The 72,089-nt window shown below is 37.2% G+C and overlaps 1 protein-coding gene across 1 annotated transcript; it reads left to right on the top strand.

Moving 5' to 3' along the window:
• The first annotated feature begins 14,318 nt into the window (after nt 1-14,318).
• Nucleotides 14,319-58,770, top strand: LOC100494747 (mucin-2). Its single transcript, XM_031901311.1, has 34 exons — nt 14,319-14,397; nt 16,186-16,447; nt 18,573-18,687; nt 19,553-19,643; nt 19,754-19,869; nt 20,935-21,148; nt 21,244-21,369; nt 22,800-22,917; nt 24,073-24,228; nt 24,538-24,631; nt 24,716-24,785; nt 26,734-26,871; nt 28,036-28,200; nt 28,308-28,402; nt 29,566-29,692; nt 31,381-31,636; nt 33,372-33,418; nt 34,060-34,154; nt 35,969-36,120; nt 36,342-36,480; nt 40,314-40,424; nt 40,853-41,029; nt 42,054-42,293; nt 43,245-43,401; nt 43,716-43,847; nt 44,935-45,076; nt 47,191-47,269; nt 51,930-52,016; nt 52,246-52,411; nt 55,212-55,268; nt 55,988-56,116; nt 57,461-57,517; nt 58,189-58,376; nt 58,651-58,770. Exons 1-34 carry the CDS (start codon nt 14,319-14,321, stop codon nt 58,768-58,770), a joined length of 4,497 nt encoding a protein of 1,498 aa, XP_031757171.1.
• The last annotated feature ends 13,319 nt before the right edge of the window (nt 58,771-72,089 follow it).

The following is a 72,089-nucleotide window of genomic DNA, read 5'->3' as shown; positions in this document are numbered from 1 at the left end:
ATGTAAATATTCTAAATTCTACATTATATAAATAAATTCAATTGAGCTACTCCTTAAAATGTATTAGCCTCTGACTATAGTATATAATAGCTTTTTTTTATTAGAATCCCCAAGTCAGACTAGCAATACAGTGCGTTATATTATTATTAACATTATATAGTATACACAACACTAGACTGACCAACAATGTCATGCAACCAGAATTCTTTGTGTTTAAAGCATAGGAAAACCGGAATCATTTTTTTCAAATGTTTTTATTGCATGGACTGACAAAACACTGTATCTACTAGGAGTGGGAGGGTGGGTTAAAGGAAAACTTTACCCCCAAACAATGAAGGTCTCTATAAAAATACTGTATATTGCATAAACAAGCTCATATGGAAAACCCTGCTTCATCTAAATAAACTATTTTCATAAAAATATACTTTTTTTAGTAGTACAGGTATGAAATCCATTATCCAGAAACCCGTTATCCAGAAAGTTCCAAATTATGGAAAGGCCATCTCCCGTAGACTCCATTATAAGCAAATAATTCTAATTTTTGAAAATGGTTTCCTTTTTCTTTGTAATTATAAAACAGAACATTGTACTTGATCCCAACTAAGATATAATTAATCCTTATTGGAGGCAAAACAATCCTATTGGGTTTATTCAATGTATAAATGATTTTTAGAAGACTTTAAGTTATGGAGATCCAAACTGCGGAAAGATCCCTTAGCCAGAAAACCAAAACCCCAGGTCCCATACCTGTATGTGCTATTGGGTACTCCTAAATAGAAAATTGCCATTTTAAGAATTAAGGGCCGCCACCTGGGATCATAGGATTCACAGTGCTAACAAACAAGCCAAGGCACACATACATGCTAGGCCCCATCAGCCAATTAATGGACAGAGTTCTGATTTTTACTCCCACACTACTTCCTGTTACAGTTAGAGCTGCATTATTTCCTGTCAGCTGATCTCTGAGGGATCCACCCATCACTAAATGGTGGATCAAGGGAAAGGATGTAAAAGGGCAATATTTACTGATATATGCATTCCAGTTTGATTCTTTAATAGGTCACTTAATATAATATAAATGTTGGTTAATGGATTTACAGTGAATTTCCTCTTTTTGCCATTGGCGGATAGTAGATAGAATATGTAACAGTACAATGTGGGGCTTCTAAAATTGATTTCCCATCTCTTTATAGCTTGACATAATGAAATTACTTTGGCAGGATATAGGTATTAATGCTGGAAGTCTTCTCAGTAGAGATGGTTCAGCATAGAAAAGTAGCCCTTGTCTTTGATCATTGAGTGTCTTTCATTCAAACAAAATTGAAATCTAAAAAACTAAGTGCAGAAGTGATCATGGATGTGTATTTGAGCTTCTAATTGTTGTCAGACAGGTCAGCAATACAGTTACATAGCTTCATAAATTATTCCCAGATAAGCTAGCCATACAGTACATACCAGCCAGTACATCACCTGCAAGAATGTTTTCTTCTTTTTTTATCATTTTTAAAGAAACGCATTACAAAATGTGTGCAGTACAGTGGGAGGGTGCATAGATTTACTAAACTACGGTCTTTGTATCAACATAGTGGGTTGACAGGTTACAAATTAGTGACCCTGCTATAAAGAGACAAGTCTGTAAAATTGCACTGCCACCTTGCATGTATCTTCATTCTTCTGAACCAGATTTATCAAGGTAACAAGAAGAACAAGTGTGAATCCTGATTTAAAGAATTTGCAAGTTCCTCGTGAATTATAAATCATGAAGGTATCAGCCAGGGGCGGGCCGAGCCGAGCCGGCGCACTAGGCAACCCGGTCGGCCACCTCTCCCTTACACCTGCGCTAATGCACCCCCAAGCCCCCGCACCCCCTTCCCTCCTCGTTTTTGCAGCGCATGCGCAGTTCGCGGGGGGGTTGCGAAGCGATAGTTCATTGCCCCCGCCGAGTAATCACAAGCAATGGGGGCAATGAAAACGGAGTGCACAGACTAGGGGTAGGCAAGAGAGGCTCCTGCCTGGTGCCCCCCAATCGTTGCGCCCTAGGCAGCTGCCTCTTCTGCCTACCCCTAGTTCCGGCCCTGGGATCAGCCCTCGCCTCTAGAGCCTTTGCTGTTAAATGCTTGGTGCGCAAGTGCAAAGGGCATCCTAAATTAAAATGGTTTATATGGATAGGGTAAGGCATGGGGACTAAGTTTTTTGCAAGGTACAAAGACAAGAGGAAGTTCAAAGTGTTACTTTTTCTTTGTCTGATCTGTTTAAATTTTACGTCTATAAATCATGATTGGTAGCAGTAGTTGATGCTTTGCATACTTATTCTACAACAAAATTTAAAACTGGGCATCATTAGAATGATATAACATAACAGAAGCCTAATTTAAAGGAAAATGACCCCCTTCCCTTGCCAGTTTTATGTTTCGATAGTTTTATTGATTCATCATTATTAGCAAGGAGAGAAACACAATTTAGAAGTCCACCATGAATAATGCAGCTGTTTTTTATATATTCAATCATCATAAATCACATTATACAAAGTGCAATAAGATATATGTTGATGATAGTGGGATGACAAAATCACTAGATATATCCTTGCTGTTATTAAAGGAGAAGGAAAGGTAAAAACTAAGTAAGCTTTATCAGAAAGATCTATGTAAATACAGCCATAAGCACTCACAGAAACGCTGCACTGAGTCCTCTGTCAAAAGATTTGTTGTCTCTTTGTTTTCCTCTGTCAGAGACAAGCAGCTCTCTCCCCTCTCCTGCTCCCCCTCCCTCAAGAATGCTAAGAACTCACTCCCCCCTTTAGGAACGTGGATCTGAGCCAATCAGCAGGAAGCTTCCTCATAGTCTTAAAAACTGTCCATGTACACTGTTCTTGGTCTTGGTGCAGGAGCGAGGCATTATGGGAACTTTCTTTACAGAGCTCAGCGTTTTTTTTCCTATGAGGCTTCTGATCATCTGAACGGGAGAAATATGGGGGGACTTAAGGGCACTATTGAGAGAACTGAAGGTATGCCTGCAGCTTGAGATTAACTCTTTATTAGCCTTTCCTTCTCCTTTAACTGATTGTACTACCTCCCACCTAAAGTGCATAGAAAGTTTTTGTGCCCTCACTACCAGAACAGTAACGGAAGAGTTGTTCATTTATGTCGAGGGTTTGTTTCTCTTCGGGTGCTTAAAATTTGGATTTTGTCTGTGTTCACCAACCAGAAGTATATTTAGTTTTCGAGAAACCAGGTCTGATATGGCCAAAGATGTAGATTGCCAAAAGTACTGCCCAATTCCGCACTTTCAAGGCCATTACGGATTACACCATGGGGCCGATCCACTAGGCCTTAACGCTTAACGCATAGTTTTATGCGTTAAAAAGTGTTCGATTATTAAGTACCAATTCATCAAAGTCATTTCGCATGCGTTACTACTCATATCGCACGTGCAAATATCCTGATTATCGCAAAGCGTTATTTCCATTGCATTGAGGTAATTATCAAATAGAAATAATACTAACGCATAATTCACAGACATATTTGAAGCGTTAAAAGCATAAAATGCGGCGATAATTACTGTGAAACTTAACACCTCCCAAGAGTAGCCGTTACTGAACAACATTGCAGCTGGTGATTGTCTGTATGACAAGATGGAGTTTGCAGAAGTATGTGTTCGCCCTAGAGTGATGCATCCTCCAGTTTTCAGGGAAATGGTCATTTTCAGAACAGTAGTTTTCAGAAAGTAATGGTTACGTGCGTAATATCGTGCGCTAATATTGCGTGCTACGAAATAACTCATAAATATATTGCATGGTTTAAAATGTCGCTTAAAAATATGTATCGCAACATAAATAATGACAATAACATCGCTTCTTAATTCAGACAAGTGTCCTTTTAGTGAATCGATCGTTAACTCACAAAATATAAGAAGTGATAATATTTTTAATGCATGCTATAAATAACACTTGTTTTTCCGGCCTTTAGTGAATCGGAAAACTAAAGTTTAACAGAAGAAATATGCTGGAAATGTTGTATGTTATTTTTTGGGTTTCTGTACCAGTCCAAGACACCCACAGCCCTTTAGCAGGAAGATCTGTGCCCTCAAAGATGCCCCAGTAGCCCCCCATCTTCTTTTCTGCTGATTCCCTGCACATGCTCTGTGCAGCTGTCACTTACTGAGCTTAGGGGCCGACTCAATAAATATACCGTATATAGAGAATATAAATGTAACAGTATAAGGCTGATTAGTAATTCATTTGGATTTACATAACATGGCAGCTCTGAAACTAGTGCAATTAGCATCCGAATTTAATAATCAGACCTGTAGAATTAGTTTACATGACAGGCTTGGTAATTTGCAATGCTTCAACAGCTGCTCAGAACAGAATCCAAGATGAGGAGCTCATGTGACAACTGTACAGACCTATATCGTTACTACTGTAGAAATCCTAAAACTTTTGGCTAGTGCAGTCAGTTTAGTATATAAAATATGGCTTTTCTAGTCATATTCATTTTTAGGGTTTAGTTCTCCTTTAAGGGCAAGCACCAATGTAGTTTAGATAGAGGCAGGGGGAAAATGTGGGTGGACAATGATTTAAAGGGCTATGGGCTTTATTCTCCTTTAGGAGTTAATACATTGGGTTATTTTGCTGAATCTACTGGAGCTTGTCAATGTTTCCACTTTCCATCCAATATTATCTGAAGTTTACAAACCTCTTCTTTTAATGCGTAAGTTGTTTGATTTTCTAGTGTTATTAACTAGAAAAAACGTTGTGTTTAGCATTGGAATGATGATGTGGACAGTGTTTGGCCTTGGGATGATGATGTGGACAAAGAGGTGACCAGGTTCTTAGTAATTAGATGCAGTATGTACATTATGTGCAGTAAGAGCATTGGTGCATATCCATATTTACTCATTTTAATTTACTTTAAGGTGATATATCCATATTTATTAAGTTAAATTTTTTTTAAAGTGTAATTTCACTTTTTTGTTTAGATCTAATCTAGCATATTTTGAGTTGCTCTGAAAATATGAAAATATGCTAGTAGTCATTTTTTGTATGATACTTTTTAATTAATAAGCTTTCATATTCTGCCAAACACATATCTACTTTGAGGGTCCACTTTTGTTTTGTTATTTTTATTGCTGTGAAAAGTTAATATTCAAAGTTTCAGGAACAGAAGTCTGCATGCCACTCTTGGAATGTGTTATTGCCAGTGATGATGGCCATGAGCGCAATGACAATGTCAGTGGTGGGAGTATATTGGCATCACTGTCCATGCCAAAAGCCCTAGAAGTGCAAGCCTATGTAAGGAACATGTGAAAACTCACATGGACACACGTAAAAAAATGTTGCTGCACGTCAAATTGGGCGCAGTCGTGTAAAAATTGGGCACAGTCGTGTCAAATTGGGCACGGTCACATAAAAATTGCGTGCAGACTCGTCAAAAAGCGCAGCCGGGAAAACCGCGCGACAAATGCGCTTCGTAAATTTTTTGCTGTTTCACAAATTTTGTTGCCGTTTCGCGAATTTTATGGTGAAGCGAAACGGGACAAATTCACTCATCCCTATAAGGAACCCCTGTAAGATAAAGAACTCTAAAATAATTTAGTATGAAGCAGGTATACTTACTACAAACCGTGTTAAAAGCAGTGGGAGGGTCTGTGGAAATACTAAATGTGGAAGCATACAACGTTGTGTTTGATGCACTTTTTTTTACTGTGCTGGTATAATTACATATGAACAGACCCATGTTTAAAAGGTAAAAAGATTGTGAAGTTGCAAAGCAAAAGAAATGGTGCTTTGTTCCCATTTCTGTACTTTCCATTTTGCCCCACTTTTGTAACTTAATGCAAAAATTATTTGTGTTCTTGTTTGTAACCAATTTTCTGTGCACAGAATTTGTGTGCATGTTTACAAGAGCACAGCTTAAAGGAAACATAGTCCTGCTTCTAACTGTACCCTACTCCAAGCTATGAAACATAAATCATGCTTTGTGAAGAGTTTAAGATCTTCCTCCTCTTATTATATAATTACATTCCTTTGTTATGAATAGTTTTTCTTTTTTTCTAAGGGATATTGTAAATGGGCTTTCTAAACAGTGTCGGCTACCTTTCCTTTTTTGGGGCGTTAGATTGGTCATTCATTAATACAGACATTAACAAGACATGCTTGGTGGTGGACTATTGCTGCAGTACTAATGCAGTGACTACTTCAGACTGAACAAGGTCATGCAAGAACTGCTGCCTCTGGAGCAGGTACTGTGTTATTCCTGACTAGAAAATCCTGCACAAGTATGCAGTTGTCATGTAAAAAAGCCACTTTTGCCAGCTACCTGCCAACTACCCACCAGATATGGCCACATTGATGGTTTAGGAGTAGGGATGAGCGAATCTGTCCCGTTTCGCTTCGCCATAAAATTCTCGAAACGCTAGAAAATTCGTGAAATGGCCACATTGATGGTTTAGGAGTAGTGATGAGCGAATCTGTCCCATTTCGCTTCCCCATAAAATTCTCGAAACGCTAAAAAATTTGCAAAACGCATTTGTCGCCCACATTTTTTTTGTCACCCGCGTTATTTTTGTCGCCCGCTTCTTTTTTTTATGCAACCGCGCCTATTTTGACGCAACCGTGTCCACTGCACTATTAATGATAAATTTGTAAATGACCCTTAGTATGCTTTATCTTTTAACATAAAGGAAACAAAAAGGCTATCTGGCAAAATTATGTTTTAGTACAGTACATGAGGTGATTTTCATAAATTTCAGCAAATATATATGGTTTTCATGTGTCTGTATACTCAGGTTTCCCACAGTTGACACAGTTAATATCCTCAAATGCTACACTTGAATATTCCTCAGTCTTTCTCCTAGAACAATCTGTAACCAAAGAAAGTGTGGAATTCTCCTGGCAGTGAAAGGTTTAAAAGATAAGTATCACTAAAAAAGGAACATTATTGTATTAAAATTCTATTTTTGTCCCGTGAATGTAAAAATGCTTCATTTTATTCAGAATGGGTACTACTTAAAAATAAAATTTGAGCTTATGTGTAAACAAAGTCCCTTCTTGTCTATTGTGTTTAATGAAGCTTTAAGTATACATATTCATAAAATGCATGCAAAATTCCTAATAGAATACTTTGTTGCAAAGAAAGCAAAAACCGCTACAGGAAGCAGGAATTACATTTCGAAAACCTCCGATCTCCATAAAAGACTTTACAAAAGGTCTGACATATCATCACATGTTCTCCCTCCATCACAGAATAATAAGGATATTGCTGTTGTCATTCAAGAGCATTCAATTGCCCAGATACAAGTGCTACAGCAGCATGGACCCTCATCATGGCAATTAATGCTCAAGTACCTCACTGCTTTGCACTATGCTACACAAAATATGCAAGCTGAAGAACAGGTATGGGGCAGGATTCAGGTCAAGTACTTGCATCTTCTAGTCTTCCCTTCATTAATAAAGTACTGAGAAACACAAGCAGCTCTGTATACATGAAGAAAGTGAAGATCCTTGTGCCCTTATGCACTCTCCATGGGGCAGAATACAAAGTCTAAAAAAGATGGAGAGATGGTGTTTGCACTTTGCATTCTTCCCTGCCAAACATAAATTACCCCTAAGGTATTGTCCGTACTGGAAAACAAATCATGTTGCCCTTAAGATTAAATGATGAGAATTTTTTGAGCTACAAAGGAGTGCATTAGCTACATTAACGGTCAAGATAGTAGGCTCGATCATCTGCAAGCAACTGCCACCAATTTTCCCTCGCTAATTAACAATTTAACTTGACTCTTGGTTGTTGCCCAAAAGCTGCCACAGTATGGGCCTGACTGCAGAAACCATGATGAAAGAAGAAAAGAAGGGGACAGACAGAAGAAGTTACTTACTGTATGCACATCTGTGTCTAAAACTACTATATGTCCACTGTAATGGGGGGCAATGCTACAGTATATGATTTGCACCTGTAAATAAAATGCATTATATAACAATAATCGGTAATTAAAATACATGCAATAGAACTCTGGTATACAAATATTTCCTGGTTCCTTTTTCTCTCTTTTCTAACCCAAAGCTTTTTTTTTTTTCTTTTTTTCCCCTTCTTTTCCCCCCCTCTTTTCTTTCCTTCCTCTCTCTTTCTCTTCCTTCCTTCTTACTCTCTACCTACTATTTAGGTACAAGTTATGGTTCTCTAAATTTGTATGGCCTGAAACATACATTTGTACTGTTAAAACATGTGCAATGGCTACTGATACTTTTTATTTTTTCTAAAGAAAGGGAAACAAACAAATTGTCAAATTTAAAAAAAAAAAATACATGCAATAAATCACGTTTATGGTGAAATATTCTGAAGAGCCTTAGTGCTTAATATCCAAACAGAAATATTCTCCTTTATGGAAACAACTTATTTTCTTACGTCTTATTCTTTGTTATAAAGTCAACGGCTTATATTTACCCATCATTCAATTTCATTCATCATTCTAAAATCACATCAAGCATGGGATTTCCACAATTACTGTATCACTGGGGTTGCGTAAGAAAAGTAATGATCTATGTGTTATTTGCTTGATGACGGATTACTCTGGTATTTCTGAATAAGACACAATAACAAAATCATTCAGCTTGTCAAAATAAGCAAACATGTTTATTTTATTTTTAATCATACAGTCACATCCAGCATACAGTTTTAGTGATTCAGTCAAACCCAGTCTAAATATGCCCATAGCCTGGGTGAGGTGGCAAAATTAAAGGGTCACCTTTTATATTTTTAATGCATATTATTATTATTTGTTTTAAATTTTGTGCAACAATAAGTCAAAATACCTTATCTCTCTTCGCATTTGGTAACTGCTTATTCACTCTTGAGCTTGAAAACAAGCCAACCAATTAAAGTCCCGTCTCTTTGTTTTCTTTAAACCCTGCTATGGATCTTTGGTCCTCTGCTCATGGCAAGCAAACTGTATGTTGACTTTGTATCTTATTATGAGAAAAATGCTATATTTTGTTTGTGCTTTCCTCTCCCCATGCTATTCTGAAAGCAGTTGAATAATGTGTTGGACTGGTCCTTACGGAATATCGGGAAAAAATGTGGTGGACTCCAGCAATAGGGGGCTGCTCTCATCCCCCCGAATCACTGCAGCAAGGAGGAAGTAAAAGGTATCTGGTGTATGGGGGGGGGGGTGGCGTCTGGTTTGATGTGCTACATAGTTACATAGGGTTTAAAAAAGACCAGAGTCCATCAAGTTCAACCCTTCCAAGTAAACCCAGCACAGACAAACTTATACTGACCTATCTATACACTCACATACAGACCCACACTGACCTATCTATACACTCACATACAGACCCATACTGACCTATCTATCCACTCACATACAGACCCATACTGACCTATCTATACACTCACATACAGACCCATACTGACCTATCTATACACTCACATACAGACCCACACTGACCTATCTATCCACTCACATACAGACCCATACTGACCTATCTATACACTCACATACAGACCCATACTGACCTATCTATACACTCACATACAGACCCATACTGACCTATCTATACACTCACATACAGACCCATACTGACCTATCTATACACTCACATACAGACCCATACTGACCTATCTATCCACTCACATACAGACCCATACTGACCTATCTATACACTCACATACAGACCCATACTGACCTATCTATACACTCGCATACAGACCCATACTGACCTATCTATACACTCGCATACAGACCCATACTGACCTATCTATCCACTCACATACAGACCCATACTGACCTATCTATCCACTCACATACAGACCCATACTGACCTATCTATCCACTCACATACAGACCCATACTGACCTATCTATACACTCACATACAGACCCATACTGACCTATCTATACACTCACATACAGACCCATACTGACCTATCTATACACTCACATACAGACCCATACTGACCTATCTATCCACTCACATACAGACCCATACTGACCTATCTATACACTCACATACAGACCCATACTGACCTATCTATCCACTCAGATACAGACCCATACTGACCTATCTATACACTCACATACAAACCCATACTGACCTATCTATACACTCACATACAGACCCGTACTGACCTATCTATACACTCACATACGAACCCATACTGTCCTATCTATACACTCACATACAGACCCATACTGACCTATCTATACACTCACATACAGACCCATACTGACCTATCTATACACTCAAATTCATAAACTATATATACAAACAACAATACTTATTATAGATTTTATTATCACAATAGCCTTGGATACTATGCTTGTTCAAGAAATCACCCAGGCCTCTCTTAAAGGCATTAACAGAATCTGGCATTACAACATCACTAGGAAGGGCATTCCACAAGCTCACTGACCTCACCGTGAAAAAACCCTTACACTGCTTCAAATGGAAGCTCTTTTCCTCTAATCTAAAGGGGTGGCCTCTGGTGCGCTGATTGTTTTTATGGGAAAAAAGAACATACCCTATCTGCCTATAATCCCCTCTAATGTACTTGACTATAGTCCCCTGGTATCGTCAGCAAAAATAGAAACAGTACTTTCAATGCCAACCTCCGGGTCATTAATTGACAAATTAAAAAGCAAAGGACCATGGACTGACCCCTGTGGTACTCCACTAATAACACTGGTCCAATTAGAAAATGTTCCATTTACCACCACTCTTTGTAATCTATTCTTCAGCCAGTTCTCTATCCAATTACAAATATTATGTTCTAGGCCAATATTCCTCAATTTGATTATTAACCTTCTGTGAGGTACTTTATCAAACGCTTTGGCAAAGTGTAAGTAGATGACATCAACTGCCATTCCAGCATCGAGGTTCCTGCTCACCTCCTCATAAAAGGCAACTAAATTAGTCTGGCAAGATCTGTTACGCATAAAACCAGGATCTAATGACTGGGATGGGGGACCACTGAAACCCCAGTCTGACACTGGCTGAAGATCACTTAAATAAAGCTGACAGCAGTAGTACAGTAGGACTATGGATTTCTATACTATCAAGCAATGTCTTTGGGTTAGAATGTCACATATTTCTCTTCCCTCTCCAACCTGTATCCTGAATTCTGCCACACAATACACAAATAGACCAGGGAGAGGAAAATTATATCAAGATAAGTGAAGAAAAGAACTTGCCATAAGCCATTGACTAGTTCTGCTGTTTCCTATCAAGACCCCAGATAGAACTGAAAAGGTCAGTTTTCCAGATGTTCACCAACACCAAGCTGAAAATATAATTGTACATAAGACTGGCACAGCAATAAAACATTTTTCCCAGCCCAAACCTATGCAGAACCTTGTTCATGAACACAAGGAACAAACAAAAGTTTTTTTTTCAGATTAAGGCAGACCAGGGATGCATGTACGCAATGATCTTTGATGTAGTGGACAGTGTCTGTAATAAGTGCAAGACACTGTGATTCTGCAGCCAGGAATGCCGCAAGTCTGGTCCAAGTGGATGATCTTCCTGATGATAGCCTATGGGTTAGTACCTGGAAAGGATCTAGTAGTCCACATCTCTGCCTCTTCTGTTTATACAAGAGCGTGATCATTCCTCCTCTCAGTGATTGAGGCATTCTACCATCCACTGCCATCTCCTCATACAGCTCAAACTGGTGCAGGCCAATGACATCCCAAAGCACTACATAGAGCTCTTCCGCTTGACTGTCACTGCTGGAGGTTCTGTCAGAATCAATGGATCATCAAAATCAATGGATTAACAGTGTTAGTGATACCTAACAGGAACCTATTAGCCGATGTCTCATCTGTGTCATTTTGAGCATGGGGGGAACTGTAGAAGTCTGTGACCACTCCCTCTTTTCCCAATTTTTGGGTGTTGGTCTTGTTATGTAGCTCTGTAAGGGGTATGTGGCCGGAGTAAAGTTACCTGAAAAAAGAGTTGCCTTAGGATTACTTCCTCCCTTCCCAGCAGGTCACTGTTTAGCTGCCAGGAGCCTGGGCCTGAAGAAAATCCACAGCCCAGAGACTCCAGAAAGTAAATGGCCTGGTTGTAAGAAAAGAAGCAAGAGAACATCTAGTCTGCTTGATGGTATGAGAGGTAAACACAAAGTCAGTCCTAGGACCCAATGAGCCATTGGGACGGCACCAGCTTTAATTTACGGCACCGTTCCCAACAGACCTTACAGATGCTTTGGACACTATCTCTTGACCAGCTTGGAGCTATTGTCCAGTTTTGAACAATTGCTTGAGCTTCACCCATCTTTCTCTATGGAAAGTTGAAGTTCTGTCCCAACAAAACTGCCTGGGTGGTTGCTAGATGGGCCTGCAGGGTCTGGAATAGTTCCAGATGCTCATGCTCCTCAGGGGTTGGCATACACATTCAGGTCTGGACTAACAGGAAGGCCCAGGGGAGGAGAGGGAGCTGAGAGTGAATAAAGGCTGCTGTCCCAGGGAAGGGGACACAAAGTAATTTCCCTTTGAGCTTTGTTGCTCTCCACCTTCTTCAACTTTACCACTGTCTGCCCCATCAAATGTTTAAGAGTGGGTTACTTGATGTTCTTGGAGGGCAGCGGCATTAGTGTCCTGCCATTGTTGCTGTGTTTCAGGTGTTCTGCAAAAATAAACAGGGAGAACAGAAATATGAAAGAGGGGGAATATGTAAAGAGAGTGAAGAAAAATAAAGTAGAGGTGATGGGTAGGATTAAGCAAATTACCCCAAGGATAATCTGCAATCAATAAATCAGAAATTTATCCTGATAAGGCCCTTCCTTATATATATATATATATACCTGTATCCATATAATAGAAAAATCACAAATCTTTATCAATTCATAATCAAACTGAGGAAAGATTCATTCACAGCCTATCTGCTGTAGTGAAAGCATAAACTCTAAACCGTTTCACTTAATTTGCTATACAAATCAACTTGTCTTTTTTTCATTGTTTTCCTTTAAATATTATGTGTTTGGCTACATATCTTAAGTCATAACTTCCCCACCCATGGCTAATAGACTGCATATAAATCCCCAGGCAACAGACTTCACATCAGTACTATACAAAAGAACTGATTTGGAATTTCAGAAATGTAGGTTTTAGTAATGGTTGTTAATGTTCTATTTGAATCAAAATGGCAGATTAAATGATGTAATCTGGGCAGATTCATTGTTTGATTGATTTATGATGATTTCTTTTCATCCTTAATAGGCTGTATAAAATGCTATACAGAAAAATTATAGAGAAAAGAGACTCCCAGAGGAGTTAAAGTGTTGCACACAGGAATATAATATATGGCAAAATTACCTCATATGCAATAGCTTTCAATACAAATGATGGAATTCTTAATTCAATCAGTGAGATACATCGTAATTTGCTTCTTCAAAAAATTCAGGAACAAAAGACATTACTGGCATAAGTGACTATCATACAAAATGTAATCTTATATATGAAAAGGTATACTCTTTTATAATTAGTCTGTTGATAAACTTGAACCCATCTTGTGTTATAATCCACCAAGTGTGATATCTTGAGTCTAATTAAAACTTTTATTAGCTCCAAAAAAGAAAAGCTTGGTTAAAAACAATTAAAATTCAGATGTCTGGGGTTACAAGCATACTTTTAGGGCAACAGATGTAAATCTCTCTATTGCCAATATGCATCAAAATCTAGAGTTAATTTCACTAAATGATCATTATCCCTCTTAGTTGGATCACACATCAGACCTACTAACCCTCTTTTCCATGGTACTGGAACATCATATAGGGAACCATGAAAAGAAATTCTATGGGTTACAATCACATAAGGCCTTACAAGGGTTAACAAAAGTGGTTTAAAAAAAATATAGAGGGTTATATGGCATAAAAAATTGATTGGTGGCAATTGCTATATTAATACAGCATAAAAACTTATTGCAAATTAAGTTAACCCACCAACAAAATTCAGATCTGAATGCAGTGCTGATGACTAAATTACCATCAATATTCCCTCTCAGAGGCACCTAATTATTTATTGTGGCCTAATCACTGGCTATCACCAAAGCTAAATAGAAATGTAATGGGGGGGTATATTTGTACATTAAGAAGAATAAACCAAAGCCTGTTATGATTTGTTCCACCCAAAGACACGCATACTACTTTTTGTTCAGTTCATAAATAAATGGAAACATTTCATTTTTTTACCTTTAGCGTCCCTTATGTAAATAATGGAGATTTCCATGATCCTACTAAAAAGAGGTCAGAAGGTCCTGGTGAGATGTATAAAAGGCAAGAAATGAGAGAAGCAGGTTGTCATTGCTTGGCCAAGGAGCAAACCATGGGATTCCAGACTCCTAGGATCTGGGTATGGTTGGCCTTGACGCTTTCCTTCTCAAGTGCCTATGACATTATTCCAGGTAAGATTCAATCTGTTTGCCACTTGCAATTAAGAGGTGAATCTTTATCAATATTAATACTTTTTCTTAATAAAAAAAATATGCAGGATCAATGATTAAGTCTTCTGATGTACTGCTAGTGAGCAACTTACACACACAAACAGACACACAAGTAATAGTGGAATTAAATACATTTAAATGCATTTACTTTATTTGCTTCATATGATTATAATTACAAAGATAGGCAGCTCTGTGTCAACTGCCTATCAACAGAGAAGTCGGGGAGCCCCACAGCCTTTGATGTATGACCTTCAGGTAATAACCAAACGATAATCTAAATTCCTTACACTCGTTCAGGATTTCGAAGCAGAAATATATATATATATACGTCTGTATATATATACTCCATTAGAACACCACTTTATTATTATTACTATTATTATTGTCACTTAATAGGACCAGGTGTTTAGGTGGCAACATGATTAGTTCTGTTTTTGTTATGTTTCGTTTGAGGTGTTGTTAATTCATCCAGTGAAGTTGGAGATTGCTAGGAGGCAGTTAGATATTTGAGTCTCAGTTTTAGCTATAAATAAAGGAGTTGATAAATATATTTGGATATCATCAGTGTAGAGATTATATTTTAGGCAAATGAGTTCAAAGTTCAAAGAAGACGATTAGGCAGAGAGACTGAGAGGGCCAAGTTTGATGGATTATTGTTATGGTTAAGGTTGGAAGATCGGAAGGGTATCCTCCTCCAAAAAGTTAAATGAAAAGGCTGGAGAAATAAAAATGTGTTTTGAACAGTGAGCGGAGAATTCCAACTCCCCCACTGCATCAAGTGGGCTTGGGTTGCGAATGAAATAGGCCCCCACGACAAAGAGCAACCTCAAAGGTAGTATCATTCTGAAGAGCATTGCTGGAGCATATTGCTATGATTATCAGAATACATCAGTATATCTTTTATGATTTTAAACAGTTCATTAATTCCAGTAACAGACAGATACCAAGGTCTTCTGTATAAGCTCTCCTTGCAACTCCTTGTTGAACTCTTCTAAATAACTTTATAACTAATTTCTTTGGAACAAATGACCCTAGCAAATGCTCACCTCCAGCAAATTATCTCCCTTAAAAAAATCTATATAAATAGGGAGAGTAAGAGCTGGGAACTACTGCACACATGTCTGGGGAATCCCAGTTGATTTAAACTGATCACCCAGCTGTGGCATTGGATAAGAGCACAGCAAGAGTGAAGATGAACACTGAGATAAAGTGACTTACAAAGTTTATTTACAGATGAGTTTATGGGGGGGGGGTCATACAATCTACAACTTACAAGACTACAGGGATAACTGGTAATTAATGTAATGCAACACATTTAGAATACACACTACAGAGCTATAGCACAGATATTAAAGAAGATGGAAATAAATGCAGAGAGCAAATTTCTGTAATAAACAGAATAAGTGAGATGTTATGTTATGACGTAATATTGGCATGAAAGTGACATGTGCACCCAGTCATTTTGCTGCAAATGAACTGTGCTGATTGCCATATGAACCATGAAGCTTCTGTCTGGGTTCAGAGGTAGTGATAGCTCAAGGATTTGCACAACAGCCTGCATTAATTGATGCAACTGTGCTCACTTTGGAACATGAGATAGGAGGATGATAGCACATATATGCATCTAGCTTGTTGGTAATTAATATATATATATTTTGTAATAAACTTATTTTTTTTGTCATACTAATTTAAACTAATGGATTCAAAAACATACAGCCTTATCATCTTGTGTGATCTCCAATACTATAGGTAGACCTGTCGACCACACTAAGTCTATATGCAGTTCATGGGGCAACTTCCATTACAAGACATTCGATGGAGTGATCTATCAGTTTCCGGGAACCTGCAACTATAATTTGGCTTCACACTGTGGGGACTCCTACCATGAATTTTCTGTCCACATCCAGCGTGCCATAGAGGATGGTGACCCAGTCATTCACCAAATCTTTATTCAAGTCAAGGATGTTTCCATTGAACTGAAGAGAGATGCTGCGAAGGTGAACGGGCAAATGTAAGTCAATTGCATATGTTTACACTTGGCCTACTCTTCTCCAAGAGTATCTTTGAATTCAGTGGTGTGCTCTACTGCACACCTTGCCACTCTAGTGTAGAATTTATGCTTTTTATTTTTGTTACTGTTACTTCTCAATATTAAAAGACAACAAATACTATAGTATATTAAAATACTTAATGACCTTTTACGTACAATTTTGCTTTTAAATGGGACCTGTTGTGTCCAAATACATCTGCTAGAGTTCCCTGGGAATAACAGAAAATTCATTATCTATGGAATTACTTCTTTCTCAGATTTGCTATTGTAAGTCCTGTAAAGGTTTCATAACCTGGGCCATATATTGGTATCTCTTGTTAGAATGTACTTTCTTTTGCCAGAAATAATGTAATCACATGGCTGATGTAGGGAATTTTGGGAGTCTCAGTCTAGTAACATCTATTAATTGTGTTGCCTGGCTATGATCTTCCATTGGAATGCCCAGTAATTAGTATTATATATATTTACTAGTGGCCAAAGGTCACCCATGCATATTAAATATTATCCTTTTATATCAAGTAACCACATAACATATATCTGGAAGAACTATCATGAACCCATACATATTTCAGATTCCAGGTCTGCTATCTACAACCCGATAATACATCTTTTTGTAGAATAATTATGTGACCAACATTCGATTAATTTGTATATGCAAAACAATGTTCCTGAAAAAGAGATACTCTAGTTGTTACATTTTTTTTCTGCATTCTTGTGGAAAATTGTAAAGGTTAGAGTAATGCTAAACCACTGAATTTTCGAAAAATTGTAGAACTACAATTAAATGACTCTGCGGTTGGACTGCTTAGCCACAGACCACAGGATGCCCATATTCTAATAGTCCACTTCTCTCTAATGCTGCCCATGAAAATAATTGCCAAAACTGAGTTGGTGTTTTTTTTCTTCATTTTTGCAGTAGCTTTTTTGTTTGTTTTTTTCTATTTTGTACTGTCCATGGCCACGCCCCTTTGCACTTTTACATACCTTCTGCCTTACCAAGTGATTGTTTGGCAGTTTGGAATTTCACAGTATCTGGGTTCTGGAATGTTACTTTACTTTTGTGCTGTACTAAGCTTAATTTTGGACACTATTTCTTTATGGGGCAATGACACTTAGTTACTCGCACTAGTCACTTTGTAGTTTGTTTTCCCTGAGGAAGATTGCCATAAAATAATCAAAAATGTTGGATTTTCTTTATTAAATCTTTTTGCATGTAATCCTGATGAGTGCGGCATTCCTATAGAGAAGTTGGCAATGAGACTGCTCGTTATCTGCACTATGTCAGTCATTATAGCTTTTTTTTCTTGGTTATGCTAAATTATATTACACTGTAATTAAACAACCGGATAAAGGACATGCATATTCAATTCTGGAAAAATGTGTTTATTGCTGCTAAATCCATTTGGAGTGGGTTACCTGGGATTCCATGAAGTGTAGTTCAGGAGTATCTGAATGTCCAGTGAATATTATTTCATGGTATTCCGGATGTTTAATTTTTAACAAAACACTTAGGGGCTGATTTACTAAGACACGAATTCCAACCGAATTGGAAAAATTCCGATTGGAAAACGAAAATTTTGCGACTTTTTCATATTTTTTGCGATTTTTTCGGCGACTTTACGACTTTTCGGAAATTATCGCGACTTTTTCGTTACCAATACGATTTGCGCGAAAAAACGTGACTTTTTCGTAGCCATTCCGAAAGTTGCGCAAAATCTGGCGATTTTTTCGTAGCGTTAAAACTTGTGCGAAAAGTCGCGCCTTTTCCGTAGCGTTAAAACTTAAAAGGCGCAATGTTTCGCGCAAGTTTTAACGCTACGAAAAAATCGCGACTTTTCGCGCAAGTTTTAACGCTACGAAAAAATCGCCAGATTTTGGCAACTTTCGGAATGTCTACGAAAAACTCGCGTTTTTTCGTGCAAATCGTATTGGTAACGAAAAAGTCGCGACAATTTTCCGAAAAAATCGCAAAATACCGATCATTACGAAAAAAACGCAATCGGACGCATTCGGCCCGTTCGTGGGTTAGTAAATGTGCCCCTTAGTTGTTGTCTGAAATTTTAGATTGATTTGTATTATTCTTCAGCTTTGAGACCCCTTACTTCAATTATGGAGTTTTCATAACCAAGAAGGATGGGTACACAAAGGTGCATACAAAGATTGGTCTGACCCTCACCTGGAACCAAGAAGATTCAGTTATGGTGAGTATCTTGTATCACAATACTATCCTGCTATACTACCTATTTTCTATCTGTAAGCTATTATTTAAAATAAATTGGAGCACTATATGTATAGGTTGCACAAAATTGTTTATGGTAAGAGTTTTTACACTTGGCCTTTTTATATATGTGACATACATTTGACATGCAGGTTTGAGTGCACCAAAAAGCATCTGCTTATTGGTTCCATTATATTCTGCCTTGTTGTAATTGCAGGCAGATATATCAAAATGTAAGATGAAAGCTCACAGAAAAAATCACCCCCTTTACACTCATTCCTATGGTATTTTTAGAAGCATTTTATCAAATGGTGAACTCTAATTTTTGCCCATTAATAAATACACCTCTAAAAATCCCATAGGAATGAATAGAAGGCGGGTGATTTGTATTTGTCGTAAACTTACATTTTGATCAACCTGCCCCTTAGTTGTGTTTGAAAAAACTCATACAAATGCAATATATGCATATTTTTTGCTCAGTATGCATCTGTAAATTCATAAAAAATGTGTGTAAATGCCCTAAAGGTGAATTCAGGAAGATTAGGAAGCATATTTATCATAAATCATGGCAAAAAAAAAAGCACAATTCAGGCTTATTAGACAACTTTTTTTTACCTTTTTTTGCATGGTTTGCGGCATATTTATAAAAAAAAATCTTATTATTAAATTTTATTATTTTGCCAAATATTTGATTTAAGGAAAGGTTACAGTTCCCAATACAGTACATTTTCCCCTTAATGTTCATTTTGTAAAATAAAAACTTTCGAGAAACAATGATATTGTAAACCTTTGCTTTTTTTAATTTAATAATAATAAGTTGACCCAAAGTATGTTTTATCATTTCACAGTTGGAGGTGGATTCCAAGTATCAAAGCAAGATGTGTGGTCTCTGTGGGGATTACAATGGCATTGCAGCTCATAATGAATTCTTTTTGAATGGTAGGTTTGCTTCCTGGATTAGTTAATGCAGAAATATTTTAATATATACTGTTAGAATCTTTTTGGGTAGCTTTGCTTTTTTATTTATGTGTGGATCTTTTCACTTTTAGATATGCCACTCAACCCTATCCAGTTTGGAAATATGCAACACATCAATGATCCAACTATTACCTGCACAAATGTAGATGAGAGCCAACAGATGAATGTTTCCAGTTGTGGGCAATACGTAAGTATACAGTACATGTATTAAAGTAGTATTTACAATACATTATAAAATGATTTGTGTAATAATCATGGTATAATAAAATGTCACTTACAGTTCACTGTTAAAATTGAAATTAAATCAAAGTAACCAATCAGCAATTAGCTTTGGTAGTGCAGTTATAATAACAGTATCAAATTGTTAGTCATGCTAGTTTAACTAACTAATATTCATGTTAATCCAGTGTAAGCCAATTCATGGTATCAAAAAAGATATACACAAAAATTTCTATGCTCTAACACAGGGATCCCCAACCTTGTATACCCATGAGTCACATTCAAGTGGAAAAAGTGTTGGGGAGCAACACAAGCATGGAAAATGGTTCCTGGGGGTAGCAATAAGAGCTATAATTGGCTACATTATAGCCTCTATGTTGACTGGCAGCCTACAGAAGGCTCTATTTGGCATTATACTTGGTTTTTATGCAACCAAAACTTGCCTCCAGGCCAGAAATTCAAGAATAAGTACCTGCTTTGAGGCCACTGAGAGCAACGTCCAAGGGGTTGGTGAGCAACATGTCGTTCCTGAGCCACTGGCTGGGAATCACTGCTCTAAAAAGACAAGTTACATATTTTTATGTCTTATGTGTATTATCTAGGCAGCAGAATATAATATTCTCTGTTTTGTTCACCGCTCCCTTTTGATAAATATAGGTAAATATAGGTAAAAAATATTGGAAGTTTGGAAGGTTTACTCTTTTTGCTCCAATTTCATTTCAGAAACACTTACGAATACCAGGTTAGTTTTTCAGTTCCCACTTGCATCAAGGTTTAATATAACAAAAGCAGTTTTGTTCATTTATGCTACGACCCTCTTCTGTAAACAATGGTTTGACAAGTGAAACACACAGAAATACATTTCTCTTGAAATATCAGTGAAGCACAGTTATGTCAATAAATTTAATAACACAAGTCAGTAGCACTTTTTTCTCCCTTAGTTCAGAAATGACTGTATCTGAAAATCAGTGTTCTAGAATGTATAACATAGACTACATTAGAAAATAATTTTGATTTTATGTTTCTTTTTCAGTACTCTGTGTGCAAGAGTTACCTCAGCCAAAGTGCCTTTTCATCATGCCAAGATCTTCTTGATGTATCTGATTACGTTATGACCTGCATGCTTGATGTGTGCTCCTGTAGCAGTGCCGATGTCTCCTGTCTATGCAGTACATTAACTGAGTATTCAAGGCAATGCACTCACGCAGGAGGGATCCCACAGAACTGGAGAACTAATGACCTCTGTCGTAAGTATCTTTTCATCTTCCTAATATTTGTGCCTTGCAACTTTTATATACAGTATGATGACATCAAACTAACATTGTTTCTACTAAATTTAAAGCTAAACAGTGCCCTGGGAACATGGTATACCAGGAGAGTGGTTCCCCATGCATAAGTTCGTGTTCTCATCATGAAGTAACAGGCCTTTGTGAGGAACATAATATTGATGGCTGCTTCTGTCCTGATGGTAAGTCTTGTGGAAATGTTATACTACATAGTATCTCTATTAGTAAAAAGAAAAGATTACATAAGCTATTGCTTAGCTTTGCTCTCACTGACTGGCCCACTAAGGGGTGGCTTTTATAATCACACCGATAGATTATAGTTAAGCATATTTGAATTTGTTTGTATATGAATAACAAAGAATCTTAAAGAGTTTCAACATGAAACCTATTTGTCTTTGCTGATGGGAGGGCAACAGTTATTTCAAAATTACAATATGTGATTTGAGTATGGTAATTGATTGTAATACACTGGTATATTGGGACCCAATTCAGAATCTAACCTCTAGTGTCAGTGTTGCAAACAATGAGGAGCTCCACCGTTCCTAGAGTGTATTGATGTCCATTTCTTTTCAATGATGGTTCTCACCTGGCCAGACAGACACTATAATAAAGTTTATTGGTATACAAGCAAAAATCTGAGCAGACAACAGATGTAGACTGTCTCCAGGCCAACCCCAATCAAAGAACAGGTCTGGTGACTAGTATGAATGAGATTTCATTGAACACAAAATGAACATACAGTAAATAGGAGGAACATTGTAAGTAGCAGTGACAAAAATGGTTTAACTTTTGCAGAAACGGGGCAGCAAAGAAGTTACGGTATAAAAGGCACAAGTGATTATGTCTACTGTTCTGCAATGTTCACACAAGTTGGCATGCATTAGGACCCAGTGGTCTGACATGCCTGAGTCAGAGTAAGGTCAAAAACTTAAAAAAGTATAGAGCATCACAAATCCATAGTGTATTTATTTAAAATTATTTTGATAACATAAAGATAAAATTGCATTCACAATATGTCAGACAATAAAGCCTCTCAGAATTCTTGAGAGGATTTTATTGTATGGCATATTGAGTGCAATTTTATCCTGGATTTATTAAAATAATTTTACTGTATCACACTATTGGTTTGTGCCACTCTATACTTTATATGTTTTAGATCTCTGAGGATGTATCCCTTACCCTAGGAAAAAAGAGGCAGCAGCACCTCTGTGGCACAATAAGAGTTTTTGAAGGGGAGAGAAACCAATTGGTCTCTAATTTTTTTTTTTTTTTAACACAGTCTATCTATCTCCCCTCTCATTTCCCTTCTGTTTGCATCCCCTTTTATTAATACTGAATAAGTAATGTCAATCACCTTACACTGGAAATGTTATTAGGTCAGTAATAGTATACAATTTTCTTCTAATTCCCTATAGTCTTTTGGACCATAGTCTAATATTCCCTAATAATGATTTGCTTTGGAAATCTGTATACATGTTTAAAAGGTCCATCAAACTGTAGTTTTTAACCTTTCTTTAAAGTCATCAAAGAAATAACCAACAAAAGCAAATAATTGGTTTGCAAATATTCAATTCCAAAGAAAATGGCAACTGACTCACTTGTCTTTCTTTAGGCACAGTGTGGGATGACCACAATAACGCCGGCTGCATTTCAATTAGTGAATGTTCCTGCAAGTATCAAGAAAAATTCTATGCTCCAGGATCAAAGATTTTAAATGATTGTGAAGAATGGTAAGGTTACTGCATAGCTCACATCAAGAAACTTTACTAATACTGCAATATTTATAAATGTAAACATTTCATTTTTCTATATTTTTATGTAAATGTTATTTACCTAACAAGTACAGTGTATGACCTGAAACCATTTTGCTAAAGACATTTAATAAAGTTTTACATTTTATTTATAATGCATTTTAAAGGCAGACACTTACCCATAGCACTTACAAATCTATCTATCATCTATCTGTCATCTATCTATACTCTCACTGTAGTAATTAAACATCTTTTGTAGTAGTAATATGTCACCACATTCCAATATTCTTTTTTTTCATAATTTTACTCAGAAAAGTGTTTTATTCCCCAAAAGACCTATGGACTGAGTGAAATTACCCTGGAGGTACCAGGCATCTATGTAAAGGTGCTGGGGCAAAGTATTAGGTTACTAAGAGGAAAAACTTGCCCTCCCAAATATCCAAATGGCCAGTCTTTGTTTGTTAGACTTGCTAGACATGCTACAACTTAACTTATACCCCAGTTTGTGCCTCCTTCAAATGTTTTAGTATGCTAAAAAGTCTGTTTAGTGCATGGGAAAGCACCAATTCTTCCCTTTATACAGTTTTGAGGAGAAAAAAACTGTGATGTTCTGGCAAGTCAGAAATTCACATTTGTGGTGAGAGGCTGTCCTGAGAAATTAACTACGATATCGGGTGCCTGGTTGGCCATACAAGTAAGACAGATGTAAGATGTATTGTAACCACTTACCTTATACCCCTGGCCAGTGCTCCTATTAGGAGAAAACTTCACTGGCCTGGGGTATACGCGAGTGAGTGATCCTCTTCCTAATGTTTTCTTTCTTAAAAATCCCGGGGGGTGATGCATGTGCAGTTAAGCGAAAAAGACAACTTTTTTGTTAAAGTTGGCTTCTTACTCTACTGCACATGCTCAAAGACTGAAGCAGGAAGAAGGATCACTTGCTCACATACACCTTGACCAGTGCAGTTTTCTCCAAACAGAAGCACAGGTTGTGGGTTTTAGGTAAGCTATTAAAATTAATTGGGGGTGCCTAACATTTTGGCAATCCCCAGTGATAGTAACTTTCCTCCTCCCTTAAGAAAACTATTGCAAACATGCTTAATATGATTCAAAATTGTTTCTCTCTTTTTTTAGCTCTTGTAATGCAGGAAAATGGACCTGCACGCATGGGGTATGCCCCAAAGTTTGTTCCATTGAAGGAGGAGCTCATTTCAAAACATTTGATGGGAAGCCATACAAGTTCCATGGCAACTGTTACTATTTGCTATCTAAGGCAAGGCACCATACAATATTATATTTCAGTTGAAAGGATGGATTAGTATAAAATCTGTTTTGAAGTACTTATGAAATAATACTAGTTGGGATTAATGGATATAAAAAGGCACACTTTTATTTGACCATTACTTTATAGAATTTTGAAGGATTGTGTTGTGGCCACAGTTTCTTCCATATATAACTGTAATCACTGTTGAACATAATGCCACTGTGGAACATCATTCATATGTTTTTTGTGTTTTAAATTACAAATAACACTTATTTTATGACTTATGCTTTTAATCATTGTTTTGACTTCTAGATTGCATTAAAGAATGGTGAGACTCACACTATTGTAGCCGAGATGACTCCATGCAATGCTTACTCCCGGGAGACTTGTCTAAAAACCATCCAGTTCTACACAGATGACAATGAAAATGTAGGTTTATCAAATATTATACAATTATTTATTTTTAGTTATACATAAGATACTTGTTATAATACAATTTCTTAAATTATATAGGTGCTGTCCATCAGAGCTGACGGATCTGTTTTATTAAATGATCTCAAAATAAGCCTCCCTCATGTTACAGGTAAGATCCATTATATTGTAGGAATGAGATATTGAAGAAGATTAGTGATGTATTAAATTTTTTTGTAATTTGTAAAAATGTTTGCCATGAGAAAAAAATGCCCTTGACTTCAAAGCATTTTGCGTGAAAAAAAGCAGCAAAAAAAATGCCCATTTACTTCGTTGCACACTGCGAAGACAAAAGGCACAAAAAAAGCACATTGACTTTGCAATGCGTTTCCCAAATTTTTACTATTTTGCAAATTTATCTTCGGTTTTGTGATTTTTCTGGCAAAGGCACTGAAGAAGATTTTAAAGAAGTTTTAGTGGGTCATTTATTAACATTCATTTTTTTCACAATCGTGTTTTGTTTTTGTGGTTTTTGGGGTTTCTTTGACACTTGCATTTGTGCAACAATACAAAAAAGTTGCCGTTTTCATTCTTTTTTCCTGCATCTTTTTTCATCCATGCTTTTTCAATTTGGATTTTTTAATAAATGACTAAATGACTAGACATTCATGGTTTTTGGGAAAATAAGTTTTGTCATGGTTTCAAAAAACTCTAAAACCACAAAAATCAGAATGTTAACAAATCTGATACTTAATGAGATGGCCAGATATACAGTATATGCAAACAGTATGCTCCCATTATAGTTATATACTGTAGTTACATAGTTACATTGGGTTGAAAAAAGACCAGAGTCCATCAAGCTCAACCCTTCCAAGTAAGCCCAGCACACACAACCTATATTGACCTATCTATACACTCACATACAGACCCATACTGACCTATCTATCCACTCACATACAGACCCATACTGACCTATCTATACACTCACATACAGACCCATACTGACCTATCTATCCACTCACATACAGACCCACACTGACCTATCTATACACTCACATACAGACCCATACTGACCTATCTATCCACTCACATACAGACCCATACTGACCTATCTATACACTCACATACAGACCCATACTGACCTATCTATACACTCACATACAGACCCATACTGACCTATCTATACACTCACATACAAACCCATACTGACCTATCTATCCACTCACATACAGACCCATACTGACCTATCTATCCACTCACATACAGACCCATACTGATCTATCTATACACTCACATACAGACCCATACTGACCTATCTATACACTCACATACAGACCCATACTGACCTATCTATACACTCACATACAGACCCATACTGACCTATCTATCCACTCACATACAGACCCATACTGACCTATCTATCCACTCATATACAGACCCATACTGACCTATCTACACACTCACATACAGACCCATACTGACCTATCTATACACTCACATACAGACCCATACTGACCTATCTACCACTCACATACAGACCCATACTGACTTATCTATACACTCACATACAGACCCATACTGACCTATCTATATACTCACATACAGACCCATACTGACTTATCTATACACTCACATACAGACCCATACTGACCTATCTATCCATTCACATACAGACCCATACTGACTTATCTATCCACTCACATACAGACCCATACTGACCTATCTATACACTTACATACATAAACCATATGGCAGTGACCTGTCATTGAAACCAGACTTTGTTTGTTGGGTATTTGTTAGTTTTTGTTTGTGGTGCTATTTTTATCCTAAAAGAATCAACCGCTTCCAATTTTTATGAGAGCCACCTAATTGTGTGAATTACTGTGACAGCAGTGCAAATTAGCACTGAACCACCCTAATAAATACCCCAACAATTGGCTGCGCCGAAGAGATGTGTATAATTTGTTTGTTGTGATTTACAGAGGAGTTGGATACTTTGGCTTGCAAGAAATGTTTTTTTTTTTTGCCTTCAATGTTTACAGTGTCTCTCTATAGCATTGCCAATTTAGAAAGAGAATAAACAAACTGGTATAAACAGACTTTAAATTATCTTTTTTTAGGAAGTTTCTCAGTTATACAGCCCACTGAATCAAACATCTTTATCAAGACAAAATTCGATCTTCAAATGCAAATCTATCTCCTACCACTGATGCAGCTGTATATTAGCATGGATAATACTGATCAGAATACCTTTGAAGGTAAGGTTATATTTAAATAAATGATATCTAACCTCGAGCCAAGGTGTATATTTCAACCAATTTTTATTAGTTACTATGTTTAAAACCACCACAGAATTAACTAATAGACTATTCCAGAACAAACTTACTTTTTAAAGTTTTTTGCCTTGAGAAAGGGTCATGTAGTTTTCCCAAAAGGCAAGCATTGTAATGTTGACAAAAAAAACCTTTTTTGTCTCAATGAAAAATCATTAATGAACAGTAAATTAACTTTTAATAAACAATGTGTATCTTTAATCTAATGGTATTTTATTATTATAATTATCTGACAGTGATTACCTGTTGACCAGGTATATACAAAAAGATTTTAGGATGTTATAAATAAACCATTTTCTATGCATCCATTTTAACGGTGTTGTTCACCTTTGAGTTAACTTTTAGGGGCTGATTTACTAAGACACGATTTCGAATCCGAATTGGAAAAATTCCGATTGGAAACGAACATTTTGCGACTTTTTCGTATTTTTTGCGATTTTTTCGGCGTCTTTACGATTTTGCGTAAAAACGCAAGTTTTTCGTAGCCATTACGAAAGTTGCGCAAAGTCGCAATTTTTTCGTAGCGTTAACACTTGCGCGCAAAGTCGCGCCTTTTTCGTAGCGTTAAAACTTAAAAGGCGCAACGTTTCGCAACTTTCGTAATGGCTACGAAAAACTCGCGTCTTTACGCAAAAATCGTAAAGACGCCGAAAAACTCGCGTTTTTACGCAAAAATCGTAAAGACGCCGAAAAAATCGTGAAAAATACGAAAAAGTCGTAAAGACGGCGGAAAAAATCGCAAAATTACCGATCATTACGAAAAAAACGCAATCGTTCGTGGGTTAGTAAATGTTCCCCTTAGTATGATGTAGAGAGAAAAATTCAATTTTCAATTGGTTCTTATTGTTTATTCGTAGTTTTTTAGTTATTTCATTTTCAGTTCAGGAGCAATCAAGGAGAGGTTTGGATGAGAGGGCCCGAATAGAAAAGAAAGTTACAAAAAGTAACAATAACAGTAAAACTGTAGCCTCAGAGAGCAACTGAAGTATCGTATTTGAGTAGAAAAAAATGTGCCCATTAAGTTCAACATTTCAGCGTTTCAAGTATCAGTAATCCACAGCAAATAAAAAAATATTTTCTTATTCGTAGGTCTTTGTGGTAACTTTAATTACAAAGAAGGAGATGACTTCATAACATCTGCAGGTATAGAAGAATCAACAGCATCAGCCTTTGCCAACACCTGGAAAGTACAATCTACCTGCCAAGACTCAGTAGAGGTGTTAATAGATCCTTGCAGCTTCAGCATGGAGACTAGTAAGCATCGTACTAGATTATACAAGTTACAAGCACTGTATATGGCTCATACCATTTTTATATAGATCATAACTTCACCGTCCCAATTTTTCATTTCTCTCCTGCAGAAATCTATGCTGAGAACTGGTGTTCTAAGTTAAGAGATTCAGAGTCTCCATTTTGGAAATGCCATTTTGCAGTGGATCCAACTGAATATTATAAGGTAATTCCATGTTACACATGTAGTCTTATTTAATATTTTTTCATTTTTAAATTTGCACATAGCCTCCTTTCCCATTATCCTACATATCCCCCCACCCCCCCACATTGAACACATTGGCACACAACTGCTTATCCCCTCACACCCTCTTGCACACAGCTTCTATCCCAATTGCACACAACCTCTTTTTCACACATCCTCCTTCCCATCACCAATAGCTTCTACTGACATCACCCCCTCTTGCACACTCTTGCCTCCCATTATCCATTCTTGTACACAGCCTCTTTCCTGATCAATACATTTAGCACTCATGCTATTTCCTGATCACTTGCGCATATTCTTTTTTCCTCTTACACAGAGGAATTCTTGCACACGGCATCTCTTCTCATCATCCCGTTTTGCACTCATTCTTTGTTGTTGCACACAGATTTTTGCCTATTCCGCTTTCTTGCAAACCTTTATTCTCCACCTGTTTTTCCACTGTGCACCAAGTCTCCTTACCAGCTGCCTTACTTATTGCATACCAGCAAGCTATGAAGTGATTTAAAAGAACATGATATGTGAGTAGTTAGGTAGCCAGTAAGAAAACTTTAGGGAGACCTTGAGCAACGGAGAATAAATTAGGAAGTTACGACACAAACAAAATATGTGAAAGGAAGAAGTACTGATATAAACATCAAGGCATTTGATATGGTATTTACATGCCCAAAAGGCATTTTTTATGCAGTTCACTTTATAGCAAGAATGAATGAGACCAATTTTGACATTTAGGTTTACATCCCCATATTTACACAGAGCTAAAATAAGTGCCCCCAGTAAGTGAAGCTTATTTATTTCCCTGAGAACAACTAGAGATTGAGGGAAGGTGTCTGTGATACCTGCAAAAACACAGAGCTTTACATTAGATTTTATACATGATGTCCTGCACAGTATTAAAAGAAGAATTTCACGATAGACCTAATTTAAACCATTTTCTTTCTTGGTTAAATAATTTATCAGATTTGAATGGAAATGTACATTGATCTCAATTCAATAGTAATTAACAAATATAGAGAGCTGTCTTAAATCTTGCTGTGGTCTTGAATCCTGATTGAATCCTGATTGTCAATTTTATCACTATAAAAATATTCCTCTCTGAGATCATCAAGATATGTTTCCTCCCATAGAGATGTGAGTATGATACCTGCAGCTGTAGTCACAGTGAAGCCTGTATGTGCGCAACACTGTCCTCATATGCCAGGGCCTGTGCTGCAAAAGGAATCATCTTGTGGGACTGGAGGAAAGGAATCTGTGGTAAGACAAGTTTAATTCTATTACATTACATTAACAGATGAAGCAATAAAGCAGGGTACTATAAGAACAGCACATTCAGTTTCACTGCAATGACAAGATTTCAGGCACACACCAGTACAGAGACACAAATGTTAAAACAGCAAAGGCTGTTCCATTTGTGTTCTTAGCAAATGCATATCAGTTGTTATACATAGGGGCACATTTACTAATCCACGAATCCGAATCACGAATGGGAAAAAATCGGATCGGAAACGAAAATTTCTGAAGATCGCAAATTTCACGAAAATGCTTACGAAAAAATCGTATTAGTCACGAAAATATCGTATTGGCGATCCGAAAGTCACGAGATTTTCGTACTGAACAATTGTACGAAATTGTAAAACCTTTCCGATTTTTTCGTGCAAGCGTCCAAAAAAGTCGTGCGGCATACGAAAAAGTCATGTGGCGTACAAAAAAGTCGTCCGGACGCCCCTAAGGGGCACATTTACTAATCCACGAATCCGAATCACGAATGGGAAAAAATCGTATTGGAAACGAAAATTTCGGAAGATCGCAAATATCACGAAAATGCTTACGAAAAAATCGTATTAGTGACGATAATATCGTATTGGCGATCCGAAAGTCACAAAATTTTCGTAACGAACAATTGTAAACAGCGGTAAAACCTTTCCGATTTTTTTGTGCAAACGTCCGAAATAGTCGTGCGCTGTACGGAAAAGTCGCGCGGACACCCGAAAAAATCAGCGAAAATACACTTAGAGCGTTCGCATGAACGCTCGAGCGTTCGCGCTTTTGTAAATGTGCCCCTTGGTAGTTCTCCCTCCAACTCTAATGGCTATGACATACGAAAAATGCCAAAGAAGACATTTTTCTCAATTGCGCCAGTGTAAAGTGTTTAACATGGGGTGATTCAAGTGTAAGTAAAGGGAAAGGTAGCTTTGTGAGATTTGTCACCTGCAGGTAGTGCAGATTTCCTGTAAGCGCCAAATCCCTCCGATGTCCCATGTGACTTTTTATAGCATAAACTGTTTGATTAATGCATCTAGCGAAATTCCCAAAATAAAATACATGTATCTAATAATTACTGATAATGTATCAGTACCCACAACTAGTTTTTCTTGCGATATGAGAACCAATTGGCTTTTCTAGTCTGTAATTACACAAGGGGAATCTTTTTGTTGGTGAACATGTATCCTTCTAAACTATTAGAAATTTACAATATGTAAAATACTGTTTATGGTGCCATTCAGCTGTCCCAACCATAATGATATCATGCCCTGCACCATGGTCACCTGCCACAGCCACTGGAAGGGCAAATAAATGCAAAATAAATGTAAAAAAGTGCAGTACATTGCTAGAATAGCTGGGAAAAAAATGTAAAATTTTATATTAGGTTCATAAAACTGCTTTTTATTGTGATGGATGTTAGTAGCTAAAGCAATATTGGGTCATACAACAGACACGCTTAATCTGAGTTCCATTTTTTTTAAAGTTTAAAAAGTACCTCCACACAATACATTGCATTGCATTGTTGTATTTCTGTAGGGCATATAGAATGGCTGTAATAATAGTACATATGTAATGGTCTAGCTAGTACATAAAACCACACAGGTTTCCTTTTAAAATAAATATGTTTGTGATCTTCTATTTATAAGCATTTTTCTAAACATGCTCAATATCCTTTTTAGATAAAGAGATTCCCAGCTGCCCAGCCTCACAGATATACTTGTATAACATCACTACTTGCCAGCCTTCTTGCCGCTCCCTGGCATTAGAAGAAAAAGAATGTGACAGTAAATTCACCCCAGTTGATGGCTGTGGGTGCCCAGATGGAATGTATCTCAATGAAAAAGATGGTTGTGTTCCCATATCACAGTGTTCTTGCTACCACCAAGGAATGTATCTTAGACCAAATGAGGTTTTCTACAGAATGGGTGAACGATGGTAAGAACAGAAATAAGGGATCACTTAATCTAGCTGGGCTCATTTGGCAGCACTTTGTTCACAACAGGCATCGGCTCTCTTGTCTTCTGCCCTTCTAAGGTTGCCAAATAGGCAGTATTTTCCCATTCTGGCCAGTAAAAATTATGCTTGATAACAATGTTATTAATTAGGAAGAAATATAAAAAAGGCCAATATATTTTTCCAGAAAAGTTATATATAATATTTTGGGCACCTTGAGCTCAGCAGAGAATATGCATATAACATTGGAGGAATATTGGAGTGACAAGGAACAGGCAAGGCTAAATCAGGTTGTACCAGTTACAACCCTTAAGAGGTGGAGAAAGAAAGAGAACAGCAATAGATATGGCAGCCGTAGTCTGTTAATGAACTACAACTCCCCAGTAGCCTTTGTTGCTCTATCCTTTCTACTGAAAGGTTACAGAATAAGTTACAGATTACAAAAACATTACTGTTGCAGTCACCCTGCTATCGTTCCAGGGATACCTAGGGCACAAAAGATGCAGCTACCACAAATCTGACCATACATTTCAAGGTCCACTGAATTGGCAAGGTTACCAAACAAGTGGATCATAAGTCCATTTTGCTATGAATGCACTGGGTCAAACCAGGCTGATCTGATCATTTGCTAGAGAGCCAACAGTTGGATCATACATCAGACCCAGGGGGACTGCATCAATGCAGTTTAGCTTGCTAATAGATATATTGTATGCTTGGCTGTATTTAGGCCCTGTGCTGGCCTAGGCACTGGACCACAGCCCTCCTTTTGACAAAAGGCACATGCAAAGCCTGCCCTGTGCCTGCACTTATCACAGAAAAGAAAAGTAGCCTCATTCTTATTATTTAGACACCTGAGGTCTGCCCCTATTAAGTTGCCTTCTTGGCACAGGCCCTTGGACGCCTATATGGTAAATATAGCCCTGATTGCAGTGTTTGCTCTCATATTTCATCCCTGTGAATTTTTTTCTATATCAGCTCTGTTTTCTGTTTCTCAGTGTAAATTTCACTTTTTTCTTTGTTCCAGTTACCTCCCTATTTAGCATACTGATCTCCAATTACTATTCCTTTCCCTTCCCCATAACTGCCTCTTATTAGCATTGCAGTTGTATTCCACAGCCACCTTAAATGTTACTACTGCAGAGGATACTTGGAAATGTAATACATTAACAGATACAAGGTCACATGCCATCCAAGTGATTTATTGGTACTATTATTTATTAATATAGCGCCAACATATTGCACAAGCATTTTACAGGCAAAGGGGCACACCCCCTTAAACATTGTGTGTGACTAAATAAATGCAGGAGAGCTCTAGCCTATGATTAAGTGCCTAAGTGCACAAAACGTGTAAGGCTGCTATGTGTTTCATATTTTCTTAGAACACAATTTTCCATTTCTCGTACCAGTCAGGGTACGCTGTTGCGCATTTCTGCATGATTTTTACAGAATGTATACATCATGCACATCAGTTTCTAAAGCACTGAGATGGCTGCCTACACACCAATATTACAACTAAAAACATATATTTGTTGGTTTAAAATTTTAGAGTGAATTATTTGCAATGTAAACAGTTTAATTCAGAAATAAAAAGTACATATGTCCATATGAATGTGAAATAAATCAGGACCCATTTGTACATAAAGAAGTACAGCCGTTGGATACGGTCAGCAAATCCCAAGTCCTAAGTGTCTAAATATTGGTTTCTTTTTTTCACTAGTTCCTGCCATGAAGGAAAACTTAACTGTGATTCTTTTATCAATGACAGTAAGTAAAAATGGTTCAATTCTTCCTGTCTCAATGGTGTCTAGGTCTTTCCATTTCCTAGGCTCATTTTAAAGAGATATATGTATATAATATTTTATAGTTGTTTATCATATGGCATGGGGCGGGCCAAGCCAACTGGGCACCCTAGGCAACCTGGTCGGCCACCTCTCCTCTGCACCACCTCCCACATGTGTGGCGTGCAGTCGTGCGGGGGTGGGGGGGTTTCACGATGCAATGTGAAGGATAAGCGGCGGGGGCAATGACTAAAGAGAGTGGACTAGGGGTAGGCAGGAGAGGCTGCTGCCTGGTGCCCCCAATCATTGCGCCCTAGGCAGCTGCCTCTCTTCTGCCTACCCCTAGTTCCGGCCCTGCATAGGGCAGTCAAGAACCTCAAATTAATGCATTGTAAGCATATTTACTTTATGGCTGTTATGCCATATAGACTATTGACATTTCAACTTCTACTTTAGTGGCATTTGCATTTTGTTTTTTTGGGGATTAAATAGCAAACATTAGCTTACTTTGGAACTCAGTATACTGTTCAAAGAACTCATTATAATATTGCTTAGTTAACTGATATTTTCATTGTTTATAAAGTTTCTCATATTATGTAGGACACTAACACAAAGTCTATTTGGCAGCTTGTTCCGATGGAAAAGTCTTCCTTGACTGTAAAAAGGAAAGGAGATCTCACATGTCACGGCATAGGAGCTGTCGGACCTTGAATATTGGACCCGTATGTTGATATTATTTGTTTTATTCTAATTTTATTATGATGTTTTTGGAAAGTGCCAAAATGTGAAAGCTGTGTGTATTCAGGCTGAAATAACTAGGACAGGTGCTGGGAGTGTTACCACCGAGGGGGAGGGGAGCTCTCTTTGCAAAGGAAGCAGGAAGTAGGAGTAATTGTGAAGGAGTTGCTGAGTGAGGAAGAATTGAAAAAAAAAAAAAAACAAGTCTGTTTAAAGAGAGCAAGACCTTTGTAGTGAGTCTGCCAGTGAACTAGACTGTTCTGGTTATTGAACTGTGAATAAAACAGATGATTTTCTGTTTAAAGGTACCCTGTCGCTGTCTTTTACTTGAGAAGTAAGTGCCAGGGCTACCACTTGAGTGAATTTCCACAATACTTAAATACAGACTAAAGGGCATATTTATTATGCTGTGTAAAAAACGGCGAGAAAATTCACCACACATCGCCAGGCTTCGCCGTGTAAAAATGGCATAAAAACGGCATAAAATCGGCGTAATTGTTTTACGTGTTTTTCCTTCCACCAGAACTTATGGAAAATAACGACGTAATATCCGGCGTAGTATCCAGCGTTCAGATGGCGATCTTTTCCATTTATTTTACACAGCTTTTTACTCCATTTTTTCGGTGAATTAGTTTTACACAGCATAATAAATACGCCCCTAAGACATTATAGTTTATGTTTCCACTGCAGATGCTCCTCAAAATAATTGCTTCTTTAATACAAAGATTTTTTTATTTTTTTTTACATGTCATTAAAAAGAAATGATAAACATTATGCAGGTGTGAAAGCTATTATATATAGGGAGCAATCCAAAAACAGATAAGACTGCAAAAGTTAGCTATATTTAGGGTTTTGACCCAGACAGCCTGATTTTTGGAAGGGTTGCTTGCCTAGTTTTTTAAATTAGGAAATCTGGACAGGACTATCCTTAATTCACACAATGATCGACCGATCATTGCACCATAGCCCCACTCCCTGACATGGTACCGCCCCCGATGACAACTGCCCGGCACCATGATGTCACAGCCCCTTCTGGGAGTTTCAGAAGCTGAAAGTGCAACCCTAGCTATATTTTTTCAGGCATCAACACATTACAGGCCACATTTACAACTACAAGTGTGCTTGTGTTCCTGCAAATTTCCCAGCAGTCAGTTGTCCTTAAAACCCATTTTATTAAAGGAACAGTAACACCAAAAATGAAAGTTTTTTAAATCAATTAAAATATAATGTACTGTTGCCCTGCACTGGTAAAAGTTGTGTTTTTGCTACAGTAACGCTAATATAGTTTATATAAATAAGCTGGTGTGTGGCCATGGGGGCAGCCATTCAAGCTGGAAAAATGGAGAAAAGGCACAGGTTACATAGCAGATAACAGTTAACCTCTCTAGAATACAATAGTGTTTTATCTGTTATCTGCTATGTGCCTGTGCCTTTTCTCCTTTGAATGGCTGCCCCCATTGCTAAGAGCAACTTTATTTATATAAGTTTCTGGGGAAAACACCTAAGTTGTACTAGTGCAGGGCAGCAGTATATTATATTCCAATTACTTTCATATACTTTCATTTTTTGGCGTTACTGTTCCTTTAATGGTGCACTCCTTGCACGTTGCATGTTTTGCATGATCAGCACCACTTAGTCCTTCCTGCCTTCCATTTTTAATTAAGCTCTGCTGTGGTAATTTACATGGGAATTATATTGTGTGTGAATATTGTGTGCTCCATCTCTCAGTGGTTTTAGCCTACATAAACCAAGCAGCTGCCAAATATTTATATTATTTTTCCTTCCTTCTCTTGGATAGATGGGGACAGGCTGCATCTCCGGATGTGTGTGCCCAGATGGGCTGCTTGATGATGGGAATGGAGGCTGTGTCCAAGAGAGCTCCTGCCCTTGCTCATATAATAATGAAGTTTATCCTCATGGATTTAGGCTCACTGAGGAATGCAAATCCTGGTGAGATTATTTTTCAATTAATGTTTACAGCTATAGACAGATGAAATTGGCTATAATGATTCAGATGGCACTCAGAACCATACCCATTTTACCATTAAAATGATTGGTGTTCTGTGTGTACTATATGTATGTTAAATACACCATTAAAATGTTTTTAATATGTGTAATTACAAATTATAATGACTAGAGAATTAGTTTGTAATATAATGTTCTTTCTGCAGCACATGCGAGAGTGGGCTTTGGTCATGCATACAAACACCTTGTTATGGAACATGTACCATCTATGGGAGCGGCCATTATATTACATTTGACAAGAAATTCTATGACTTTGATGGAAGTTGTGAATTTGTAGTTGCTCAGGTAAGCAATTTTATGTTTCAGGAACTACCTAGGATTTGAGCATATCTTAAAAAAATATAAAATATATAGCTGATTATTGAAAACAAATATTTTTTTTTCCATATTAAAAGGGTACTGTGCTAAAGGCTTGTCTGAAAACCTCAAATTGAATGTAAAGTACAAAAATGCTGATGCATGGAAAGTTTCAAACTTGAATCTTTCTCTGCATTGATGCTCTTATGAGCATCAATGTAGTGTTTAAAATATACAACCACTAGAGGTGCAATAGCTACATAGTCAGCAAATTCAGAGCCCACTGTGGGCTTGAAAAAACTTCTTTCAGCATAGTGCACTTTACATCTGTGGAAATATGATGTGTAATGCACAGTGGAAAGCCAGGAAGTCACAGCTGCATTCTACATTTCAACTGAATAAAGCATGGATAGAGCACTGAATAAAGCAATTATAGAGGAGCATTGTCTCTTAATTCCAGTAGTACATTTGACTCCATAATAAATTCCGTTTATGGCAGAATCGAATTGTTTTCTAGTTTAAATGTAAGGGGAAAAAGCAAAGGACAACCAAAGTTGAAATAGAAATGCAGCTCAAAGTATTTGCCAATATGTCAAGATCTAGTTACAGGTAGCCTGCCTCCCACTGAGTTCCCCTCTGGCATTATTTGAAAATTATTGGCAAATTTAAAATATAAACATTCTCCTGTCCATAGAAAATCTGGATTTGAGGGCTCGCGCATGCATACAACCAATTCTCCAAGCCCAGGGCATACACAATTAATTGAAGATCTTTTCCTGTTTAGTGATGATGTTCAGGTCACATGGCACTTCTGAATGTCATTGCTTAACTCTCCTGCTCCCCCTGCACTGTCCTCAGCACCAATAGAAGTGATTGTGCTTGGTTGCCCTGATCCACAGTTCCCTGCTTGCCTAAGTAAAAGAGCATTACAGGAGCGATCATATAACAAAGTGGTCCATCTGTCTGAGGGCTGTACTTTGAAAAAGAATATTATCTATTGTAACCCTTTCTTGGCTGTAACCAAGCCAACAGCACAGCTAGATAGGTCTAGAGCATGGGGTACACGTGACTCAATCCTTCAGGATGGGCCTTCGCTATGTGGAAGTGACCAAACGGAGCTATGGTGTAGTGCAACTACAACCCACTGTAGCTGTGTACAGTGCAGAATAATAAATGGGTGCCAGAAGGTTCTTGCATGTGAACAGTTGAATTGGTTTATTGTCAGAGACAATCAGTATCAATCATGCAGGGTTATTGCAATATACTCACATACATCAGTTTAGCATAGGAAGCAAACTGCTCTTGCTTCCTTTCCTCACTATCTCACTTTCTCAACAAAACTTGCTATCTAACTGGGCCTCATTCACGGGGTCCCTGTCCCCGACTTCACCAGAGTGGATGACAACACTCTGGGGCACATGGCTTACTGGGGCCTAGTTCTGCTCTCAGGCTCAGTGCTCCTTCCCCTGTGAGCAAAGGCAGCCAAAGAGACAGACCCACCCCCCTGCTAAACACTATATCTGTGTGCCAAGGGAGTGGTCTCCCTGTTAACCAATAATTACACACATGCAAACTCAAAACTGATACATGGGTCTTTGCCCAGTAACAGCACAAAACAAGGAAGCTGCAGGGTTTAAAGCCATAGGGACTAGTTAACCCTATGGATCCCCTACACTATTTATATGATGCACCTGGCCCTGCACTTCCTGTGCGATGTGTCTGTAGAGTCTTTGTTTATAAGTAGTGGCCAGGCTATGTGTATGAGTGACAACTCCATGTGAGGGGGAGGACTTTTTGGCGCATGGGTACTAGGAAAGCCGTACAGGGAGAAAGCAACGCAATCTTACTCAACATGACTGCTTCAAGAACCGGTTCTATGGTAAGAAACTTGGCTCAGTTCAAGGATACTAGGTAAATACAGGTCCTTTTCAAAAAATTAGCATATTGTGATAAAGTTCATTATTTTCTGTAATGTACTGATAAACATTAGACTTTCATATATTTTAGATTCATTACACACAACTGAAGTAGTTCAAGCCTTTTCTTGTTTTAATATTGATGATTGTGGCATACAGCTCATGAAAACCCAAAATTCCTATCTCAAAAAATTAGCATATTTCATCCGCCCAATAAAAGAAAAGTGTTTTTAATACAAAAAAAGTCAACCTTCAAATAATTATGTTCAGTTATGCACTCAATACTTGGTCGGGAATCCTTTTGCAGAAATGACTGCTTCAATGCGGCGTGGCATGGAGGCAATCAGCCTGTGGCACTGCTCAGGTGTTATGGAGGCCCAGGATGCTTCAATAGCGGCCTTAAGCTCATCCAGAGTGTTGGGTCTTGTGTCTCTCAACTTTCTCTTCACAATATCCCACAGATTCTCTATGGGGTTCAGGTCAGGAGAGTTGGCAGGCCAATTGAGCACAGTAATACCATGGTCAGTAAACCATTTACCAGTGGTTTTGGCACTGTGAGCAGGTGCCAGGTCATGCTGAAAAATGAAATCTTCATCTCCATAAAGCTTTTCAGCAGATGGAAGCATGAAGTGCTCCAAAATCTCCTGATAGCTAGCTGCATTGACCCTGCCCTTGATAAAACACAGTGGACCAACACCAGCAGCTGACATGGCACCCCAGACCATCACTGACTGTGGGTACTTGACACTGGACTTCAGGCATTTTGGCATTTCCCTCTCCCCAGTCTTCCTCCAGACTCTGGCACCTTGATTTCCGAATGACATACTTTGGACCACTGAGCAACAGTCCAGTGCTGCTTCTCTGTAGCCCAGGTCAGGCGCTTCTGCCGCTGTTTCTGGTTCAAAAGTGGCTTGACCTGGGGAATGCAGCACCTGTAGCCCATTTCCTGCACGCGCCTGTACACGGTGGCTCTGGATGTTTCTACTCCAGACTCAGTCCACTGCTTCCGCAGGTCCCCCAAGGTCAGGAATCGGTCCTTCTCCACAATCTTCCTCAGGGCCCAGTCACCTCTTCTCGTTGTGCAGCGTTTTCTGCCACACTTTTTCCTTCCCACAGACTTCCCACTGAGGTGCCTTGATACAGCACTCTGGGAACAGACTATTTGTTCAGAAATTTCTTTTTGTGTCTTACCCTCTTGCTTGAGGGTGTCAATGATGGCCTTCTGGACAGCAGTCAGGTCGGCAGTCTTACCCATGATTGCGGTTTTGAGTAATGAACCAGGCTGGGAGTTTTTAAAAACCTCAGGAATCTTTTGCAGGTTTTTAGAGTTAATTTGTTGATTCAGATGATTAGGTTAATAGCTCGTTTAGAGAACCTTTTCATGATATGCTAATTTTTTGAGATAGGAATTTTGGGTTTTCATGAGCTGTATGCCACAATCATCAATATTAAAACAAGAAAAGGCTTGAACTACTTCAGTTGTGTGTAATGAATCTAAAATATATGAAAGTCTAATGTTTATCAGTACATTACAGAAAATAATGAACTTTATCACAATATGCTAATTTTTTGAAAAGGACCTGTATATGAAATTTCAATGCTGCTTTTTAGAACAGGAACCGTGGCAGTGTTGAGTTTTGTTGTGCTTTAAAATATCTAATTCAAAATAGAGGAACAATGCTCCTTGCAAAGAATATATTTTTACTCTATAATGCCTTCCGTGTTTGGTTTAAATGCAAGTAGAGAAAGCTTAAAAGTATTTATTAAAAATGTGGACTGTGCAGTGGGTTCACTTATGTTTCTGTAAGGACTTAACATCATTTAAATTTAAAAAAAATAGTAAAAACAAAAAACTTTTTCCATTCGTTATGAACTTTTTTAAAATGGCATTTATTTACATTATAGGACTATTGCGGTGACAGTGCATCAAATGGTACATTCAGAATAATCACAGAGAATATCCCATGTGGCACCACTGGAGTAACATGTTCAAAGTCTATCAAGATATATTTAGGGGTAAGTATTGCACTGTTGTACTGTTCTGGCACATAATACCTGTGTACAATATTAATTAGTAGGGAGATTATTTACAGAGGGGCATTTAAGAAATTACACTTAAAAGCTGAAATCAGGTGAGATTCCCCTCCAAATGCCATCTGATTTTCCCATTTAACATCTGAAAAACTCTATGACACACATTACTCCTCACATCTGTTAAAACTAAAATGTACTGAATTAGGACACACATAGTCATCTCAAGGAGGTACAGATTGAAATATAGGATCTCAATAACAGCTAGAAAATGTTGTGAGCAACTGATATTTGTGTTTTAACCTCATAAGAAGGGTTACTAAGACCATGGCATTAACCTTTTTAGATTATTTTTGGATTTCTGACTTAGCCCTACGTTTACTATAAAACTATTGATTTGTTTCACTATTCAGAATACAGAACTGAAGTTGACTAATAGTCACATGGAAAAGTTTGGAGAATCTGAAATGGAAGTGAAATATAAAGTCCGTGAAGTGGGTCTTTACCTAGCAATTCATACAAGCGATGATATTTCCCTCATCTGGGACAAGAAAACCTCCTTATTAATCAGGCTGCCATCTTCTTACAAGGTAATATAAGGTGTATTATTTGCTAATAATTCGTTACAAAACAGAAAAATTCTGGCATATTTTAGAGAGCAGTATTCTCAATTAAAACACACAGATTTTTTTGTCCATCCATTGTTATCCATTGTTGGAGTTAGAGAAGGGTGTTGGTTCTGAAAATGCAGGACGTTGCTAAGAACACTGACCTTGAAAAACAGAAAACAGATTAATGTGGATGTTATTGTTATCATAGCTATCAATTTTGTTTCTATACACAGTGTTAATTATTCACTATTCAGTATTCATACTGTTCCCTTCATTCTGTTGTAAGATGGAAGTGCCTACAGTGAGCAAACTCCAGCCTGCCTCCATTTACTGATGTTCTTCCTAACCCATATTCATTTTATTGGGATGATTCAATTAGTATTAGTAATAGATTAAGAAAGAGAATCTGCAAGTTATATCCCACTGATAGGTCCTGAATATATATATAATCAATCAATCAACAAAGTACAGGTATGGGACCCATTATTCAGAATGCATGGGACCTGGGGTTTTCCGGATAAGGGGTCTTTCCGTAATTCAGATCTCTTACCTTAAGTTTGCTAGTAAAATTATTCAAACAGTAATTAAACCCAACAGGGCTGTTCTGCCCCCAATAAGGGGTAATTATATCTTAATTGGGATCAAGTACAAGGTACTGAAATATATTTTTAAAATGTGAATTATTTGATTAAAATGGAGTCTATGGGAGATGGCCTTTCCTTAATTTGGAACTTTCTGGATAATGGGTTTCCGGATAAGGGGTCCGATACCTGTATTCAGTGAGAAAAACAACTATTTATTGGCTCAAAATTAAACAAACAATTAGAGAAAATCAAACATACTATACCAAACAATGGATAGGTGCATCCCAGTGCCTCATGGTACCCACACTCCTAGGAGTGTGGGTATCATCGTGATCATACTTTTGAATGCAAGCACTCAATCTGGTTATCATATCTCATTTGTCTATGTATAAGATTTCTTGTTGATAATCCTTTTTTAGGGTAAAGTTTGTGGCCTGTGTGGAAATTATGATGATAACGCCAACAATGACTTCCTGACCAGCCAATCAATACAAGCCAGCAATGCAATGCCATTTGGAAACAGTTGGAAGCGTAGTAATGATTGTCCTGATGCAAACAGTATTCCCCAGCCATGCATGGCAGCACCCCACCGCAGATCTTGGGCTGAAAAGAAGTGTGACATTATCACCAACGATGTTTTCCGAAGCTGCCATAGCAAGGTACACTCTTTTTCAAAATACAATATTTAGGGGTGGATTCACTAAAGGTCGATAACACTTATCGCATGCTTATTTGCGTTAAAAAGCATGCAATAAATAAGTACTGATTCATCATAGTCATTTTGCATGCGTTAAGATGCAGATCGCATGCGCTAAAAAACACAGTTATTTCTATCGTATTGCGTTAATTAACAAATATAAATAGTAATAACCATGATTCACAAACACATATGAAGCGCTAAATATCACATTAGTCTGTGCGAATATTATCACCTACCTGGGCCAGGTGGTAATTATAGAAAAGAACAGTTAATGAGCTTTTGGCAACACAATATGGACTTTGCAGTGTGATTTATTCAAGTATGTGTTGGCCCTAGAGTGATGCAGCCGCCAGTTTGCAGGGAAATGATCATTTTCAGAACTGTAGTTTTCCGAAAGTAATGGTTCCTTGCGTAAAATTGTGCGCTAATGTAGCACAATATATCGGCAAAATATATCGCGCACAGTGGGAAATAACGCACGCGACTGGGAATTGCGCAAGAAAAGCGTTCATCGCGAGTTAAGTAACGCGAAGAACATCGCGTTTTAATTATGACACCTGTCTTTTTAATGAATCGAGCGTTAAGTCGCAAAAAATAAGAAGCAATACAATTTTTAATGCATTCTAAATAGTGCTCGTTTTAACGCCCTTTAGTGAATCAACCCATTAGTGTTTATTAGGTCACCTTTTTTTTTCCTTATCTTAGGAGGAGTTATATTAGCCCAAAATAAACATTTAGGTTTAACAGATGATTAGTATTTTAGTTGCCCTGTATATTTTACATATGATAGTCATTTCAAACTGCAGAGGATGATACACAAATGAAGTTCCTATTTAGTTCACTTAGCCACACACCACTGGAAAAGCTGTGTGTGACATATAATTTTAAAAAATATAATGTTCTTTGATAGGTGGATCCAAAACCCTTCTATGATGCTTGTGTAAATGATGTGTGCTCCTGTGACACTGGTGGGGACTGTGAGTGCTTCTGCACTGCTGTGGCTGCCTACGCTCAACTCTGCGCTAAAGCAGATGTCTGTGTTCACTGGAGAACACCAGGAATATGTCGTGAGTATATCACTGCTTACCTAAAATTCAAATGCGTTTAATGTGGTTCCATGTACAGCCATAGGATTTTTTTTTTAAATATTACTATTAGTAGTAGTAATATTAATAATATTAATAGTTGTATTAATGCTTGGAATGCTTTGGGTTTTCCAAATAAGGGGTATTTCCATAAATCATGCCTTAAGGATACTAAAAATCAGTACTTTTCTTTAAATATTACACTTTGAACCTTATTAGAAGGTGTATATCTGGATAACAGATCACACAAAAGCTTGAAAATTAACACAGTATGAATTCTGTTCCTACTACTCTAGCAATATTCTGTGACTACTATAACACCGATGAGAATGAATGTATGTGGCACTACTTTGCTTGTGGTCCTGAGGATAGAAGCAACCACCACATCACCAAGTACTGCAGCTCACCACCTGTCACACACCTGGAAGGTATTCATGCACTGCCTTGCTTGATTAAATGCTGAAAGAAAACAAATATTTTCTACTTCTGTTATAAAAGCCTTCAGAGATTGAAAAAGCGAATGCTATAAATATCACCTGTATTATAAAGATCATAGAATTGTTTGTCTTGGAACTGAAAATATGTATTATTAACATTAATATATTTATTTTACTTATTATTCAGAGTGATAGTCACAGTGAGTCCATCTTATGACATGTTGAATCTAAGCTTGGTGCATTATGTAAATTATACAGACCCCTCTGAGTCAATTACCAGTCAATAAACATTTCTCCAACACACATACATTTTTATATATTCAATAAAATATTAGTAGACACCAGCCTAGGAAAAAATACAATTTTAAAACAATCCTGCCACAATATAAACAAGGGATTTAGATACAAATACAGGTATGGGATCTGTTATCCAGAATGCTCAGGACCTGGGGTCTTCTGGATAAGGGATCTTTCTGTAGTTTGGATCTCCATGATTTAAGTATATGAATAATTTAAACATTAAATAAACCCAATAGGATTGTTTTGCCTCCAATAAGGATTAATTACATCTTAATTTGGATCAAGTACAATGTACTGTTTTAATATTACAGAGAAAAAGGAAATCATTTCTAAAAATTAGAATTCTTTGTTTAAAAAGGAGTATATGTGAGATGGCCTTTCTGTAATTCAGAACTCTCTGGATAACGGGTTTCTGGAAAAGGGATCCTACACCTGTACTGATCATGTTGCATATTTTTTGATCGCCATGGACATTTTTATTTAAGTATATATATATGAATATATGAAAGATCAAAGAAGTCATCAAGGCTTTTGCAATGCAAACGGTTTGCATTGCAAAAGCCTTGATGACTTCTTTGATCTTTCATGAAAATCCTAAGAGTGCTGACACTTTTTCATGTTTAAAGATTTTTTGGCTCTAGCACCAAGGTTTAGTAACTTTATATGGTGTGCTTCCCATTCTGGACTTTCTGCAAATTTTTTTTTTTTGTTGCTATTTTAAACATTTATAAAGATTCTTTTCGTAAATAATTACAGTTGATCTATTTATTATCTTAAGGTTGTTACCCAACTTGTCCATCTGAACGTCCTTACTATGATGAAATCGGTAAATTATGTGTCGATCACTGTCCATGCATTGTCAACAACAGTACCTACAGCATTGGTCAGCAAATACCTAATCCTGAACCCTGTCAAATATGGTAAGTAAGAGAAACAGCTGCTATTAAACAAAATATTTGGCACATTGTCTATAAGATATTATTCAAAACATTACACCCTTAAATAAACAAACTTGTTTAAAACATATAGTATAAAACACAAGTTAGATTGTTAATAACACATTTGATATTTCTAATATTCAGTCCCTTGTTAATGATCAGTATTCATTGTTAGTCAAAAACAAGGGATGGCTTTAAATCAAAACGTATGTTGTCTACTCTTTTAAAGAAAACATTTTAATATTTTTTTTCTTTCTCAACAATATAGCACATTAATGGTACATAAGAGTGCTATGTTAAGCATAGTCTAGGTTCTAGCCTGTACTGCCTATGCCTCTGCGGTTTGTCTATCTAGCCAATTGCTTTTGGTGCCATTGATGCTCATTGCCAGTAAAATAAGATTTTTGATAGGTAAGTGAACTAACTGGTTATGACTGTCATATCAGTTTCTGCACATGATCCTAGGGGCCCAGTCTGACACTACTAAAAGAGAATTTAGTGGTATGATTAAATTAAATAGTTCAATGGGAGTTATTGCTAGGAAGCAGTATTACCCCCATATGTAAAAAAGGCACTAAGTTTGCCCAAGAGCAGTAACCTATAGCAACCAATAAAATGTTTGCTTTTCAACAGGTGACCAGTAAATGCTACCTGCTGATTGGTTGCTATGGGTTACTGCTCCTGAGCAAACTTAGTGCCTTTTTTACATAACCCCCTTAGTGCCTATCATTGTCTTAAAAAACTTCACACTTTTTTAGATAGTCTTTACAGGTGCTTCACTTCAGTGTAAATAGGGTTAAGCAACCTATTATAAATATAAAAAAAATGCTTTTCTAAAATAGTACAGACTGAGACTGATTTTCTAACAAAAAGTAGATGTATAACTAGAGAGAAGGGGGTAGCTTATAGCTTGCTTAAAAGAGGTGATGATTGCACCATTTTGCTAGACTTAGCATTTTAGGAGAAATGTTAGTATTATATTTAATAAACATCATACCTTATAAAAATAATTCATGCTGTGATTCATTTATGAACCGATATATAATGAATCTTTAGATTTTAGATGACAATGTATGTGTGACTTCTATGAAAACCCTTTTTTTCTGTTGAACAAAGGTAGCATCCCTCAAAATGATAATTTGTTTTCTCACTGATCACATTCACATCTGTAATAAAACTGTGTGGTTATGCTCGAATGCTGTTAGAGGTGATACCTTGTTGGGTATTTAGGAGACATGTCAGAATTGCAGCCACTCTACAGGAGTTTACTTACTTTTTCCAATAGTGCAAGTGTTATTCCACATTTCTCTTTAATAAACAGATCTATAAATTGTTGAGAACTAGAGATAAAATAAAGAGGATGACTTAAGCTCACTTCTCATAATGTAGGATGTGAAAAATGAACGAGTCAACTATAAAAAGTAAAAAGGTGACCAAACATATAGTGGCAGATTTACCAACTAGCTAAACCAGAGGTATTCTTAGCAGCTTGATATTATTCTTAGATATTAACACTTTACTGACCATCAGGGAAGTGTTGAACTTAAGGACAACTTTATGAACGCATTTACTGTTTTGATCACTCTTTGAACTCCAACACCCCAGTGAAAATTAAAAGGTACCTGCCAAGTTAAGAAATCACTCCATATCCAATTGTATCATTTGTCATGCAAAATGAACATTTTTTACACTATATGAATTATTTTAATTCTCTTTCCTACATTCTTTTTGAATCCATAATTAGAGCCAACAGGCAGGTGTTATTTTGTTGAAATCAATCATCAAGGCAAGGAATTTTATTATAGAACTTTTTATGTCTGGGTGAAAGGTTTCCTTTAATCCTAAAAACTGACTCAGTCAGTGCCAGGCAATGAGGGGGCACAATTATTCTAAAAAGCTGGTTGTTGTACTTGGCATAACCACTAAAGGTTAGTAAGTCTGCAGTATTAGTATTTAAAGACCTTTAGAGAAACAAGTGGATAAGTATATTAACAGATAAATGTACAGTGTTAAATACATGTATCTGTTATACATGTGTTTAAGGTATGAGTTTGTTATACTGTCTATAAAGCAGTTTTTATTTGTTTCTTTTACAGTACGTGTGGTACTGACCTAAAGATGCAATGTACTACAGACCCAGGTACTAAAACTTTTGAATTCCTAAATGGCTTCTGGGTAAATTAGCCCCATATTAAAATAAAATGTATTGTAAGGTCATCTTTCTGGTAAATCATAAATGATCATGATCAGTATCAGTTGATGGTTTGCAAGGCAAGCCCCAGGGTGCTTTGTAAAACATTACAGTTGTCATCCCTTAATTCAAAAATCTTCTAAAACAGTAATGATTTTTAATCTTACTCTTCAATGAATGCTTAAAGTGTATATACTATTCAGTTTTTTATTAGTGCTACAAATAACAAAAATATGTAAATACATTTAAAAAATTAGATTGCGATTGGTCATCTTTTATTCAATCTTGAAGGTTCCACAGATCACAAAAAGTTTAGTTGTCTTGGGCTTCCGGCATAGGAGGGGCCCCTAGTAATTGAGTACAAAGGACATATTCTATTACAATTGATACATTTTTTTTTATTATATGTATTTATGATTAACTTTTGATAAGAAGCACCCAGAATCCTTGCAATTACTTACTCTGATAACTGTAATATATCTGGATAATCATAGGATGAATATCAATAATTTACATAACTTCCCCTCTTTGTTTGGCTACCCAGCTCTAATGCTGGGTCAACCTTGATAGTTTCCCTTACTCTGCTTTAGAGTCTGATTGTATATATACACATACTAAGTCAATTTACCCAACAAAGCAATATTAACAATACCAATGGGTGCCAAGTAATCTCTCTAATTTCTTAAATCTTTTTGTTAGCATGCTGCATCATGAGTTCTACAACACCGCCAATACCATCAAATACCATAATTTCTACATACACTTCACCAGATCTCTGTGTTCATAGTAAATGTCAAAATGGAACTGTAATTACAACCACCACCCTTTGTTCAGCCACAACTGGTAAGATTTCTGTAGATATTAAAATTTTTCATACACTGACTATGATCATGATATGTAAACCAACCATGTAATGTAACTGAGCCTTGCATGAATAGCCAAGAAAGTACAAGCAATTTTAAATATATAGATTAAAAAGTGTTTTTAATAGTAACTTCAACTTACATCTACATTTCATATTATACACTCTAAGTAAAAATTAAAAGGATACAAGTGCATAAGTGTAGTATAAGCTAGAAAACTTTATTCTTTATTCTGTTGAATGATTTACCTTACCTGAGTAAACAACCACAGAAGCTCTCTCTGTTTGTTTAAGATAGCAGCTGCCATTTTAGCTTGGTCTGACATCACTTCTCTGCCTGCAGGCTGCTACCTGGTGGCTCTGGGCTCAGATTACAGCAGGAAGGGGAATGGGAAGGAGGGAGAAGGGAGGGGGAGAGGGAGAAAGGAGCAAGATTTCAAGCTATTAAGAGGGGGTAGACACCTTCTACAACCTATATCTACTTTTAATGAAAGGGAACAAACTGTGTGCAGTAGATATTAATACAATTTAAAGGACAAGGAAAGGCTAAGTCACTTGGGGGTGCCAAAATGTTAGGCACCCCCAAGTGACTTTAATAGCTTACCTTGTACCCCGGGCTGGTGCCCCTGTTAGGAGAAAACTGCACCAGCCCAGGGTACCTGTAGCAAGTGCTTCCTCCTTCGTTTTGCCGGGACGCCACAACCGGCGCATGCACATTAGAGTGAAAAGCCAACTTCTCTGTTAAAGTTCAGCTTTTTACTCTACTGTACATGCACGCGCATACAAGGCAGAAAGGAGGAAGCGCTGCAGCTACCCCGGGCTGGTGCTGTTCTCTCCTAACAGGGGCACCAGCCCGGGGTAAAAGGTAAGCGATTTAAATCACTTGGGGGTGCCTAACATTTTGGTACCCCCAAGTGACTTTGCCTTTTCTTGTCCTTTAAGCCATTAAAGACAGAATCATTAACTACAGGATTTGCTTTATTTTTTTGCTCAGTCACTCAGTTTGCTAAGTTACTACATTATACATAAATTAATTACTTATTTACATGTAATAAATTACAATTGATGGTAGAGGAAAAGATAAAAAATCAATATATATATATAAAACATATCCAATGTTTGAGTCCCCATTGCAATGTCATAAAAATAAAGAAAATTAATTTACCTGTGTTAATATGTGAAAAGGATTTTTTCCACCCTTTAATAAATCTACCCCATAGTCATTTATATAATACTGTTATTTATACTAATATGGATATAATTGTTTTTGCAGAAATCACAACTCCTTCACCAAGTAAGTATTAATTATGGATTGCGACACAGTTTTTGGATATGTAGCCAATAAAGCAAAAAAAAAAAAATATATATATATATATGTATATATATTTTTTTTTTAATTAAATCTTCACCTCTGTGTGCAGGGTTTAGCTCTGCATTTTTTCCAAAAATGTATAAATAAGTACTTTCCATCAACATGGCAATATAAAGACAAAAATGCATAATATTATTATAATTATTACTAAAGTAAAACAAAACCAGTGTATTCACTGATTTCTGTGGTTATATAGGTTTATATTTCTAATGTCTGTGGGACGTCTCCACTTTTTCTAATGTTTATTTCATAGCATATAATGAAATTGCAGAAATATCTGAACAGACTAAATTATGATCCTTTCCAAAATATAGCAGTGCTATTTTTAGGTATTGTCTATTGACACACTGACTGCCCAAGTTTCTTGGAACAAAGTGGGCTAGTTCACCCAACACTGAAGGAGTGTGAAACTTGGCAAATAAAAAATAGCTAAGCACTGCAATAAGTTTCTCTAATAGCTATTACAAAGGCTGCCCAGATGCTGCCTTATTACACATTACTTTCCTTACCCTTTAATAAAATGGTTAATGTTTAAGGAAAATTTAAGAATGTTTTAGAATGTTCTTTACTTGCAACTTTGGATTTGGTCTTCAATATTTATTCTTTATAGTTTTTTTTATATATTTGCATTCCCTTTCTATCCCTTTCAAGTTTAAAATGCACATCACCCCAGCAGGCAAAAACCTATTGCTCTGTGGGTCCAATTTTAGTTATTGTTAATTTTTACTATCATCTTATTCAGTCCTCCTCCTATACTTATTCCAGGCTCTTATTCAAACCACTGGCTGTTTACTATGGAAAATAATACACTAGCTAGATAGTTGCTGAAATACGAAGGTGTGAACAAGTGAACACATTTAATTCATATTTTGGAAGAGATTCTTAACAAATACATTATATTCAAAAGGGGTGGTTCACCTTTAAGTTAACTCTTAGTATGTTATGCAACTTATCAATTGGTTTTTATGTTTTATTTTTTTATAGTTTTTATATTATTTGCCTTCTTCTTCTTTCAAATGGGGGTCACTGACCCCAGCAGCCAAAAACATTTGCTCCGTGAGGCTACAATTTTATTGTTATTGTTCATTTTTATTACTTCATTTTGTATTCAGGTTCTCTTCTATTCATATTCCACTCTCTCATTAAGACCACTCCTTGGTTGTAATTTGGACCCTAACAACTAAATAGCTGCTGAAATTCCAAAGGAGAGCTGCTAAACAAAAAGTGAAGTAATTTAAAAACTACATATAATAAAAAACAAAGACCAAATGCAAATTGTCTCAGAATACTGCCCTCTACATCATACTTAACATTAATTCCAAGGCGAACAACCCCTTTAAGAGAGATCAAAAACGATCAGAGTTGAAGTTGCTTAAAATTGAATTGAAATTAAACATTTATCTTTACATCCTACTATAATAGATAAACGTGAAAAAAATTAGGCATCTTTCAAATCACCTGTTCATTATAAATAGACCAATAGGTGCATTTAAGCTATTTTCTGGTGTTATTCCTATAGGATCACATAATAGAGTCCTGCTAACTGTATAGTACAGAGCAGGAGTTCTCAATAACCAATATCTGGCATTGGAAAGTGACTTTTAATTAACCTCTGCACAATGCATTTATGGCTCTCTTTACATGAATATACTCAATTGGACATTAATATACACATGCAAATGTGCTTTTATCTAATACTATACTATACTATATACTATACTATACTATAAATTTATGGATAAATTTTAGATGTCAGTGGACTATCAAGTCCATTGAAATCTTGGAGAAAAAACATTGTTCACAGACAAGTTGACTAGAAGCCAGCATGCATAAGCTATGCAACTTTCTAAAACAGTTTAACCAATTAAGGTACTTTCTACACAACCTTTTTCATAAAATTGGTTTAAAATTCTATATCTCTGAGCAGGCTGTAAAAGTACTAAAGTCCTAGTTAAAGTACTAGAGTATTACGCAAAGTCCTAGTTGTGTTAGACTACTTAAATTGGTTACTAAATCATGGCCCCCTTTGGTTGTGTATTAGGGGATTATAGAAATACTAAGGGAACATGGACAGAAAGCATGCAGCCAGCCAGCCTCAAAGACAGTTACAAGTTGGGCAAGGTATAACTGCAATCTGCCCAGGAAGACTTGGGTAATGAGGAAAAAATAATTACACATTGCCATTGCTTAACAATATTCTCAGAAAGTAAAGAGACAGTATGTCTTTATGACAATGAGCACCAAGAAATGGACTGGATTTGTTGGAAAATAAATATTCCCTGACACAGATTTATTAAGATATGAGGAAAATGTGAGATAATATTGATAAAAGATAATTTAATTACAAAAATTATGTCATGTCTTATGAGCAATATCTAATTTACTTCTGATTTCAATTTTATTTTAACAGCAACATCTGTGTCAGAAACAACTTCAGCAGCAACAACACATATCACAAGATGTTCATGTTACCATAATGGAAAAGTATATATGCCAGGTAAAGCAGAAAATACTAGAATGTCTGCATGTTTTGAAATAACTAGCAGGGGTGAATTAAAGGACATGTAAAGCCTAAATTTGCCTACAATGTATATCAGTTAGGCACGTCTCCCCCACCCAAATGGCATCATTTATACTGCATATATCCCCACCGTTTGCTAGCACCATTAGTATTACAAATGATGAATATTGATGATAATGAAGTTTCTTGCACTTATATTAACAAGAACAAGCAACTAAACAGACAACTTCTTCTACTTGCAGATGAGAAAATTATAGGCATCCACAGTAGTGAAAGGGATGGAAAATGCTACAGCTATGTATGTGACAGCAATTGTGAGAAAATAAGAACTGTGATATCATGTCCACCACCTGTACCACCTACTCCACCAGGTAAGTACTTTCCACTAAACAAGAGACATGTTAATAATGAGACAGATTTCAAGATGCAACTAGCAGGGATAAGAGAAAACTATTTACTAAAAATGATCATTTTTATATGCAGATTATTATCATAATGCATCACTATATTGGTGTATGATACAATGAAATGTGTGGAAAGCAAACCACACAATAATTCCTGCAAAGAAGAATCCCTTCACTATATTCTACTTTGTTTGTGTATGCCCTGTTTAGGATAAATGACAAATAGGAAGGGGAAGATACGTATATATTTTATTAGTGTCAGTGGAAAGAAAATTGATGTTTTGATGGACATGACCTAAAGTACTTTTTGAACTGCAGCTCTTTTCCTCAAACATTATAAGTAATATGATATGAATTTTGCAGTGTTGCTACTCTCCTTCTTTTTTGAACTACCGTAAAAGGGATATCTGCCTAAAGATTGTTCTGGTAAAAAACATTCACATTGTCTTAGCAATGTTTCCATTAGAAAATGACAAAGGGGAAAAAGGAAGTAAACATCCCTTTAAGGCAATGGGCACAAGGAAATGGCCTATATTTGAGAGGGGAAGATGCATATTCCCCCTCACATAGATTTATAACAATGTGAGGAATAGGGTTTTGTTTTGCACCAAACATTACTTCATATACTGTTAGCAATGTGGTAACATAGTAAGTTAGGTTGAAAAAGACATACGTCCATCAAGTTCAACCTTAATACCCAATATATAACCTACCTAACCACTAGTTGAGGATGGAAAAAAAAAACCATATGAATCCTCTCTACTTTTCCGCAGAGGGGAACCCAAGATGGCAGTCTGACCAGTCCCTGGATCAACTTATACTAAGAGCTATCTCCCATAACCCTATATTTCCTCACTTGCTAAAAAGCCATCCAACCCCTTCTGGAAGCTATCTAATGTATCAGCCAGTATGACTGTTTAAGGGAGGGAATTCCACAAGTACACAGCTCTCACAGTAAAAAATCCTTTCCGAATATTTAAACGGAACCTCCTTTCTTCTAATTGGAATGGGTGCCCTTGTGTCAGTTGGAAGGACCTACTAGTAAATAAAGATTTAGAGAGATTATTATATGAACACCTTATATATTTATACACAGTTATCATATCCCCCCTCTTCTGCAGTGCCTCTCCTCCAGTGTAAACAACCCTAGCTTAGTCAGTCTTCATGACTGAGACTCCATACCCTTTACCAGCTTGGTTGCCCTTATCTGGACCCCCTTTAATTCAATAATGACCCATTTGAGCACAGGAGACCAAAACCGAACAGCATATTCTAGATAGGGCCTTACCAGTGCATTGTAAAGGGGAAGAATAACACTCTCCTCCCATGAATGTATGCATCTTTTAATACAGCTCAAAACCTTGTTTGCCCTTGTGGCTGCAACTTGGCATTGCTTGATACAGCCAAGTTTATTATCTACAAGGACTCCAAGGTCCTACTCCATTATGGTTTTGCCTAGTACAGACCCATTAATGGTATAAGTGATTACATATTTTTACATACCAGTTGAATAACCTTACATTTATCAACAATAAATCTTATCTGCTACTAAGCCTTAAGATCCTGCTGCAAGGATGCCAAACCCTAAATGTGATTAATTGGGCTGCAGAGAAATGTGTCATCTGCAAACACTGATACAGTACTTATAATACCCTACCCTATGTCATTAATGAACAAGTTAAACAAAAGTGGACCCAGTACAGAACCTTATTCCAAGTAGAGAATATACCATTAACCACCACCCTATCTGATTTAACAAATTTTTATTTATTTCAGTCACAACACACATCAGAAGATGCGTCTGTCATCATGAAGGAAGAGTGTATGTGCCAGGTAAAGCAGTCAAAACTAGAATGTTCCTTTAAAGGGGATCTTCAACCCCGAAAAAAGATTTAAGCAAAAGATACTCCGAGTGATCCTCTGAGTTCTTTTGCATTTGTCAATTTACAATGCCATCATTCCCAATGGCATGCCTGTCCCGTCCTGTCCACAGCCATGGAGTGGTGAAGTCGTGTGAGTGAGCTTTTTTGTTGTGAAACTTGGATGATTGTTCTGTAAGCTGCACAGAATAATGCCGTTAGCTAGCATTTATATTACTAAGGCCAAGCAACTGAACAGAGAACAACTTCTTCTTGCAGATCAGGAAATAAGAAGCAGCCACAGTAGTGAAAGGGATGGAAGATGCTACAGTCTTGTATGTGACAGTAATTGTATGAAGACAAGAACTGAGATAACATGTGCACCACCTGGACAACCTACTCCACCATGTAAGTACTTACCACTAAACAAGAGACATGTTAATAATGAGGGAGATCATAAGATGCTGGTAGCAGGAATAAGAGAAAACAATTGAATATGATATGAACATATCATATCATATTTGATTAACTAAACATGATCTCATTTTTATATGCAGATTATTATCATAATGCATCACTATATTGGTATATAATACAATGAAACATGAGAAAAGCTACATATGGACCTGGGGAAAAAGGAAAAAAAAATAATATATATATTTCACATTGTCTTTATAAAATTCCCATTAGAAAATGACAAAAAGGGAAAAAAGAAAGTCAAGATACAGTGTCCCCTTCAGGCGACAGGCACAGGGAATGGCCTGTACTTGAGAGGGGGTGCATACATATTCCCTTCACATAGATTTATTAAAGTGTAAGAAAAAGGGTTTTACGTTGTACGGAACATTATTTTGTATTCTTTTAGCAATGTCTAAATATTTTTTCTACTTTGTTTTTTATTCCAACAGCCACAACACAAGTTATAAGATGTGTCTGTCGTCATGAAGGAAGAGTGTATCTGCCAGGTAAAGCAGTCAGTGCTAGAATGCCTGTGTGCTCCTTAAAGGGGATCTTAACTCCAAAAGTTATCTACTCAAAACATACTTAGAGTGATCCTCTGAGCTCCTTTGCCGTTTTAATTCTTTTGCTATTTAAAGCGGCTTCTGAGTGTATAGCAGTTTAAGACAGTTTTCTTCTACTGGGCAGGCTTTCAGCTCAATGGCTTTTTGAAGTCCTAGAGTATCGGAGACCCTAATTGTCCAAGGACTTTTTCTCTAAGCTTCCTTCGGTTCCTTTTTAGGGTTTAGATGCCAGTGGCATGCTTGTCCTGTCCTATCCTCAGCAGTGAAGACCAGCGAGTGAGCTGTTTTTTCGTTAAAATTTGGATAACTGTTCTCTAACCTGGACCCAGATTTTTTGGCATCTGTTGCTGGACTGCATTGCTTGTACTGGCTAACTATTATATCTACATATACATACATATATACAGGTAGAGTAGGCTTTACAGAAAAAAACATCCTAACACAGTGCCACATGACACCCACTTTCCCCTGTGAATGGAGTTCAGTAGGACAGATAAATTAGCCACCTGAGTGCAGTTAAGATTTATTTATCACAGCAGATACAGGAGGGAGGTAGAGCAGTATGTTTAGATGAAAGCTATACAGAATAATGTAGTTACCTAGCACTTACTGTATATTAACAAGGGACAAGTGACTAAACAGACAACTACTTTTTCTTGCAGATGAGGCCATTATAAGAAGCCACAGTAGTGAACGGGATGGAAAATGCTACAGTTTTGTATGTGACAGCAATTGTGAGAAAACAACAAGTGAGATACCATGTACACCACCTGTACCACCTACTCCACCAAGTAAGTTCTTACCACTAAACAAGAGACGTGTTAATAATGAGGGAGATATCAAGATGCTGGTAGCAGGGATAAACAAAAAGGATTCACTAAAAATGATCTTATCTTTATATGCAGATTATTATCATAATGCATCACTATATTAGTGTATAATACAATGAAACGTGAGACCAGTAACCTACACAGTAATCCCCACAAAGAAAAGTGGGCTCAAGGAAATGGCTTACATTTAAGAGGGGGAAGATGCATATTCCCCTCACATAGATTTACTACAATGTGAGGAATAGGGTTTTGTTTTGCACCAAACATTATTTTCTATCCTGTTAGCAATGTGGTCTAACTAATTTTTATTTTTTTCAGCCACAACACACATCAGAAGATGCGTCTGTCATCATGAAGGAAGAGTGTATGTGCCAGGTAAAGCAGTCAATACTAGAATGTTCCTTTAAAGGGGATCTTAAACCCCGAAAAAAGATTTAAGCAAAAGATACTCCAAGTGATCCTCTGAGTTCTTTTGCATTTGTCAATTTACAATGCCATCATTCCCAATGGCATGCCTGTCCCGTCCTGTCCACAGCCATGGAGTGGTGAAGTCATGTGAGTGAGCTTTTTTGTTGTGAAACTTGGATGATTGTTCTGTAAGCTGCACAGAATAATGCCGTTAGCTAGCATTTATATTACTAAGGCCAAGCAACTGAACAGAGAACAACTTCTTCTTGCAGATCAGGAAATAAGAAGCAGCCACAGTAGGGAAAGGGATGGAAAATGCTACAGTCTTGTTTGTGACAGTAATTGTATGAAGACAAGAACTAAGATAACATGTACACCACCTGGACCACCTACTCCACCATGTAAGTACTTACCTCTAAACAAGAGACATGTTAATAATGATGGAGATTTTAAGATGCTGGTAGCAGGAATAAGAAAAAACAATTGAATATGATATGAACATATCATATTATATTTGATTAACTAAACATGATCTCATTTTTATATGCAGATTATTATCATAATGCATCACTATATCGGTGTATAATACAATGAAACATGAGAAAAGCTACATATGGACCTGGGGAAATAGGGAAAAAAATCTATATTACACATTGTCTTTATAAAATTCCCATTAGAAAATGACAAAAAGGGAAAAAAGGATGTGACGATAAAGTATCCCCTTCAGGCGACAGGCACAGGGAATGGCCTGTACTTGAGATGATGGGGTGCATACATATTCCCCTCACATTGATTTAATAAATTGTGAGGAATAAGGTTTTACTTTGTACCTAACATTAAGTTGTATTCTTCTAGCAATGTGTACATTTTTTTCTACTTTCTTTTTTATTCCAACAGCCACAACACACGTGATAAGATGTGTCTGTCGTCATGAAGGAAGAGTGTATCTGCCAGGTAAAGCAGTCAGTGCTAGAATTCCTGTGTGCTCCTTAAAGGGGATCTTAACTCCAAAAGTAACTTTCTCTAAACATACTCTTTTGCTATTTAAAGCAACTTCTGAGTGTATAGCAGTTTAAGACTGGGCAGGCTTTCAGCTCAATGGCTTTTTGAAAGTCTAGAGGATCGGACACCTTAATTGTCCAAGGACTTTTTCTCTAAGCTTCCATCGGTTCCTTTTTTTGGTTTAGATGCCAGTGGCATGTTTGTCTTGTCCTATCCTCAGCAGCGAAGACCTGCGAGTGAGCTGTTTTTTCTTTGAAATTTGGATAATTGTTCTCTAACCTGGACCCAGATTTTTTTAGCATTTGTTTCTGGGCGGCATTGCTTGTACTGGCTAACTATTACATTGACATATACATACATATATACAGGTAGAGTAGGCTTTAAAAAAAAAAACATCCTAACACAATGCCACATGACACCCACTTTCCCCCATGAATGGAGTTTAGTATGACAGATAAATTAGCCACCTGAGTGCAGGTAAGATTTATTTATCACAGCAGATGCAGGAGAGGGGCAGAGCAGTACTTTTAGATGAAAGGTATACAGAATAATGGAGTTACCTAGCACTTACTGTATATTAACAAGGGGCAAGTGAGTAAACAGACAACTACTTTTTCTTGCAGATGAGGCCATTATAAGTAGCCACAGTAGTGAACAGGATGGAAAATGCTACAGTTTTGTATGTGACAGCAATTGTGAGAAAACAACAAGTGAGATACCATGTACACCACCTGTACCACCTACTCCACCAAGTAAGTTCTTACCACTAAACAAGAGACGTGTTAATAATGAGGAAGATATCAAGATGCTGGTAGCAGGGATAAACGAAAAGGATTCACTAAAAATGATCTTATCTTTATATGCAGATTATTATCATAATGCATCACTATATTGGTGTATAATAAAATGAAACGTGAGACCAGTAACCTACACAGTAATCCCCACAAAGAAAAGTGGGCTCAAGGAAATGGCTTACATTTAAGAGGGGGAAGATGCATATTCCCCTCACATAGATTTACTACAATGTGAGGAATAGGTTTTTGTGGTCAATGCAATGTGGTCTAACTCATTTTTATTTTTTTCAGCCACAACACACATCAGAAGATGCGTCTGTCATCATGAAGGAAGAGTGTACGTGCCAGGTACAGCAGTCAATACTAGAATGTTCCTTTAATGGGGATCTTAAACCCCGAAAAAAGATTTAAGCAAAAGATACTCCTCTGAGTTCTTTTGCATTTGTCAATTTACAATGCCATCATTCCCAATGGCATGCCTGACCCGTCCTGTCCACAGCCATGGAGTGGTGAAGTCGTGTGAGTGAGCTTTTTTGTTCTGAAACTTGGATGATTGTTCTGTAAGCTGCACAGAATAATGCCGTTAGCTAGCATTTATATTACTAAGGCAAAGCAACTGAACAGAGAACAACTTCTTCTTGCAGATCAGGAAATAAGAAGCAGCCACAGTAGTGAAAGGGATGGAAAATGCTACAGTCTTGTATGTGACAGTAATTGTATGAAGACAAGAACTGAGATATCATGTACACCACCTGGACCACCTACTCCACCATGTAAGTACTTACCACTAAACAAGAGACATGTTAATAATGAAGGAGATCATAAGATGCTGGTAGCAGGAATAAGAGAAAACAATTGAATATATCATATCATATTTGATTAACTAAACATGATCTCATTTTTATATGCAGAATATTATCATAATGCCTCACTATATTGGTATATAATACAATGAAACATAAGAAAAGCTACATATGGACCTGGGGAAAAATGAAAAAAAAAAAAAAATATATATATATATATTACACATTGTCTTTATAAAATTCCCATTAGAAAATGACAAAAAAGGAAAAAAGAAAGTGAAGATACAGTGTCCCCTTCAGGCGACAGGCACAGGGAATGGCCTGTACTTGAGAGGGGGTGCATACATATTCCCTTCACATAGATTTATTACAGTGTAAGAAATAGGGTTTTACGTTGTACTGAACATTATTTTGTATTCTTTTAGCAATGTCTAAATATTTCTTCTACTTTCTTTTTTTATTCCAACAGCCACAACACAAGTGATAAGATGTGTCTGTCGTCATGAAGGAAGAGTGTATCTGCCAGGTAAAGCAGTCAGTGCTAGAATGCCTGTGTGCTCCTTAAAGGGGATCTTAACTCCAAAAGTTATCTACTCAAAACATACTTAGGGGCACATTTACTAACCCACGAATCCGAATTGGAAAAATTCAGATTGGAAAACGAACATTTTGCGACATTTTCGTATTTTTTTGCGATTTTTTCGTCGCCTTTCCGACTTTTCGGAAATTGACGCGACTTTTTCGTTACCAATACGATTTGCGCAAAAAAACGCGAGTTTTTCGTAGCCATTACGATTCGCTCGTATCTTGTTGCGACTTTTTCGTATTGAGCGTAAGCGGAAGGCGAAACTTTCAGACTTAGCATGATTTTGGAAGCCTCCCATAGGACTCAATGGAACCCTGCAGCTCCAACCTGGCCCAAGAAAAGTCACCATACTGAAGCTTGAATGAATCCGAATCTTTCGTACTCGGCACGAAAGCTGCGAAAAAGTCGCGACTTTTCGCGCAACTAGTAACACTACGAAAAAATCGCAATATTTTACGCAACATTCGGAATGGCTACGAAAGAGTTGCGACAATTTTCCGAAAAATCGCCAAATACTGATCATTACGAAAATACCGCAATCGGACGCATTCGGCCCGTTCGTGAGTAAGTAAATGTGCCCCTTAGAGTGATCCTCTGAGCTCCTTTGCCATTTTAATTCTTTTGCTATTTAAAGTGGCTTCTGAGTGTATAGCAGTTTGAGACAGTTTTCTTCTACTGGGCAGGCTTTCAGCTCAATGGCTTTTTGAAGTCCTAGCGTATCGGAGACCCTAATTGTCCGAGGACTTTTTCTCTAAGCTTCCTTCGGTTCCATTTTAGGGTTTAGATGCCAGTGGCATGCTTGTCCTGTCCTATCCTCAGCAGTGAAGACCAGCGAGTGAGCTGTTTTTTCTTTGAAATTTGGATCTAACCTGGACCCAATTTTTTGGCATTTGTTTCTGGGCGGCATTGCTTGTACTGGCTAACTATTATATCGACATAAACATACATATATACAGGTAGAGTAGGCTTTAAAGAAAAAAACATCCTAACACAGTGCCACACGACACCCACTTTCCTCCTTGAATGGAGTTCAGTATGACAGATAAATTAGCCCCCTGAGTGCAGGTAAGATTTATTTATCACAGCAGATACAGGAGAGGGGTAGAGCAGTACTTTTAGATGAAAGGTATACAGAATAATGGAGTTACCTAGCACTTACTGTATATTAACAAGGGACAAGTGACTAAACAGACAACTACTTTTTCTTGCAGATGAGGCCATTATAAGCAGCCACAGTAGTGAACAGGATGGAAAATGCTACAGTTTTGTATGTGACAGCAATTGTGAGAAAACAACAAGTGAGATACCATGTACACCACCTGTACCACCTACTCCACCAAGTAAGTTCTTACCACTAAACAAGAGACGTGTTAATAATGAGGGAGATTTCAAGATGCTGGTAGCAGGGATAAAAGAAAAGGATTCACTAAAAATGATCTTATCTTTATATGCAGATTATTATCATAATGCATCACTATATTAGTGTATAATACAATGAAACGTGAGACCAGTAACCTACACAGTAATCCCCACAAAGAAAAGTGGGCTCAAGGAAATGGCTTACATTTAAGAGGGGGAAGATGCATATTCCCCTCACATAGATTTACTACAATGTGAGGAATAGGGTTTTGTTTTGCACCAAACATTATTTTCTATCCTGTTAGCAATGTGGTCTAACTAATTTTTATTTTTTTCAGCCACAACACACATCAGAAGATGCGTCTGTCATCATGAAGGAAGAGTGTATGTGCCAGGTAAAGCAGTCAATACTAGAATGTTCCTTTAAAGGGGATCTTAAACCCCGAAAAAAGATTTAAGCAAAAGATACTCCAAGTGATCCTCTGAGTTCTTTTGCATTTGTCAATTTACAATGCCATCATTCCCAATGGCATGCCTGTCCCGTCCTGTCCACAGCCATGGAGTGGTGAAGTCATGTGAGTGAGCTTTTTTGTTGTGAAACTTGGATGATTGTTCTGTAAGCTGCACAGAATAATGCCGTTAGCTAGCATTTATATTACTAAGGCCAAGCAACTGAACAGAGAACAACTTCTTCTTGCAGATCAGGAAATAAGAAGCAGCCACAGTAGGGAAAGGGATGGAAAATGCTACAGTCTTGTTTGTGACAGTAATTGTATGAAGACAAGAACTAAGATAACATGTACACCACCTGGACCACCTACTCCACCATGTAAGTACTTACCTCTAAACAAGAGACATGTTAATAATGATGGAGATTTTAAGATGCTGGTAGCAGGAATAAGAAAAAACAATTGAATATGATATGAACATATCATATTATATTTGATTAACTAAACATGATCTCATTTTTATATGCAGATTATTATCATAATGCATCACTATATCGGTGTATAATACAATGAAACATGAGAAAAGCTACATATGGACCTGGGGAAATAGGGAAAAAAATCTATATTACACATTGTCTTTATAAAATTCCCATTAGAAAATGACAAAAAGGGAAAAAAGGATGTGACGATAAAGTATCCCCTTCAGGCGACAGGCACAGGGAATGGCCTGTACTTGAGATGATGGGGTGCATACATATTCCCCTCACATTGATTTAATAAATTGTGAGGAATAAGGTTTTACTTTGTACCTAACATTAAGTTGTATTCTTCTAGCAATGTGTACATTTTTTTCTACTTTCTTTTTTATTCCAACAGCCACAACACACGTGATAAGATGTGTCTGTCGTCATGAAGGAAGAGTGTATCTGCCAGGTAAAGCAGTCAGTGCTAGAATTCCTGTGTGCTCCTTAAAGGGGATCTTAACTCCAAAAGTAACTTTCTCTAAACATACTCTTTTGCTATTTAAAGCAACTTCTGAGTGTATAGCAGTTTAAGACTGGGCAGGCTTTCAGCTCAATGGCTTTTTGAAAGTCTAGAGGATCGGACACCTTAATTGTCCAAGGACTTTTTCTCTAAGCTTCCATCGGTTCCTTTTTTTGGTTTAGATGCCAGTGGCATGTTTGTCTTGTCCTATCCTCAGCAGCGAAGACCTGCGAGTGAGCTGTTTTTTCTTTGAAATTTGGATAATTGTTCTCTAACCTGGACCCAGATTTTTTTAGCATTTGTTTCTGGGCGGCATTGCTTGTACTGGCTAACTATTACATTGACATATACATACATATATACAGGTAGAGTAGGCTTTAAAAAAAAAAAACATCCTAACACAATGCCACATGACACCCACTTTCCCCCATGAATGGAGTTTAGTATGACAGATAAATTAGCCACCTGAGTGCAGGTAAGATTTATTTATCACAGCAGATGCAGGAGAGGGGCAGAGCAGTACTTTTAGATGAAAGGTATACAGAATAATGGAGTTACCTAGCACTTACTGTATATTAACAAGGGGCAAGTGAGTAAACAGACAACTACTTTTTCTTGCAGATGAGGCCATTATAAGTAGCCACAGTAGTGAACAGGATGGAAAATGCTACAGTTTTGTATGTGACAGCAATTGTGAGAAAACAACAAGTGAGATACCATGTACACCACCTGTACCACCTACTCCACCAAGTAAGTTCTTACCACTAAACAAGAGACGTGTTAATAATGAGGAAGATATCAAGATGCTGGTAGCAGGGATAAACGAAAAGGATTCACTAAAAATGATCTTATCTTTATATGCAGATTATTATCATAATGCATCACTATATTGGTGTATAATAAAATGAAACGTGAGACCAGTAACCTACACAGTAATCCCCACAAAGAAAAGTGGGCTCAAGGAAATGGCTTACATTTAAGAGGGGGAAGATGCATATTCCCCTCACATAGATTTACTACAATGTGAGGAATAGGTTTTTGTGGTCAATGCAATGTGGTCTAACTCATTTTTATTTTTTTCAGCCACAACACACATCAGAAGATGCGTCTGTCATCATGAAGGAAGAGTGTACGTGCCAGGTACAGCAGTCAATACTAGAATGTTCCTTTAATGGGGATCTTAAACCCCGAAAAAAGATTTAAGCAAAAGATACTCCTCTGAGTTCTTTTGCATTTGTCAATTTACAATGCCATCATTCCCAATGGCATGCCTGACCCGTCCTGTCCACAGCCATGGAGTGGTGAAGTCGTGTGAGTGAGCTTTTTTGTTCTGAAACTTGGATGATTGTTCTGTAAGCTGCACAGAATAATGCCGTTAGCTAGCATTTATATTACTAAGGCAAAGCAACTGAACAGAGAACAACTTCTTCTTGCAGATCAGGAAATAAGAAGCAGCCACAGTAGTGAAAGGGATGGAAAATGCTACAGTCTTGTATGTGACAGTAATTGTATGAAGACAAGAACTGAGATATCATGTACACCACCTGGACCACCTACTCCACCATGTAAGTACTTACCACTAAACAAGAGACATGTTAATAATGAAGGAGATCATAAGATGCTGGTAGCAGGAATAAGAGAAAACAATTGAATATATCATATCATATTTGATTAACTAAACATGATCTCATTTTTATATGCAGAATATTATCATAATGCCTCACTATATTGGTATATAATACAATGAAACATAAGAAAAGCTACATATGGACCTGGGGAAAAATGAAAAAAAAAAAAAATATATATATATATATATTACACATTGTCTTTATAAAATTCCCATTAGAAAATGACAAAAAAGGAAAAAAGAAAGTGAAGATACAGTGTCCCCTTCAGGCGACAGGCACAGGGAATGGCCTGTACTTGAGAGGGGGTGCATACATATTCCCTTCACATAGATTTATTACAGTGTAAGAAATAGGGTTTTACGTTGTACTGAACATTATTTTGTATTCTTTTAGCAATGTCTAAATATTTCTTCTACTTTCTTTTTTTATTCCAACAGCCACAACACAAGTGATAAGATGTGTCTGTCGTCATGAAGGAAGAGTGTATCTGCCAGGTAAAGCAGTCAGTGCTAGAATGCCTGTGTGCTCCTTAAAGGGGATCTTAACTCCAAAAGTTATCTACTCAAAACATACTTAGGGGCACATTTACTAACCCACGAATCCGAATTGGAAAAATTCAGATTGGAAAACGAACATTTTGCGACATTTTCGTATTTTTTTGCGATTTTTTCGTCGCCTTTCCGACTTTTCGGAAATTGACGCGACTTTTTCGTTACCAATACGATTTGCGCAAAAAAACGCGAGTTTTTCGTAGCCATTACGATTCGCTCGTATCTTGTTGCGACTTTTTCGTATTGAGCGTAAGCGGAAGGCGAAACTTTCAGACTTAGCATGATTTTGGAAGCCTCCCATAGGACTCAATGGAACCCTGCAGCTCCAACCTGGCCCAAGAAAAGTCACCATACTGAAGCTTGAATGAATCCGAATCTTTCGTACTCGGCACGAAAGCTGCGAAAAAGTCGCGACTTTTCGCGCAACTAGTAACACTACGAAAAAATCGCAATATTTTACGCAACATTCGGAATGGCTACGAAAGAGTTGCGACAATTTTCCGAAAAATCGCCAAATACTGATCATTACGAAAATACCGCAATCGGACGCATTCGGCCCGTTCGTGAGTAAGTAAATGTGCCCCTTAGAGTGATCCTCTGAGCTCCTTTGCCATTTTAATTCTTTTGCTATTTAAAGTGGCTTCTGAGTGTATAGCAGTTTGAGACAGTTTTCTTCTACTGGGCAGGCTTTCAGCTCAATGGCTTTTTGAAGTCCTAGCGTATCGGAGACCCTAATTGTCCGAGGACTTTTTCTCTAAGCTTCCTTCGGTTCCATTTTAGGGTTTAGATGCCAGTGGCATGCTTGTCCTGTCCTATCCTCAGCAGTGAAGACCAGCGAGTGAGCTGTTTTTTCTTTGAAATTTGGATCTAACCTGGACCCAATTTTTTGGCATTTGTTTCTGGGCGGCATTGCTTGTACTGGCTAACTATTATATCGACATAAACATACATATATACAGGTAGAGTAGGCTTTAAAGAAAAAAACATCCTAACACAGTGCCACACGACACCCACTTTCCTCCTTGAATGGAGTTCAGTATGACAGATAAATTAGCCCCCTGAGTGCAGGTAAGATTTATTTATCACAGCAGATACAGGAGAGGGGTAGAGCAGTACTTTTAGATGAAAGGTATACAGAATAATGGAGTTACCTAGCACTTACTGTATATTAACAAGGGACAAGTGACTAAACAGACAACTACTTTTTCTTGCAGATGAGGCCATTATAAGCAGCCACAGTAGTGAACAGGATGGAAAATGCTACAGTTTTGTATGTGACAGCAATTGTGAGAAAACAACAAGTGAGATACCATGTACACCACCTGTACCACCTACTCCACCAAGTAAGTTCTTACCACTAAACAAGAGACGTGTTAATAATGAGGGAGATTTCAAGATGCTGGTAGCAGGGATAAAAGAAAAGGATTCACTAAAAATGATCTTATCTTTATATGCAGATTATTATCATAATGCATCACTATATTAGTGTATAATACAATGAAACTTGAGACCAGTAACCTACACAGTAATCCCCACAAAGAAAAGTGGGCTCAAGCAAATGGCATACATTTAAGAGGGGGAAGATGCATACTCCCCTCACATAGATTTACTACAATGTGAGGAATAGAGTTTTGTTTTGCACCAAACATTATTTTCTATCCTGTTAGCAATGTGTTCTAACTAATTTTTATTTTTTTTCAGCCACAACACACATCAGAAGATGCGTCTGTCATCATGAAGGAAGAGTGTATGTGCCAGGTAAAGTAGTCAATACTAGAATGTTCCTTTAAAGGTGATCTTAAACCCCGAATAAAGATTTAAGCAAAAGTTACTCCGAGTGATCCTCTGAGTTCTTTTGCATTTGTCAATTTACAATGCCATCATTCCCAATGGCATGCCTGTCCTGTCCACAGCCATGGAGTGGTGAAGTTGTATGAGTGAGCTTTTTTCGCTGCTAAACTTGGATGATTGTTCTGTAAGCTGCACAGAATAATGCCGTTAGCTAGCATTTATATTACTAAGGCAAAGCAACTGAACAGAGAACAACTTCTTCTTGCAGATCAGGAAATAAGAAGCAGCCACAGTAGTGAAAGGGATGGAAGATGCTACAGTCTTGTATGTGACAGTAATTGTATGAAGACAAAAACTGAGATATCATGTACACCACCTGGACCACCTACTCCACCATGTAAGTTCTTACCACTAAACAAGAGACATGTTAATAATGAGGGAGATCATAAGATGCTGGTAGCAGGAATAAGAGAAAACAATTGAATATGATATGAACATATCATATTTGATTAACTAAACATGATCTCATTTTTATATGCAGATTATTATCATAATGCATCACTATATAGGTATATAATACAATGAAACATGAGAAAAGCTACATATGGACCTGGGGAAAAAGGAAAAAAATATGTATATATTTCACATTGTGTTTATAAAATTCATATTAGAAAATGACAAAAAGGGAAAAAAGAAAGTGAAGATACAGTGTCCCCTTCAGGCGACAGGCACAGGGAATGGCCTGTACTTGAGAGGGGGTGCATACATATTCCCTTCACATAGATTTATTACAGTGTAAGAAATAGGGTTTTACGTTGTACTGAACATTATTTTGTATTCTTTTAGCAATGTCTAATTTTTTTTCTACTTTCTTTTTTATTCCAACAGCCACAACACAAGTGATAAGATGTGTCTGTCGTCATGAAGGAAGAGTGTATCTGCCAGGTAAAGCAGTCAGTGCTAGAATGCCTGTGTGCTCCTTAAAGGGGATCTTAACTCCAAAAGTTATCAACTCAAAACATACTTAGAGAGATCCTATGAGCTCCTTTGCCATTTTAATTCTTTTGCTATTTAAATTGGCTTCTGATTGTTTAGAAGTTTAAAACAGTTTTCTTCTACTGGGCAGGCTTTCAGCTCAATGGCTTTTTGAAGTCCTATGGGGGAATTCACAAAAGTGGAGATAGCCCTTTTTTTGGAGTAAAAGTGGTGGAAAAAGTGGTGGAAAACACTTCCTCCAGATTCACAAACAGAAATCCGCCAAAATTCTGACTCAATCGCCACTTTTCTGTTTTTGGTGAAAGAAAGACAGTTTACAGACACTTTTGTGAATTTGTCATTTAAACAACATTTGTACATCATTTTAATGACATTTTTCCCCAACATTTTCAAAATGGCGTAAAGCTCAGTGTAAATCTGTCAGACCAATTCTAAGATCTTCTGTTTAGTTTGGTTTCACCCAGTCTCTATTTCACACCCAAGGTAGGGGCCCCATTGGGGGGCCATTAACATATTAATGGGGATTAGCAGTCTATTGTTAGGGGACAAGTTTCTGTCTAACCCTAGAACAATAGGTGCAAAAAGCCTCATTAACATTTTATAAACAAGTAAAACACTGATTAAAAAAAGTTTAATTTATATCTTGTATATAAAAAGTTTTTACCTCACATTTGCATTGCTATGCTAGTTTTAGCTTAATCAGTGAGGCAATAATAACTTTTTGTGTGAATATATTGTAAACATTTACCCCTCAGGAAATGCCCCAAAGTGAAATGACAAACGGCAAATGAAATGCAAAATCCTGCTGGTAAAATCCTTATCCCAAGGCTCCTGTAGCTGTGGAACTGGGTTTGATGGCACCAACAGATTTACTAAGAGCTAAAGGCAAATTCATAAAAAAAAATGTCTGGAAAATGACAAAATCTGAAAACTGTCTGTTTAAAAGGCAAATTCACAAAAGTGGAGATAGAGGTTTGTGAATACGGTGGAAAATCCGACAAATCTATCTCCACTTTTATTTTGTCGGAATATCACCACTTTTGTGAATTCCCCCCCTAGAGTATCGGAGACCCTAATTGTCCAAGGACTTTTTCTCTAAGCTTCCTTCGGTTCCTTTTTAGGGTTTAGATGCCAGTGGCATGCTTGTCCTGTCCTATCCTCAGCAGTGAAGACCAGCGAGTGAGCTGTTTTTTCTTTGAAATTTGGATCTAACCTTGACCCAATATTTTGGCATTTGTTTCTGGGCAGCATTGCTTGTACTAGCTAACTATTATATCGAAATATACATACATATATAAAGGTAGAGTAGGCTTTAAAGAAAAAAACATCCTAACACAGTACCACATGACACCCACTTTCCTCCTTGAATGGAATTCAGTATGACAGATAAATTAGACCCCTGAGTGCAGGTAAGATTTATTTATCACAGCAGATACAGGAGGGAGGTAGAGCAGTACTTTTAGATGAAAGGTATACAGAATAAAGGAGTTACCTAGCACTTACTGTATATTAACAAGGGGCAAGTGACTAAACAGACAACTACTTTTTCTTGCAGATGAGGCCATTATAAGCAGCCACAGTAGTGAACAGGATGGAAAATGCTACAGTTTTGTATGTGACAGCAATTGTGAGAAAACAACAAGTGAGATACCATGTACACCACCTGTACCACCTACTCCACCAAGTAAGTTCTTACCACTAAACAAGAGAAGTGTTAATAATGAGGGAGATTTCAAGATGCTGGTAGCAGGGATAAACAAAAAGGATTCACTAAAAATGATCTTATCTTTATATGCAGATTATTATCATAATGCATCACTATATTGGTGTATAATACAATGAAACATGAGACCAGTAACCTACACAGTAATCCCCACAAAGAAAAGTGGGCTCAAGGAAATGGCTTACATTTAAGAGGGGGAAGATGCATATTCCCCTCACATAGATTTACTATAATGTGAGGAATAGGGTTTTGTTTTGCACCAAACATTATTTTCTATCCTGTTAGCAATGTGGTCCAACTAATTTTTATTTTTTTCAGCCACAACACACATCAGAAGATGCGTCTGTCATCATGAAGGAAGAGTGTATGTGCCAGGTAAAGCAGTCAATACTAGAATGTTCCTTTAAAGGGGATCTTAAACCCCGAATAAAAGATTTAAGCAAAAGATACTCCGAGTGATCCTCTGAGTTCTTTTGCATTTGTCAATTTACAATGCCATCATTCCCAATGGCATGCCTGTACCGTCCTGTCCACAGCCATGGAGTGGTGAAGTCGTGTGAGTGAGCTTTTTTGTTGTGAAACTTGGATGATTGTTCTGTAAGCTGCACTGAATAATAGCATTTATATTACTAAGGCCAAGCAACTGAACAGAGAACAACTTCTTCTTGCAGATCAGGAAATAAGAAGCAGCCACAGTAGTGAAAGGGATGGAAGATGCTACAGTCTTGTATGTGACAGTAATTGTATGAAGACAAGAACTGAGATAACATGTACACCACCTGGACCACCTACTCCACCATGTAAGTACTTACCACTAAACAAGAGACATGTTAATAATGAGGGAGATCATAAGATGCTGGTAGCAGGAATAAGAGAAAACAATTGAATATGATATGAACATATCATATCATATTTGATTAACTAAACATGATTTCATTTTTATATGCAGATTATTATCATAATGCATCACTATATTGGTATATAATACAATGAAACATGAGAAAAGCTACATATGGACCTGGGGAAAAAGGAAAAAAAAATAAAAAATATATATATATATTACACATTGTCTTTATAAAATTCCCATTAGAAAATGACAAAAAGGGAAAAAAGAAAGTCAAGATACAGTGTCCCCTTCAGGCGACAGGCACAGGGAATGGCCTGTACTTGAGAGGGGGTGCATACATATTCCCTTCACATAGATTTATTAAAGTGTAATAAATAGGGTTTTACGTTGTACTGAACATTATTTTGTATTCTTTTAGCAATGTCTAAATATTTTTTCTACTTTGTTTTTTATTCCAACAGCCACAACACAAGTTATAAGATGTGTCTGTCGTCATGAAGGAAGAGTGTATCTGCCAGGTAAAGCAGTCAGTGCTAGAATGCCTGTGTGCTCCTTAAAGGGGATCTTAACTCCAAAAGTTTTCTACTCAAAACATACTTAGAGTGATCCTCTGAGCTGCTTTGCCATTTTAATTCTTTTGCTATTTAAAGCGGCTTCTGAGTGTATAGCAGTTTAAGACAGTTTTCTTCTACTGGGCAGGCTTTCAGCTCAATGGCTTTTTGAAGTCCTAGGGGCTGATTTACTAACCCACGAATCCGACCCGAATTGGAAAAGTTCCGACTTGAAAACGAACATTTTGCGACTTTTTCGTATGTTTTGCGATTTTTTCGGATTCTGTACGAATTTTTCGTTACCAATACGATTTTTGCGTAAAAACGCGAGTTTTTCGTATCCATTACGAAAGTTGCGTAAAAAGTTGCGCATTTTTCGTAGCGTTAAAACTTACGCGAAAAGTTGCGCATTTTTCGTAGCGTTAAAACTTAACGCTACGAAAAATGCGCAACTTTTCGCGTAAGTTTTAACGCTACGAAAAATGCGCAACTTTTTACGCAACTTTCGTAATGGATAGGAAAACTCGCGTTTTTACGCAAAAATCGTATTGGATCCGAAAAATTCGTAAAGAATCCGAAAAAATCGCAAAGTACCGATCATTACGAAAAAAACGCAATCGGACTCCATTCGACCCGTTCGTGGGTAAGTAAATCAGCCCCCTAGAGTATCGGAGACCCTAATTGTCCGAGGACTTTTTCTCTGCTTCCTTCGGTTCCTTTTTAGGGTTTAGATGCCAGTGGCATTCTTGTCCTGTCCTATCCTCAGCAGCGAAGACCAGCGAGTGAGCTGTTTTTTCTTTGAAATTTGGATAATTGTTCTCTAACCTGGACCCAGATTTTTTGGCATTTGTTTCTGGGCGGCATTGCTTGTACTGGCTAACTATTATATCGACATATACATACATATATACAGGTAGAGTAGGCTTTAAAAAAAAAACATCCTAACACAGTGCCACATGACACCCACTTTCCCCCTTGAATGGAGTTTAGTATGACAGATAAATTAGCCCCCTGAGTCCAGGTAAGATTTATTTATTACAGCAGATGCAGGAGAGGGATAGAGCAGTACTTTTAGATGAAAGCTATACAGAATAATGGAGTTACCTAGCACTTACTGTATATTAACAAGGGACAAGTGACTAAACAGACAACTACTTTTTCTTGCAGATGAGGCCATTATAAGCAGCCACAGTAGTGAACAGGATGGAAAATGCTACAGTTTTGTATGTGACAGCAATTGTGAGAAAACAACAAGTGAGATACCATGTACACCACCTGTACCACCTACTCCACCAAGTAAGTTCTTACCACTAAACAAGAGACGTGTTAATAATGAGGGAGATTTCAAGATGCTGGTAGCAAGGATACAAGAAAATGATTCACTAAAATGATCTTATCTTTATATGCAGATTATTATCATAATGCATCACTATATTGGTGTATAATACAATGAAACGTGAGA

Source organism: Xenopus tropicalis, chromosome 4 (genome assembly GCF_000004195.4).
Source record: "Xenopus tropicalis strain Nigerian chromosome 4, UCB_Xtro_10.0, whole genome shotgun sequence".
NCBI classification, from domain to species: Eukaryota; Metazoa; Chordata; class Amphibia; order Anura; family Pipidae; genus Xenopus; species Xenopus tropicalis.
Note: the sequence above shows the minus strand (reverse complement) of the source record. Positions and strands in the feature narration are given on the sequence as shown.

Coding starts and splice junctions, on each gene's coding strand:
- LOC100494747 (XM_031901311.1), top strand. CDS start 14,319: ATGGGATTCCAGACTCCTAGGATCTGGGTATGGTTGGCCTTGACGCTT. Junction 22,918..24,072: donor TTAAATGATTGTGAAGAATG/GTAAGGTTACTG, acceptor CTCTTTTTTTAG/CTCTTGTAATGCAGGAAAAT. Junction 34,155..35,968: donor GGACCTTGAATATTGGACCC/GTATGTTGATAT, acceptor TCTCTTGGATAG/ATGGGGACAGGCTGCATCTC.